The sequence below is a fragment of the Nelumbo lutea genome, chromosome 6 (genome assembly GCF_056320005.1).
Source record: "Nelumbo lutea isolate HS-2025 chromosome 6, American lotus-T2T, whole genome shotgun sequence".
In the NCBI taxonomy this organism is placed as follows: domain Eukaryota; kingdom Viridiplantae; phylum Streptophyta; class Magnoliopsida; order Proteales; family Nelumbonaceae; genus Nelumbo; species Nelumbo lutea.
Genome location: NC_142689.1, coordinates 58014956 through 58086872, shown reverse-complemented (window position 1 = coordinate 58086872; position 71917 = coordinate 58014956). Strand labels below are relative to the sequence as shown.

Below are 71917 nucleotides of genomic sequence, written 5' to 3'. Positions count from 1 at the left end.
CCTTGGTGAAAGTGAAGGCTCGAGGGCTTCTTCCTTGATGGTCGTTGACGATGCTGTGCGGACATCTTGGTAGTTGGCCGGTGATGACTTCAAAAGGACTTTGATTGATGGAGGAGCTCTTCTGTGTGTTGATGGAGAACTGTGCAATATCCAGCAATCGAACCCAATTCTTTTGTGTAGCTAAAACAAAATAGCGGAGGTACTCTTCAAGGAGGGAGTTCATTCTCTCTGTCTGCCCATCTGACTCTGGATGGCTGCTGCTGGAGAAGTTTAAGTTCGAGCCAAGAAGCTTGAATAGCTCTGTCCAGAAAGCACTAGTGAATCGAGGATCCCGATCACTAACAATATTCTGTGGGACTCCCCAATATTTCACCACGTGCTTGAAGAAAAGGTATGATGTGTCTTCAGCTGAAAGGTGCTTTGGTGTAGGGGTGAAAGTGGCATCTATCAACAACAACAATGATGGATGCATAGTCTCCCACTTTAGGAAGACTGCTGATGAAGTCCATGGAGACACTCTCCCAAGGTTGTGAGGGAGTTGGAAGAGGTTATAGGAGTCCAAGAGGCCTGGCACGCTCGGGCTTGTCTTGTTGGAAAATCAGGCATGTCCTTGTGTATTCTCGGGCATCTTGTTCCATATGAGGCTAATATTAAGCATGTTGTAGAAGTGCCAAGGTACGCTGCCACCCAGGGTGTCCTGCCCATAAGCTGTCATGACATTCACGTAGGAGAGTCTTTCTCAAGTCTTCAACTCTCGGTACAAATATCCGCCTTCCCTTTGTCAAAAGAAGGCCTTCTTCCCTAAACCGCCTAGTCTTCCCTTCACGAGCCGCTGTCAATAGGCTCTGAGCAATGGGGTCCTTCTGGAGTCCTTCCTTGATGCGTTTAATGAGGTCCAGTCTGATCTGGCTTTGAGAGGGACCTTCACCTATGGATAGTGCTGCAAGCTCGACCTTCCTCCTAAGTGCATCAGCAACCCTGTTCATCGGCCCTGGTTTGTACTCTAGAGTCATGTCAAACTCCGCTAAGAAATCTTGCCATCGAGCTTGCTTAGGGCTCAACTTCTTCTGTGACTGAAAGTAACTAGTAGCTATGTTGTTAGTCTTGACCACGAATTTGGAGCCAAGCAGGAAGTGTCGCCATGTGCGGAGGCAGTGGACGATGGCTGTCATCTCCTCTCTTGCATAGTGTACCTCCTCTATGTATCATTCAATTTGCGACTTTCAAAGGCGATGGGATGTCCTTCTTGCATCAAGACCCCACCAATGGCAAAATTAGAAGCATCTGTGTGTAGCTCATACAGCTTGCTTGGATTAGGCAAGTCGATGACAGGTTCTGCTGAGACAACTCTCTTCAAATCATCAAAAGCTGTTTGGCAACATTCACTCTAGGTCCACGTATTAGTCTTCTTTAGTAAGTTGGTGAGGGCAGTGGCTCGTGTTGAGAATCCAGAGATGAATCTTTGATAGTAGTTCACAAGGCCAAGGAAGGAGCGAAGTTCGGTGACCCTGGTGGGTGGTGCCCAATCTTGAATGGCCTTGACTTTGGCTGGATCCATACTGATTGTGCCTGCTCGGATTATATGTCCGAGGAAGGCCACCTCTTCTGTGGAGAAAGAACATTTCTCATTCTTAACAAACAGGTTGTTGTCCCGCAAGACCTGGAAAACAGTACGGAGGTGGTCAACATGTTCCTCCAAGGTTCTACTGTAAATTACAATATCATCGATATACACAACAACAAATTGGTCTAGGTAGGGATGAAATATTCTGTTCATTAATGTACAAAAGGTGGCTGGAGCATTGGTGAGCCCAAAGGGAATTACACGAAATTCAAAGGACCCATATCGGGTAACACAAGCTGTTTTGTGTTTATCTCCTTCGGCTATACGCACTTGATAGTACCCCGACCTTAGGTCTAGCTTGGTGAAGTACTTGGCCCTGTTGAGCTGGTCAAAGAGGTTGGCCACCAAAGGTATGTGATATTTGTTCTTGATGGTGAGCTTGTTGAGAGCTCGGTAGTCAATACATAGCCGAAGAGATCCATCATGCTTCTTTTGAAACAGGACTGGTGCTCCAAAAGGGGCCTTAGAAGGCTGAATCAATCCAGCATCCAACAACTCATTCAACTGCTTTCGTAGCTCGGCCAACTCAGGAGGAGACATTTTGTATGGCGGGCGTGCCGATGGTTTGGTTCCAGGCTCCAACTCAATCTTGTGATCAACTTCTCTCCTTGGGGGAAGCTTCTTCGGCAATGTGGGAGGCATGACATCCTGTAATTCTTCTAGTGCCATTGTAATCACTGGCGGGATATGCCCGGTTGGTGGGTCAGGAAGGTCGGAGTCCACCAATGTGGCTAGGTAAGTGGTCTCTCCTTTCCGCACTCTATCCTTGAGTTGTAATACTGAGAGCATCTTGGGGGTGGACATGGTCTCTGGAACAACTGGAACCATGCAAGGAGCCTGATCTTCGAATATGCACACTTTGTTGATGAAGGGCATGGGCACCGCCTTTACTTGAGTTAAGAAGTCCATGCCGAGAACAACCTGAAAATCATCCATGGGCATGACTGAGAGGTCTATCATCCCTCCCCAGTCACCAAGTTGCAAGAGTACCCCATGAGCTACACCTTGTATGGGTTTGGCATTAGAGTTCACAACCTTCAACCATCCGACTTCCTTGGTAAGTGCAAGTTCTACTCGGGATGCCTCCTCCATAGAGATAAAGTTGTGGGTAGCACCTGTATCCACCATGGCTCTTGTGGGCTTACCATTCAAGCGAATGTCTACATACATCAGTCCCTTCGGCTTGGACTTCAATGCTCCTTGCGGGCTCGTCTTCTTTTTCATTGCATTGAGTCTTCGTAGAGCCCCCATTCTTGTCTCCCCTGGTTCCTTCTCCTCCTCGCTATGCTCATCATCACTAAGCTTTGCAAGCAAGGCATTGAGCTTCCCCCGACTAGGACAATCCTTAGTCCAATGTTTTCCCTCACAGATGAAGCATGGTGCCGGATGTGTTCTCTTCACAAACTGGCCACCCCTGTATCCAAAGTCTCCTTCGGATCTCCTGTAGAACTTAAAAGTGTTGGGTTTACTTGGCCCAGAATCTCCCTTGGATGCGTAATAATGTTTCCTATCACCTCCAATCTTCCCTACGCCCTGATATGAGTTGGGTTTGGGGCCGTCTTTGCTTGGTCGCCTGTTGTCTACCAGTTGTTCAGCAACGGCCATGGCTGTGGCGAGGTCCTTCACACCTTGTCTCTAGAGTTCAAGCTCGGCCCATTGTTATAGGCCATCCATAAAGTTGAAGAGCAGGTCCTTGTCTGACATGTCCGTGATCTCGAGCGATAGTGCGGAGAACTCCTTCACGTACTCATGCAATGAGCCCGTGTGTTTTAGGTTCTTGAGCTTCTGACGGACTTGGTACTTCACATTCTCTGGATAGAACTGGCACTTTATCTCGCTCTTGAACACGGACCAGGTATTAATGGAGCATAATCCTCGCTCCGCATTGGCACATCTCTTGCGCCACCATAACATTGCAACATCAGTAAGATACATAACAATAGTATGCACCTTCCGCCTCCTCAACGAGTTTGGCGGTGGTGAAATATTGTTCCATTTTCCATAGGAAGTTGTCAAGCTCCCGGGCATCGTGGGTCCCTGCATATAAGGTAGGCTCGCGGACTTTAATCTTTGGAGGGGCTGGAGCAGCAGGTGTGCTGGCTGTATTGGCCATCAGCCTCTTCAGAAGGGTCACTTCGCCCTTCAAGTCTTTGAGTTGGATCTGTAAGCATTTCACCAAGTCTTCTAGTGGGTTGTCTGGCCTATTGGAGCTATCACCAGACTGGTCCTCTAATCTTTCCACGACCGATGCTATGGTTTCAAGGTTGAGTTGAAGCTCGTCCACACGGTCACGAGTTTCGCCCACTACTGCTTCACAGTGCATGATGCGCTTGTCTATGGTCGCAAGCTTGTCAACTGACTTGTCACGCTTGCTATGCTTTGAGCTGACGCCTTTGTTTTTGGGAGAGCTACCTCTAGGCTCGTTCTCATCATAAACCCGTGAGATCCCTTCCTGGATCTCCTCTTGTGTGTCACAATTCTTCTTCGGGCTGGTGTTGTTGCGGGGCACGACAGGGAATCATTGGGCTTGACAACCTCTAGTGTCAACGTGCTCTGATACCAATTGTCACGGGGCTAATCGACGGGGCCCCATGGCGCTCGATTGGGGTCGAGAAAGCCTACAAATGCAAGCAAGAACACACAAAAGGAAACAAGAGTGCACACAAATTAGACAAAAGGCAACTTGTATTACATTAATCAGTGGTAAGCACAAGCACACAGTACATGTCGAGGGGATCTCGTGCTTAACCTTTACATGCTTATGAGCTCACTCGACTACCTACCTCCCTTCAAAGAGTGCGTTAAGCTTTTGGGGGAGTGACAGAATGATACATCAAAATACTGTACATGCATACTACTATTTACATAATTGCCATTGGCATTCCCCCCCTTACAAAAAGAGTACAAGGACCCAACCCAAAACACTTAGATGGCGTGCTGGTGGCGCTGATGGTGGCTGAACCGTCACAATAGTGTATTGTCTCCCAATGTCACAATTTGAATCGCGGCCTAATCCGAGTTTTGAGTAGGCCCGATGGAGAACAGAGGTTTTCCCTAAACTTTTGTTTTGCTCTAGCGAGCCGACTATGTCCCTAGGGACTTTGTGGACTCCCCCGTCCTGGTTTGGCGGCCAACACACCCTTTTTTGGTCCATGTGCCACTTAGGGGTGTGGCTACCCGACCCGGAGGGGGACGGATAAATATGGGCATGGAGTTTGGAGTCGTCACCTAAATTTTTAGAATTGTGAATTTAGGAAAACCCGAGATTTTTCAAGGAAAACATTTTTTTCTTGGTGATTCATTGCCCAAAAAATGGGGATGAGATTCTCAGGGTCTGGGGACCAAGGTATGGTGCGGGAAATTGTTAGGCACCCCAAACACGTCCGGTTAAACCGATCTCTAATTCACCAATGTTTCAAGGAAATTTTCATAATTTTTGGACTTAGAAATAAAACAGACACTAAACTAAGTGATTGAAACGTAGAAAGAAAAGAGGAAGTTTGTAATCAATTAACTAAGAGATGCATTTTGACTATTGAAATGATAACGATGGAGTGGGTTAATAAATTAACAAATTAATTATTTAAAAAAAAATAGAACTGAAATTTGTGACTAATGGACGAAACCTACTACATGCGATCGAGATATGAAAAGTTAAATGCAAAATCTATAACATAGCAATAAACTATACATGAATAATAATGCTAGTACTAAAGCAACTAAGAACAATTAATATCATTAAAGAAAATTAATTGACAAATGACCCTATCTTTAAATCATAAGAGGAATGTTGAAAAAGTATTATCAAGTTCTAAACTAATGCTAAAAAGTACTAGTTAAATGGAAGAAGAAAATCCTAAGTAACTAAGTTTGCAAATGACATGTAATTAATTAAAATTAAGATGACCTAATTCTAATTCTAAAACAAATAAATTAACTGTGAATACAACTAAAACTTATGTGATATGACACGCTGGATTATGTAAACTATTCTACACTAATAGTACGGATGGAACTACTTAACTATGCAAATGCAAATGTAGGAAGCTAATTAGACAAATGGGATAATGCTAATGAAATTTAAAATAAAAGAGGGACCCACCTAGATGCTTGATTAAAAAAAAGGTTGAATTTAATTCTAAGAAAATGATAGTAGACGTTTCTTAGTCAATTAATTAGGAAATGATTTACATGAAATTCTAACGATTCCAATGCAAGGAATTTCGGCTTAAGGTTGAAAACAACGAACTAAAATTAAATAAACAAAAAAAAATAAAGGATAAAAAAGAAAATGCATGCAAGTGATTGTTGGACTAAATAAAGAGCAGGTGGGACTTTCATCTTCGGACAACTAATAAATCGATCATAGTTTTGTAAGGTAGAATGGAAACAGCAGACCTATATGACAAAAAAATAATAATAAAATAATAAAAGTAGAGAACGACATACCATAATAGTTGGCTTCACAAAGTAGGAGTCGGCTCTTCCATTTTATCATTACATTGAATTCTCTCAATAACTCTTACCTTGACAGGTACCTTTGTTATGTCCTTCATCAGGCATTTGAAATCTTGAGAGACTCATTGGTTTCTAGATGAATTCTTAGTTATTTGGGAGGTTGATGGTGTTGATTATGTAACCCAAAATGTGAGAAAACATGTTGGATGATTGTAAGTTTTTTGCAATAAGATTTTTGCTTCAAGAATGCTCCATGCTTCTTTGCTTTGATGTATGCCCGGCCCAAGGGTGTTCTTTGGCTTCAAACTAATATGGGGGACTCTAGGGACACTGGAGAGTGAGTGGGGGAAGCTTTGGGACGTGGGTAGTAGCCGTGGGAGTTGAGCTTTCTCCCTAAGCAAGCTTGTGTAGGTTAGATTGTGTGTCTAGAATGTGAGAAAGGGGTGGTATTTCTAGATTTTTTGAGAGGGGAATAGAGAGTTGAGATGGGAGACAAGGGTGTTAGACAATTTTTGTATGCCCTTAACTTCAATCTGATTTGATGTACTTTTGTTATTTAGTGGAAATAAATAAAGTGCATGTTTGATTCATGTTGTTTGGTTTAATTCTGTGTAAAACCCTAAAACTGGACATTTATAGAGACTCGTGTTAGTTTTAAATGTTCATAGCCGTTGGATAAGTCTGGGGAGATTTATCCTGCCAAGGCTGATACTGGTGTGCCACCAAGTGTTGGGATGGCCTGTCTCAGCCACCAGGGTAAGACCCGAGGCACATGCAGTATGGGATTACTTGAATCCTTGAACCGGACCAGATTTCCAGTCTTGAGTTCGGAGGTATCTATAGGGCAGGTCAGTTCGGCGAGGTGTATCCCGAACTGTTACAGGTTTGCCAGTTCGGCGAGGTATACCCCGAGCTGTTACAAGGTTGGCCAGTTCGGCGAGGTATATCCCAAGCTGTTGCGAGGTTGGCCAGTTCGGCGAGGTATATCCCGAACTTAAGGTAGGCCAGTTCGGATTACTTTCTGGTTTTGGGCCAAGGGTGAGTTCGGGCACCCAGTAGGGAGTTCGGTCCGCTGGTGTCCCCTTGGTGTTCACGCCTTAGGCTTGCTTTTTTTGCCGAGCTGTTCTTTTTGCCACATGTCGCATAACTATGAGGTCGGGCCAAATCTTCCTTCATCAGAAACAATTGCATTAAATTCTTTATTCATGGCATCACGATAATGAGCAGATTTGGCTGCTTGTGAATAACCGGAGTGTTCTCTAGTATGATCTCGAGACTGAATTAATAATGATTGTTGTAAGGGATACCCGGTTGTGAGATGAGAACGGGGAGGAAGACATCCATCCATGGAACGAGTGACCATAGTATGCTGGCGATAAGGCTGAGAAGCAACTGGAACTATTACAGTAAGAATGTCCTGCATAGGACAGGTCCCACGAGGTTCGACTTCAGGAGAAGACATACCTGTGGAGGAAGCTGCCGAATGGAGAGGGCTGTCAGTTGGTGGTGGAAGAATAGAATGATTGTGTAAAAGTGGATCAAAAGTTGGGGAATCTTTAGTGGAGGCCGGAGGCGTAGCTGGAGTTACAGTCGGGCATTGCAGATAAACCCCAATTGGCTGAACCGATTTGGTGGGAGCAGTGGCAGATTATCCTAGGAAATGATGCTAATCAAAGATAACATGTTGGGAGATGTATTCTTTCCCAGTTTCAGGGTGCAGACAGCGAGACCCTTTGTGTTTGTCGCTATAGTCAAGAAAGATGCATTGTTGGGAACGAAAATCAAACTTGTGTCGATTGTACGGACGAAGCAGTGGATAGCAAGCATACCGAAAATTTTGAGGAACCTGTAATCTAGAGGGGAGACGAATAGAACTTCATATGGAGACTTGTGTCAGACAGTAGCACTAGGTGGCCGATTAATTAAGTAAATTGTTGTAAGGGTGGCATCTGCCCAGAAGGAGAAAGGGAGTGACGAGGAAGTCCGTAGAGACAGGGTTGCTTTGATGACATGGCTATGTTTCCGTTCAGCACAACCATTATGTTCATGTGTGTGAGAACATGCAAGCCAATGAGCAATGCCAACGGAGTCCAAGTAAGAAAGTTTCTAATATTCTGCACCCCAATCAGATTGCAAAGCCTTGGTTTTCGTATTAAATAAATTTTCAACATAACGCTTAAAGGATAAGAATACACAAAAAACATCTTATTTCCGTTGCAACGGAAATAACCAAGAAAATCTACTATAAGCATCAATGAAAATTACATAATATTGAAACCCTGCATTAGATAAAATTGGGGCTAGTCCCTATACATTTGAAAATATCAAATCTAGTGGACTAGAAACAACTGAAGAAGACGGGGGAAGAGGTAACCTATGACTCTTATTGACTTGACACGACTCACAAAGTAAATTATATCTAAAACAAAATTGACCTTCATAAGGTAGGCCGAACTGAGTAACAACTTGCTTCACAATTCACATGGTTGGATGCCCAAGACGTTTGTGTCAATCATTGATAGAAGCACTTTCTCCAATTAATGCAGAAGACTGATTTATATTGATCACTTCGCTCGGAAATTGATACAACTTGTCTCTATTGGTTCCTTATAGTAGGATGTTCCCCGTATAATCCTTAACAAGAACATAATCACCATGAAATTCAAAAAATAATTTGTTATCCCGAGCAAATTTCTGAACATATAACAGATTTTTGGAGAGCTCTGGTACATGAAAAATATTATTTAAAGAAAACTGATGAGTAGTAGTATGTAGAATTGAAGAACCAATATTCGTAATTTCCAAACCTGAACCGTTACCAACTTTTACTTGATCTAACCCACCATATTCAAATCGAGTTTGCAGATTGTTGATATCAGGTGTCATGTGATGTGTTACACCACTGTCTAGGTACCAGGTCGGGTCAAACGCAGACTGAGAGGGAGCAGTGTTGTTGTTGTAGGCTGCTAGTTCTGTCTCCTCATTCTTGTAGTTAAGATCATATTGTCAACGATATTTAATAACTTCATGACCCAGCTTATTGCACAGTTGACAGATAATTGTATTGCCACGTCCTCTAACACCATTATTCATGTGGTTTTCTGAAGAACCACGCCCCCTGCCTCTTTAGCGGGTGTTTCCGAAAGGGGAGTACTGATTATTATTTTTAAAATTAGCCATATTGGCCGTAGGGGGTGAATCAACAATGGTAGCATTTTGTTCTAACCATCCCTCATGGCCAAGAAGAATGCCTAAAATATCATCAATACCGAGGTCCTCTATATCGAACCTATTAGTAATGACAGTAACAACATATTCATATTTTGATCCTAATCTAGTTAGTATATAAAGAATCAAATCACTCATTTTTATTGGTTCGACAATAGTTGCAAGGCTATCGGCTATGGATTTAGCTTTTCGAAATATTCAAAAATAGACATACCTCCTTTTTTGAGACTCTGAAGTTGTCTTCTATATTGCATCAGCCTAGACCATGAGTAATTTGCAAAGGACTTAGCTAGAGCGTTGCAAACGTCACGGGAAGATTGATGTCCTACAACTTGAACAAACATGTTCTCCGTGAGTGACGCAATGATCCAGGATAAGATCAGTTGATCTTTCTTAAACCACTATATATGTGTTGGATTGAGAACCATCCAACTTTCACCTGTCGGATCTAGTATATACTGAGGAGGTGCAGCGATAGAGCCATCTATGTACCCCATCAATCTGTTGGTGTAGAGAATTGGCAGCAATTGCGCCTTCCAGAGCAGGTAGTTATCGTTGGTGAGTTTGATAGGAAGATAATGAATCCCACTATGGGTATACTGAATATACTGAATATACTCTAATAAAGCAAATAATACTTGAAATCCATGAGTAGATAGAGGAAATCGAAAGCCAAGAAAACCTTCCTCCTCTGTGACTGCGGGTCTCTTTAACTACTCATTCTCCTTCATGCAATGCTCATGAAGAAAGCTCATCAACATTTGTTGACTGTCAAACCCAAAAACGATATAGAATTAAGGGGAGAAACTTCAACAAAATCCCATTAATACAATGTTAGAATGATATAGAGATGTTGGTTATTGTAAAAAAAAAAGAGAGATTATAGCTGATAGTGGCAACATTTGGGCCCTACCATCAATAAAAATAATATTTATAATATACTTTTTAAAATAAGTTAATTTTTTAAAAATATATCAAATAAGGGTAAAAACACTATTCATCTTCTCCATTTCCGCCCCAGCCCAGCCCTGCAAACCTCAATGACCACCATCCTCCAGCGCTGCCTCCAGCAACACTACCGGCCACCTCATGTCGTTTGATTGGCATTGCCAGAGGTGGGCGGAGGCAGAGGCGGTGATGGCGGCGATGCTGGTGGATGGTAGTCATTGAGATTTGCAGGGTTGGGGTATCAGCGGAGGCGGCGTTGCTGGAGGTAGGCGGCTGCGGCACTAGTGGATGGTAGTTATTGAGATTTGTAGGGCTAGGTGGAGGTGGGCGGCGGTGGCATTGGTGGATGGTAGTCATTGAGATTTGCAAGGCTAGGAAGGAGGTGGGTGAAGGCGGCGTTGCTAGAGGTGGGCGGAGGCATTGCCAGAGGTTGCTGGAGGTGGCGACGGGCGGTGGCACTGATTGATGGTTTATAGGAGGAAGAAGATGAACAACGTTTTGCCCTTATTTGATATATTTTTTTAAAAGTTAACCTATTTTAGAAATTATATTAAAAGTATCATTTTTATTGATATTAGGGCCCAAAAGTTGCCCTTATCAACTATAATAAACCCAAAATAACTAAACGGTAAAAGTTCAAAACACCCATTTATGTAGATAATTTGACGCTCGTTGAAGAGTTGTAGAAGAAACTTCTGATGTAATGAATATATGATAGAGGAGGGCCAATGAAAGGGAAAGGAAAGGTTGGTATTGCAGGTAAAGAAGTGAAATAATGGTGGTAAAGAGGAGAGAGGAAGTAGAGTGTTGAACATGGAGTTTGTCGGTAAAGGGAACAAAGAGGAATGATAGGAAAAGAGATGTTGGGAACCACAAAATTCTTAGAAACAAACTCTAGTGCCTCAAGATTTAGAGAAGCCATTCTGAGTTTGTCCCAATGTAAAGTGTTGACAGTAACTAAAGCTTCTTAAATGCAAATTCAAATTGCAAATTGTAGAGAGAGAGAGAGAGAGAGAGAGAGAGAATACAGAGCATATGAAATCTTTAGACTGCGTTTGTTTAAGATATAAATGTGAACCGGGGTAAATTTTACACTCTGGTTCAGTTTTGCTAACGTTTTGATGAGATGTCATTTTACATTGTAGATGAGTGTAAAACTCCACTTTAGGTTGCATTTGTTTGAAGTGTAAATTCATTTTTACACCGATGAAAAAGGTGGTGCCAGTTCAGTGGTCGATGGAAAATGAAACCGGATGGATTTGAATTTTTACAGTGATGACGTTTGGTTGTAACAGAGTAAAAGTGAAGCTTTCCGCTTTGTTTCTGCTCTGAAACTCTTCCTTCCATCAAACCTAGTTTTTGCTCTATGGAAGACTGGAACTCTCCCTGAAATTCTCCTGGCTTTTGTTTCTGCGTTTCTGCATTTCTGCCTTGCAAATCTTCCACTCTAAAATGTTGGAAACTTCCATTCTGTCTCTATGTTTCTACTTTGAAATAAACATGGCTTCTGTCTTGCAAATCTTCCACTCTAAAACATTGGAAACTTCCACTCTGTTTCTACGTTTCTGCTCTGAAATTCTCCTAGCTTCTATCTTGCAAATCTTCCACTCTGAAACGTTGGGAACTTCCACTCTGTCTTTGCGTTTTTGCTCTGAAATTCTCCTGGCTTTTGTCTTGCAAATCTTCGCGGTTCAATACAGTCTACAAATCTGCAACACCGATGGTGGAGTCTTCATCATTGGAAACTTAGATTCTTTGCTCTACCATGAAACGCCAACGCAAGTGAGATATCCAAAAGAAATAGTAATTGATCGGGGAAGGGGGAGAGTTGCTTCTGCTACTGCTGGAAGTTGCAGTGGCAGGTAGGTAGGAATAAACGAGAGTGAAACCAGCGAGGAAGAAGAATTAGTTGGAGAGAGAGTGTGTGTGTCCATCGAGTTTTGAGAAGATGGAGTTTTACATTGGTGTTAACTTTCACCAATTTTTGATGTAAAATTTACCTAAGACTAAGTTTGTTTAAGATGTAAATGCGAATCGGGGTAAATTACACTCCAGTTCAGTTTTGCTAACATTTGGATGAGATGTTATTTTATATTGTAGGTGAGTGTAAAACTCCACTTTAGGTAAATTTTACACTGAAAATCGGTGGAAAGTTAACAACGGTAAAACCGATGTAAAACTCCATCTTCTCAAAGCTCAACGGACACACTCTCTCTCCAACTTATTCTTCTTCCTCGCTAATTTCACTCTCGTCTATTCCTATCTACTTGCCACTGCAACTTCCAGCAGTAGCAGAAACAATTCTCCCCCTTCTCTGATATGTTACTGTTTCTTTTGGATATCTCACTTGCATCGGCATTTCACGGTAGAGTAGAGGATCTAAGTTTCCAACGATGAAGACTCCACCATCAGTGTTGTAGATCTGTAGACTGTATTAAAATGTGAAGATTTGCAAGACAAAAGCCAAGAGAATTTCAGAGCAGAAACACAGAAACAAAGTGGAAGTTTCCAACGTTTCAGAGTGAAAGATTTGCAAGACAGAAGCCAGGTTTATTTCAGAGCAGAAATACAGAAACAGAGTGGAAGTTTCCAACATTTTAGAGTGGAAGATTTGCAAGACAGAAACGCAGAAATCGAAATAAAGTTTCCAACGTTTCAGAGCAAAAACTCAGAAACATAAGCTAGGAGAATTTCAAGGAGAGTTCTAGTCTTCCATAGAGCAAAAACTAGGTACGACGGAAGGAAGAGTTTCAAAGCAGAAACAAAGTGGAAAGCTTCACTTTTTCTCTGTTACAACCAAATGTCATCACTGTAAAAATTCAAACCCATCTGGTTTCATTTTCCACCGACCACTGGAGTGGCACCACCTTTTTCATTAGTGTAAAAATGAATTTACACTTCAAACAAATGCAGCCTTATGGAAACTAAAATCCAAAACGTGAAAGACGTAAATGAGAATGATGAGGTGGGAAGGTTCGTTTGAAAACAAATGATGAGAACGATAGTTAGGTTCAATCTTCAGTGTTGGTTGCCGCCAGTCGGAAAGGGAGAGAGTGGGAGTGGAAAGTGTGGGTTCGGTTGTATGTGGAGAGAGTGAGAGTGAGAGGAGTCTGATGAGAGAGGAAGCAGGAATGGTGAACTCGCTAACAATGATTAATCACCTTGCACATTTTAAGTGTATACATGTTTTTAGGATGCGTGGTGTGCCTTCATGCTGCGTGAACAGTGCGCACATTGAATTTGCCCTGATAGAAGACTGACTCTCCCCGAGTCTGGTGCACGCCCTTTGTTATTCAACTGTCACATTAACATTACGTACACATTTGCCAATCGGGCTGCAACTTGGGCAGGTTCAATCCGAGCCCTATCCAACCCTATTCGAGGTTTTTTTTTCCTTTTCTTTTTCATGGATTGAGTTTGAGTTTTTGGGCTGCCATTTGGGCTGCATAGAAAATTCAAGTTTGATCAAAACTTGGATTTAGGCCTTAGCCAAGTCTAGTCTAATAACCAAGCCCGATCCAATTCGAACCTACCTGAAAAAATATATATTGTATTTATATAAAAATATTTTTTTTTAATTATATACATATGTATATGTATTATATATATATATTATATATATATATATATATATATATATTATTAAATGGAATTTGTACATATTTTTAATTAATTCTATATTTAAATTAGGTCATAGAGTATACTAAAAAATAATAAGTATTTTATATATATACATTTTCTCAAACCCAACAAACCAACCCAAATCCAATTAACCCAACCCGCCCAGCCTTAGCCCATGCCCAACCTAAATTTGTTGGATTAAGCTCAAATTGGGCTTGGGTTGAAAAACTTGGGATTATCCTCATGTTAGATCTGGCCCGAGTTTTGCACCTTTGGCTACGTTTGTTTGCGATACAAACGTTGAACTGGGGTATTTATGTAGCCCGATTTGTGTTTGCAAGCATTTGTTTGCAATACATAGCTGCATCGATTATGAGCGTAAAATTGTTTTTTCTTATAGGTTTGTATCGTTTCAAGAGTGCATTACTGCATCGATTTTTTGGATGTAAATTTGCTCTCTCTGATTGACGATGTAATTAGGGTATGTTTTTGTGTTGTTTGACTGAAAGAAAATATAGTCGTTCGAGTGAGAGGAGATCTGCTGCATTCTGCACCCCCCTCCCCTTCCAACGGTAACTTTCTCACCCCCATCTCTGACCCTGGCATGGTCGTTGGTGGTCAGCGATCAAGTAGATGTTAATCACCTCTTGTGTTTTAACTGATTTTGTTTTGCTATTTTCATGTTTAGATCTCGTATTGGTTGCGGGGTTCCTGCGGTGAGGTAAGGCCGATCTTCATCTGGGTTGAAGTCTTTCCTTCAATATCTAAACAAGGTAATAGTAGATCTAACGTTACAACCGCTTGAGCTTCACAGATCTGATGTATAAATCCATGTTCACCCATACACATGCACATATATGGTTTGTTGCTTTGACTAATAAGTTTTTTTTTTTTCCTTTTTTGTTGCTTCTTTCTCAGATCTAGACAAGTTTCCACATCTTCGCTTTGCCTTCAACAATCGAGTATGTGCACGGTGAAACCATTATTTTTGTTTCTTCTGTCATTCTTCTTATTGTTATTCTTCTTATTGTTATTCTTCTTATTTGTTACTCTTCTTCTTAGTTATTCGTTTTTTATTGTTATTCTTCTTGTTTGTAATCTTCTTCTTAGTTAAAAGGAATTTCATTTTCTTAAACAGTAGAGTAAATATATTGCTCTAGTCTTGAGTTCCCATTAACCAACTTTTCCCAAAACAAAAAAATAACGGATCCATAATATTTCAGGAAACACATTGCAAAAGAAAATGAAAAGGAGAATAACATTATTATTATTAGATCCAGCCTAGAATCTTGTACCAATAATTTTGCAAAAGGTTCGATAAAAAATAATACAACCATATCTCTAGTGACCATAGACTAATTTACCAACTAGCTAGAAGATTAAAACCCACCTTTTCCAGTATCCACAAGATTCCTCTTACCAAAATTTCAACATTAGTACTTTAGATATTTCCTTTGTGAAGCTTAGGTATGAAGTTTTAGGTTCAATATCCAAATCATTTCTAGCATTCATAATTTAGTAATAATGGATATGGATATAAATAAAATGGAACCACCCAAAACGGATTTCATGTATCCAACCTGCATAGTTGGGATAAGGCTAATTATGATTAGTGCATGTCTTTTTTGTATGTTTGTGATTTTTAATTTATTTTATTTTATTTTTTAATTAGGTTTATGTCTGTAATTCTGTATTTTTCCATGCATGTAATTCATTTAGTTCTCTTTAATCTTCCCAATCACATTAAAGTTGTTATCAGTAATGAAATACTTGCAACTCTTGTTTCCAAGTTTTCTTTTTTTTTTCCTTTTTTTTGTTTCTTTTGCTTGTATTTGGAAAGGTTGAGTAGATAAGTAGGACTATAGGAGTGTTATAAGATTGAAAAACTTTGAAAGTGGAAATCTATGCCCAAAACATTCAAAATGTGATAATTTTGGGTCCCCACATGCACCCAAGGTCCTTGGTTTTTGTTCCTCTTAGATGGTCATAGAGAGCAGCACTTGCTATTAGTTATTACTATCAATAGTGCAAGTTTGGGTGTCCTAATTGAAGAATTTCATTTGCATTAGACCTAGGCCTTTTGGTTTCAACTTATTTACAGCATTTGGTAAATAGGAAGTGAAATGAAGTGATCTCTGATCTATATAAAAGAGAAGGAATTAGGAGGAAGGTCATTTGTTTGGAAGTATATGGTAGAGGAAGGAAGATTATGTGCTCTCTACTTTATAAGAGGGAAGCTAGCTACTAATACAAGTGAAAGGACCAGATCTGGGAGATGAGGATTCAAAGAATCACACAATCCACTAAGGAGCCCTACTAATAACATAAGTGGGAACTTATCCCTAAAACAGTGATCAATCTCCTTTCTTATTTCCAAATTCTCTACTCACTATAAACTATAAATTATCAAACTAATAATAATAATAATAATAATAATGAAGTAATGGTATAGAAATTTGAGCTCATGGTGAATTGTGATAAGATAGTAAGAGGCCAAAGGCCAAGCATGTGCCCATATTATTACACATTCTCTTGTAAGTGTTGTTTTGTAACAGTAGATAAATGAAGTCTATATAATAAGCTACAGGAGTTGGATACCAAGCATTGTTAGGCTATTTTCTTTCATGTAACTTGGGCTGGATTGGCTTCATAAGGAAGGCCAGAGGCACTGATGATGAAGAATAGTTCCTTCCTTTCTGATGATACCTGTTTTCCATCTCCCTCACACCATTGTCAATTCCCATTTGTTGGTGATGCTGTAGAAATAATGAAAAGGTTGATTAATTAAAAAAATGGTAAAGATAACAACCTTTCACATGCCCAACTAGATTCAGTATAGAAGGATCACAGAGTTCCTTTTCCTGTGATCAATTAAAAAAAGGGTAAAATAAACAGTGATCAGTTTGCTTGTTTTAAAAAAGCAAGTGCAAGGGTAAAGATAAAAGGGTATGTAAATATATAAATATTAACCTTACATAATATGAATCATATTACATCGATTTAAATTTTATGAGCTGCATGGAAACCAAGATGGTAGAGCATGTTTTCTAGTTGAGTTGTAGGAAAGCTTCCTAAGCAATAACAACCTTTCACATGGCCAACTAGTTTTAGTATAGAAGGATCACAGAGTTCCTTTTCTTGCATTATCTTGTTACTTTGATACCCCAAGGAATGGCACAGAATCATTAAATGAAATCAATTCAAGTTAAACACTCATAATAAATGTCAAAATTAAACTTGGTTAGCTATGTGTGTTTGTATATTAGTTGATACATTCCCATTTAGGTACTCCATATATGGATTCTTTTACATATGAAATCCTAACAAAATGATGAACTTGGGTCATTAGGTCTAATCCAAGCCACTTTGATGTTATTTCCAAGTCTCATATAATTTCCAACTACTTTTTACATTATTTCAATACAACACAAAATTCATGTTTAAATTAGGATAAAATGAAGTACTACATTTGACACTCAATTTGTTTTTATACTGTCTTACAATGGCATGTTGTCTCATGGCATTATTTTGACTTGTCATTCAAGAATGAGGGTAACACATGACACTATGGCCAAGCGTAGACAGATTAGTGCGGCCATTAGTGCCATTATGACATATTTTGCGGTGGTTGTCATCATCAAACAATATACTGAATCTATGAGCCAAAGGGTGTGAGAGGTCAGAAGCTTAGGATAGTGTTTCTTAACACCGTATTTAGTAGTGAGGCATCATGTTATCTCAAATTAGGATGAGAAAGCCATATTTTGATTCCCTCTATCATTTACTTGTAACACATAGTGGACTTCAATCAACCATTAATCTGTCAGTCTGATAGCAAGTTGCAATGTTTTTGCACACTATAGGGCATAATGAAAGGAATAGTGTCATACATGTTACCTTCGGGCATTCACAACAGATCGTTAGTCAGTATTTCCATATGACTCCTGGTTTATGCTATATTTTAAGGTATGTAATAGATTTTTACACTTTTTTCCTTAAAACCTCCCTAAACCATGAAATTAACATAATTTAGTTAAATGTATGATTGTATAGGTGCAATTGATGGGACCCATATCCCATGCAAAGTGCCAGTTGAGGAGCAAGGCAAGTTTCGTGGTAGGAAGGGGAAAATAACACAAAATGTAATGGTTGTAGTGACATTTGATTTAAAATTCACTTATGTATTGGCTGGGTGGGAGGGTCCGGCCACTGATGCCACAGTCCATTATGATTCCCTATGAAGGGAATGCAAACTCCAAGTCCCAGAAGGTAACTTACATTGATACTTCATCATTTCTAATACTCAAATAGTGGACTCCATTGTCTTAACTAATTGCTTATTGACAATGACCACTCAACGCAATATAGGAAAATACTACTTAGTAGATGCCAGATACAGAAACATGCCAGGCTTCCTAGCACCTTACCGAGGCACCGGATATCACCTCAATGAGATACGAGGGCGATTGTTGAAGTCCCCTAGGGAGATTTTCAACCACAAACATTTTATTATCGAGAAATGTAGTGGAACATGCTTTCGGTGTTCTGAAAATGCATTGGGCAATCTTTAATGCAACACAACATTTTGGCTTTGACACACAGATCAAGATTGTTATAGCTTGTTGTGTGCTTCACAACCATATCATGGGAGTTGATCCACATGACCAATACACCCAAAAAGGGGTCTATAAGGTAGACAGGCAAAATACATTCGGTGGGGATGAATTTGTGGATGAAAGCACCAATGTAGATTCTCTTGCACCGAGGTTGCAAAGAAATGAACTAGCAAGGTAGTCCACATTTAGGGACCAAATTGGGTCAGATATGTTCCGAGACTGGAGAAGATTGAGAAGATGATTAGGAGTTGTAGTATTTGGATTAATTACTCATCATCATTTAGAACCAATTTGTATTAATTTCAGTTATTAATGTTTAAAACCTCCAAGTTATTTGTGTTTTTAGATATTCATGACTTGCTATAGACATTTTGATATATCAACAATATTTTTTAACAACTTTGTTTCTGTATTGTACATGTTTACTTTTATGTTATTGATTAGTAGAGGTATTTTCAATATTTCTTTATGATAGTGTATATACATGTCTATATGTTATTTATTTACTGCATGAAATGGAATACTTTTGTAGGGATGGTCTCTAGTAGAGATATAGCAGGAGCATCTATCAGTAATAGAAAATATGGCAATAAGAGAAAGGATGTGTTGTTTGTCTCTCAAACTATGTCCAACAAGGGTGATCGAAGTCGACAAGTAAGATGAAATGATGCCATGGATAAGGCATTGATTGAGCTACTTGCTGATCAAGTAACATTGGGCAACAAAATTGATAAGGGGTTTCAGACATCTGCATACACATCAGTATGCAAGGAGATGACTGTCCGTTTCAATATTGATATGAAAATACCCCATATTATGAGTAGAAGGAGAATATTAAAGCCCATATACATGGAAGCCAAGAAGTTGCTTGGGACTAGTGGCTTTGGTTGGAATGAATCCAATAATCAAATCATAGTTAACCCAGTTGTTTGGGATGATTACATCAAGGTAAATGTGTCTTATTTGGTTTTTTTAATTAATATTTAAAAAATTTAAAAACTGGTCATGATGCCATCTACAATGCAGGCCAATCCACTTGCATTGTGTGTAAATGGCAGGGTGATGGAGATGTTTGAGGAGATGCAAATAGTTATGGGAAATGATCAGCCCATAGGTGACAAGGCTATGGCAAGGTTTGAGTCTATGACTGAGTGTAATGTTGATGTTGATGGTGCTAAAGAGGATGACCCAGAGATCAATGATGATGCAACAACCCCAGTGACTGTTGATGAATTCATTTGCGAAGATGGTACTCAATCAGTCTCCAACAACAACCGTAGGACAGATTCCTCATGTTAAAAAAAAAAGAGTGCATGAATCAAAACCGAAGCCCAACCAAGACTTTATTGATGCAATTGATAGAATGACTATTACAATGTCAAAAATTGCATCTGCACTTACAGTGGAGACTGTGATGGATTTCTTAAACTGCTTATGAAGGGAAGTTATGGACTTGGAAGGGTATGACATCCAGGTCTAGAACACTGTCTTTGGGTACCTAGATGAACATGAGAAGGAAACAAAGATTTTTCTTGCGAGGGACAAGCCATTTAGGGCTCAAATGGTCATATCCATCATATCTAAGATGACTGGTTTTGGTGGAATACAGTAGTACCTCTTGGCTTGTTATGAAGTTTAGACAATGGAACTTAACACTTCTACCATTTTTTGTTATAACCAAATTAGGTTGATGCATGAGCTGATAAAACCTATTAACTAGTTGGTGGCAGCTATAATAGCTATTACAACTCTTTAGAACTTTCTTCTATAATGATACTTTTGACTTATTGATATAATGGAATTTTTTTGTTGTAACTCTTTGTTTGTAATATATCATCGTTTGTCAGTTGCTTGAAATATATGTATAGTTAATTACATTGTTGATGTCTTATACTCACATCAATTTGTCCTAACAATGAGGTGTGTAGAATGAAAAAAATCCTATGCTGTGTTCAAGGGGAGAAAGCCAGGTGTGTATGACTCATGGCCCGAGTGTCGAAAGTAAATTGTTGGGTTCAGGGGGAATTCTTATTGTTTATATAACAATCAAGAAGAAGCTGAAGATGTATGCTATAATTTTTGTGAAGTAGAACCGGATACAACATATTCCTTTGAAAATTTGGTTGCAGGGCCATCCACATCAACAATTAGGCCATATATATATAGATAGATAGATAGATAGATAGATAGATAGATAGATAGAGAGAGAGAGAGAGAGAGAGAGAGAGAGAGAGAGAGAGAGAGAGAGGTATGAGTGGGGAGAGAGAGAGAGAGGGGGAAGATGTGTGAGTGAGGGATAGAGAGAGAGGGATGGTTCAGATGCAATTTAACTAAACACTAGTGTGTGTGTGTGTGTGTTTGCTATCCTCTGTTATGGATATGGATTTGTTTTTATCTATTCCTTTTTATTCTTTGCTATCATTATCATATCACTTATATTTGTTTTGATAGAGTAGGAACATCCCCACTATGGATCTTTTACAAGATCATAAGATGAAAGATCGTAATGTATCAGGCCATTAGTGGCTAAGGAGGATTTGAACCCACAACCACACACGGTGGCACGACAACAAAGCCCGAACCAAATGAATTATGGGGTGGAATCCCAATGATTCACTATTTGAGGAATAAGCTTTGAGTTATTGTTTTCAGATCTATAAAATCACTTCTTAGTTATTATATTATAATGAGCTTCACTGAAAGTGATTTAGATCTATAAAATCCACTATTCACACCAATGTTTCAATTCAGACAAAGAAATGCTCAGTGTTGATTATTGGGTTTATCTATTTTATTGAAATTCGACTATAATTAATGGATTAGATATATGGAGCAGTGCTTATTTGGAGATGGGTGTTTTTCTATTCTATATGCTTGGGAATTTACCTATTTTATTGGCATCTTACACGAAGAAGTTAAAATTGAAGATGAATTCATAAGAATGGATGGTCCAAATTTCATCGAACCTGGTCTGTTGATTATTTGACCGAAAGTTCAACACAGTGGAGAGTAGGTCATTAGTGCATTTATGTTTGTTCTCATAGATTGCATCGATGCCAACCAAATGCTAGCAAATTTGTACCCTGATTTGCCTCAATTACAAAAACTAAACTAAAATGTGAACCGAGTTTACATTCATAAACCGAAATGAGGCCAAATATACATATGATACATATTTGCATTTACATTGGAAACAAACGGAGCCTTTAGAGTTGGGCTTAGGTTGACCTTTTAACCCACCTAAGCCCCCCGAGTTCCGAATCACTGATGGACGGTTAGGGTTGGAAACAAAGGAGGACCCAAGTCACTAATGCAAGAGGAAGACCCACAGGGCCAAAATCCAATGGTCCTACCCCCGGGAAAATCATCAGACACGAAATGGAAAAGAAAATCCGAAAGAAAGCGACCTGCGGGGGCCGCGACTGACGATTTCGTTGTCCGTCCGCCCCTAGTCCGAGGAGGTTCAAAACATCTCTAGTTTCAATTGCAACACTTGTCCAATAGCGGAACGCCGCATCATCTCTGTACACATGGGTCCCACGTATCAAACTGAGGGGTGTCGTATCATGATTATCGCAGTATCAGGTTTTCCGCAGGGGATAAATCGGCTTCAGTCAGTGCCAGGCCCGTTCGTGCATCATGGGGAGATATTCTGAATGTAAGGTTATAATGGCTATTGGAACGGGTTGTGCACTGACTTAATCCGGTTTCGTCCAAGTTGGAAAAATTTTAATAAAATAAATGAAAGGAAAAAAAGAAAAGGTAAATATCGAGAGAAGGAAAAGGAAGTGCATTGAAATCTCATCAACATTTCATTAAAAGAAAGGGAACAACAACAGCAATAACAAAACAACGGCATTCTTCTCCATTTCATTTGTTTCAGACTTTTGTTTCAACCAGGGTTTTTCTTTCCTCTCTCAGTTTAGATCTAGGGCGAACCCTTTTTCTCCCTCTTCACTAATCGTTAAATCCCTCCCATTTCCCGCCGATTTTCCATCTTATTGTTGACCGTTTACTCGCCGGACTCCGTTAACTAGCCGTTAGTTCCGTCACTGTTTCCGGCAATTGTTCCGCCGCTTTTTTCTTCATACTTTCTCTCTCTTTCTCTCTCCCATTTTTTTTTTTTTGAATTTGTCTAAAAAATGTCTGTGGCCGAAGCGGAGAAAAAGCCGGAGGAGGAGAAGGTTGTAAAGAGTGGGGAGCTGCTGTTCTGCGGCGGAACAAATTGGGATTCAATCGGCCGTAAAGGAACTCCGGCTGATGGGAACTTGGTCTCTCCCACTCGTTTGCGGCCTCTTGTTGGCATCGACATTTGTTTTGTTGCTTCGGGTTGCAGTAAGCACCCCCCTCCCCAGCCTCTCTTTGTTTTGGCTGGCTTGCTGATGCTTTCTTTTCGCCTCATTGTTTCTTCCTTTTTTGAAATTCTATTTTGTTGCGATTGTTTGGATTCTCCCTTCGTTTACTGTTCTTTTGTTTCTTTAGTTGTTTACCTGTTACTGCAAAAGATGGAGTTTCTCTTTCGTATTTCTAAACGAAGAAGCTAATGTTTGTTGATGTTTCCGTAGCGTCTTGTCATTGCGTGGCTTTGGATGTTGAAGGTCGCTGCTATACTTGGGGACGGAACGAGGTGCTATAAAATGTTGAAATGTGCTTTGAACTTGGGGATTTTAGAACTTCTTTGCTCTAACGTTTTCATCATGAACCGTCTTTCTGTAGAAGGGGCAGTTGGGACATGGAGATATGCTTCAGCGTGATCGGCCTACAGTTGTCTCTGACTTGTCGAAGTAAGCTGCTGCTTTCTTACTTGAGATCACTTTCTTTCTTTGGTACTTGGCCTGTGCACCTTGTCTTGAGAAAAAAATGGTTTCTTCAATTTTTTTTGAAACTACTTTCTTTTATATATTTATGGTGATCCTTTCGTCTACCTACCTTCTCCATTCTGTATACAGCAGGATCATGAGCTGGTTGCATAATACAATATATGCCATATGCCTGCTTTTTTTTTGAAACTATTCTCATTATTCTCCTTTAGGTTGTGAATTGCCAATCGCCATTATTCGTTGAAGTCAATTTTAGCATGGAAACGTTTTACTATATTGTTGGCGGGTTGAGTTTTTTTGTTTCTTTTTTCTTTTATTCTTTATTCCACCGAGTGGGTGGTACGTTTGATTACAAGATTGCTGAGGATAAATATTGCAACCCCAAATGAATAACCAGGAAAAGTATATGAAAATGGAAAAGGATATTGCAAAGGCACGATTCTATGGTGGGAAAACCTCTTCACAAGAAACTGTTAACTTCAATAAGTTTTTTTAAGTTTCTTGCTATACATACATTTTCAATTTATATTACCAGGAAATATAAATGATGAACAGGTTTCTGTCTGAGAGTGAACTATTCTGTTGATGCTTCAAAACGATAGATTTTGCATCAGAACTTCACAAAGAGAGTATTTCAGCATTTTGAGTCTGAGAGTGAACTATTATTGGCATTGAATTAAAACAAACTTGTCCCTTCTGCTGAAATTTTCCGGTGGTGGTCAATGTGATAGTATGACCTCCACTCCCATGGCCATAAAACAAAAACTCTCAGGACACTGTTCTCTGGTTTGTATTTGGAAATGGGCTTCTCTTAGAAGCTATAAGGAAATGGATGATATCTGATGCAGATGGGGTGCTACATGTGTTGCAACGTCAAATCATTTTCTTGACAACTGTTGTCAAATAACTAATGCAATTATTAGTTCATTATGAAAGTGATAGATTAGATAAGGTGCTACTGTAACTTCTTTTTATGCCTTTATGGCTTAGCCGGTTAGGAGTTAGGACGGCTATTGATATAGTAGTTTCCTTGTTTTCTTTCTTCAGGGTGGAACTAGAAGTTTTGTTTTCGCTATTTTCAATTTTTTTTTTCTGCTAGCAACCTAATTTAATGATGTTGTTGGGTCCAGATACAAAATTATCAAAGCAGGAGCTGGGAGGGGTCACACTGTGGTGGTAACTGAAGATGGAAGCTCCTTCTCCTTCGGCTGGAACAAGCATGGACAATTGGGGTCTGGCTCAATAAAGAATGGTATGTCCAGTTCTTGGTCAGTAAGAATGCCATGAAATTTGTAAGTTGTTGGAAAGTTTTGATCTATTGGTTCATATCACATGCCCATTGTGTCCTGAAATTTCTCCATTCATGATGTTTGCAATTGTGCAAAACAAACATGCATACCATTTTTAATGTCTTCTGCATCAACAAATTGTTGGCTTGGCTCATGCCTGAGTGCTACTGTTCAGTGTTTTTTTCAATTGCCTTGATGGCAGGTAAATAGTCCACACACTCCATGACCATCCATTTCTCTTGGTTAGTTGATGTGTTATATCCTTTTGTATTTTGTTTCTGTAGACTTTATGTTGAGAAAATAAATTGCTGGGATTTGACACTGATCCATTCTTTTGTTGTAGTTGTAAGTTGCTGAATGAGTTCTATTGTTGTTCATATTTGACTTTTCAGGACAACTCATCTCGTCATTCAGTGAGTAGGAAATGAACTACATAGGGCAATGAAATAAATATTGTTCTACTTTTGAGAGTCCATTTTTGGGCAACGAATTATTGGTTTCTCTAGTCTGTAGTTTGTCTATGCATTATTGGTTTACGTAATCCATTTTTGAGAGTCCATTGTAGGTCACGAGGTCTTGTCAATTAGTAATAGTCGACCTAATACTACACCATATCATATTCACTCTGTTTCTCTCAGGCTGTCAACCATTTGAGTTGTCTTGACATGGGTAGTTACTCTGGGACAAGCTGTCAACTATAGAGTCAATACTTGACAGCTCATTGTTGTTGGTTACATGTTATTTCATATTGGCACAGAGATCATAAAGAACTTGTAGCTTCTCTTCTCTTGACCTGTCTAGTCACACCCATGGAAGCATGTTGGACAGATCAGTCCTGTTTGGATGCAAAAGAAATCTAATATTACAAGTTGATGATGGTGGGCATGGTGCTCATGGTGGTGATGAGGGAAATGGAGAATTTACAGTTTGAATTGATTGCGTTTGGTCCACTGTCTATCTTTGTCACGTGGAGAATTGATGCTAGACCATTAGAAAAAACTGAAAAGGCTCATCTCTAGAAATCAAAACTTAGATTTCTTTGAATTTCTAAAGATAAAGAAAGGTTGTTGACTAGGTTAACTGTTTAAGTTGGGGTTTCAAGGTTTAAATTGCAATGACCAAACCAATTTTTTAAAATGCAAAGGTGTGATGTGACTCGTGAGGCATTCCACTACTTGGAGGTGTGAGATATAGTTCAAAATGCAAGAGGCATAAGCTTTGCTTCCTGAGCACAAGGAGGTGTAAGCTTCCTCTAGAGGAGGAGGAGGCGTTATCTTCTTGTTCATGTTCTTCTTTTCTTTGCCTTTCCTTTTCTTTCTTGAGGCTTGCATGAGGTGTACCGGAACTTCATGCCAAAGGCATTTAAAGTTTATGTCTCATGCACGTGAGGTGTATGCATCAGAGGCATCCACGCCTCCAGCATATGCCTCAGGGCATTTGAGCATGCCTTAATGGATGCTTCGAATACCTTTTAAAAGATTGTGATCAAGAGGTTTAAGATAGGGTTTCAACGCTGAAATTTAAACAATTAGATTTTGTAGATAAATCAGTCTAAAAGTGTAAATATTGGTGAAATAAATGGGAAATGGTAGGTTGACAGGGATCCATATCAAGCTGGAAACAGATCAAAGGCCCTCAGCTTGCTTAGTTTTGACATTGTAGCTTAAATATATCCAGTAAAAGGGATGGAGAGAATTTAAAAGCGGTTTTTGAAATTAAGAAAACAAAGCAAAATAAATCTTGGATGAATTGTTTATGGATTGCAGAAATTTAATAACTTCAACGACAAGTAGATAGATTAGAAAAATTATAGTATAAGGGCTAGAAGAGGTGATTTTCCAACTAAAAGTCTATAACAATATCTTGAAGATCTAAAGTGAATCCAGAGGATCCACCCATTATTCAATATATATTCCACGTCCAATCAATGATTTGATTGGGAGAGTCAAATTCATATCATGTGGGCGGTAGGGCTCTCAATGGCCTCTGAAAATTTGATACCTGATCCAACATCCAATCTGAAAATCTCGAACTTAGATGTAGTAGTTATATAATCTGACTGGAGTGGTATGCGTGTGTGTGTACCTAAAAGGGTAAATGGGATAATTACACAATATCTTTCCCCATTCCCTTCATTTGACAAGACAACCTAACCCAAGAAACCATTGGTTTCAATCTCCTATTCCAGCCTATTGTCTAACTCTGTTCAATGTTCTCAAATGCAAAGGCAAACATTTCGTTGCTTGGCTTCACGTATGGAGAGTTTCATCTAATAGATACTTCTCGCTCTCTCCTTCAACATGAGCTTCTTCTGCAACTCGTCTTCTTTCTTCTTTGCAAAGTTGAGTTTTATTATTATTATTTTATTGATTTCTGATTTCTTAACAATCCCTCCAGCTTGTTTTGCTTGCATTGCCCTCTTCTATGTTGTCATTTTCTCATTGGGTTTTCTTTTGACCATTAACATATACATCTCTCTCTCTCTCTCTCCCTCCCCCATGTTTTCTCTCTTACTAGGGTTTTGATTTCTACTTGTATTTCAAGGGTTTAGTTCTGGTTTGACTTCGTTTTTCTTTTCATTCTTTTTTATTTCATTCTTTCAAACTTAGATGGAGTCTGCAATCTGATACATCCGATCAAACTCAAACTTGGATTTATCTCCCAAGCATCCGATCGGAGTTCAGGTCAAATTCAGATGGAGGGTTTTTATTCTCAAATCAAACTCGGGTTTATGTACATCTGGTCCAATAACTGGCCTAGTGGGCACCATTTGGGTTGACAATTAACTAATTGGGCTTTCTGGTATGGGGCCAAATGTTATGGGCCTTATGTTGACTCAACTTCTTGGGCTAATGCTTTTGGTGCAGCTTTTTTAGGCCCATCAAATTGAGCTGGGTTCTTGTGGATTTGTGAAAATCTATTTTCTGGCCCATTGCCAGTGCCATCTCAAGCCCTATAGCCCAAATAAAAGTATAAATTTGTTTCCCTTTCCCTACATATTGGCCACAGGGTATCATAGTATCGACTAGTCAACTGACTAGTTAGTGGAGGGCCAGACCAACTGCATCCATAACTAGTTGGTTAATACTCATAAAGTAGGTCACCCTAGGATGATTAAGCATCGACTTGGTCAATTAGTGAATAAAAAGGCTACTCAACTTACTGCCCCAAAAAGTTATTTTAAAACTTTATTTGTTTGTTTCTTGTAGAGATGATGGGCCGAGTGGGCCTTAGTCTTTTTATTTTATTGGAGCTGTTATTAGTGTGTGTTCAGTTAGTGGACCTTAGTTTATTGGGCCAGTTTTTCTTTCTTTTATTATCTATTAAGTAGCCACTCTATTGAGGGCACTCTTGTAATTGTATCTGAATTATTACAATCAGATTAATAAAAGCTATTAGGGGACTGAAGAGCTCCCCTTTCTTCCCTTTATTTCCTTCTCTTCTTCTTCTGAAGTCTTCTCTTCTTCCATCTTCTTCTCCTTTCTTTTGGTTTATTTTCAGAATTAGTGCAGGTGTGATTTACAACTTTTGTATCTACATTGGGATAAGGCTTAGATGATGATGACAATGGTGATGATGATTTATTTGTTTGTCTTTAATTATTTGAAGTACTATAGAATATGTTTGTATTTAGCTATGTTCATATTGTTTATTTGGCTAAGGCATAAAATAAAGAAGGCAGTTGAGTTCTTTTAAGTTTTCTTCTAACCAAGGTGTGCTGGAATGGAGTTGTTACAAGCAAAGGGTAGATTTGATGGTTGATATTTCTGTCTTTCTTTAGAAAAAAGAGGCTATAATTCCATTCCCCTAGCTTATCAAACCTAACTTTTTCATGTTTGCAAAACACAGAATGTAAACTAGATATTGAATATCATTCTTTTATTAATTATTACATATTTGTGATTTGAATTTTATTACATATTTGTTGTCTATATTTTATAAGATTGCATAAGGGCAACCCAGTGCACGAGGCTCCCTTGTAGGGTCTGGGGAGGAACAGATGTACGCAGCCTTACCCCTGCACCTACAGAGAAGCTGTTTCTAAGATTTATGAGATTGCATAATATCCTTAAATTTGCAACATATTTTTTCATTGACTAGTCATGTTATAGGCACTGAATAGTCATCAGGTCAACTAGAGGGCAAAACAACTGGACATTACTTCATCAGTCCTGTTTGGATGCAAAAATAACAAGATATTTGTTACTTTTTCTTGGTAATAAAGATATTTATAAATTTGATTCAGCCAGTTTAGCACACTATTACAACTATATGTAAATTATCCTTGCTTATGATCATAAAAAAAAGAGCTTATGCTAGCTTTGCTCAATGCTTTTGTCTCAATTAGCTTAATTCAAAGAGCTTATGGTTCAGCCTGTTTAGCACACTATTACAACTATATGTAAATTATCCTTGCTTATGATCATAAAAAAAAGAGCTTATGCTAGCTTTTTTCAATGCTTTTGTCTCAATTAGCTTAATTCAAAGCTCAGGGTCAGTGTGTGAGCTGCAAAACAAACTGATATAAAAAAACAGGCAAAGCTAGCTTGGCTCATTGACATATCTAGTTTTCTCACTGATACACAACTTTCAGTATAGGCAGCGTCAATAGTAGGTGTGGCAAAAGTTTCTTGGAGGAAACGGAAATGGGAACAAGACTTTTGTTCGAATCTTCTTCACCAGCACCCACTGAACTTCATTTGGGAGCTCAGAAGAGCTACGGTGCAGTAGTTCCTCACCCGGGCGAGGATAATACCTCGGTCAAAGATGGAGAAGCTCCTATCCCTGTCCAGAGACAAAGCCAAGTTGTTGGTAGAGTGCCTCCTTCTCAGCATTTAGCAAGCACAGCTACAGGATTATCCCCATCCCTGGCTTGCCCTTCAAAGGTTGGTTTGGAGGAGAACCCCTGACTTAAAAGCCCTTTTGTCCAGTCTTCTGTGGAGCTTAGTGCAGACCCTTTGAAGCCCGGTATGCTGTGCCAATCCTCTTTAGTTCCTTTTTGTGTTTCGACTAATCCTCTTCTCTCTCCGGTTGTCTTGCCTGTTCAGACTACAGGTGTCTCCAAGTCCTGCCCAACAGCTGCCGTTTCTAGTGACTCGGTGGGAGTAACAGAGGAGAAAGGGGTTGGTGAGGATGTAGAAGGGTCTAAGGAGGAAGGGGAGAGAAATTGGGAATTAATAGTGATCCTTTTTTGAGCAGTTGATAGAGGTGGAAATTCACTCCAGGTTGGGATCATAAGAGGGGACTGATTGATTGGGACTACTTCTAAGGAAAAAGGAGAGGGAGATTAATAAGAGTGGTGCTGGAACTAAAAAGGCAAATAAAAAACTTAGCAAGAATAAGAAAAAAGAACAAGTAACTTAGTTAAAAGCTTTAAACAAGGGGGAGAGAGAGAATTCTAAAAGAAGAAGAAAAAAGATGAGTGAAGTTGAAAGACTTAGGTGTGGTGTGGATTATGAAAGAGGAGGTGCAGGAATGAAGGAGAGAAAGCTGGGTTAAATTTAAGCTGAGTTGTGGGCCTTTTAATTAATGTTTTCCATTTTTTTTTGATCAATAACAGAAACTTTATTAAGAATTATGAAGCTTTAGGTACAAAAAGGGGGAGATAAAGAGTCTTATCTCCCCATCAGAAAATTACAATGAAAGAAGATTAAAAAATAGCCCAAAAAATAGCCTCCCTATTCACCCCTTTCTTGGCCAACCCATCTGCAAAAGAATTAACAGTCTTTTTCACCCAACTGTATTGTATCTCAATGCCTCTACATAGCCATAAGAATTTTTTCTTTTCATTATTGTAACTCCACAAGCCACCGTCCTCTTTCTTCAACCAACTAATAACCACCTTTGAATCACCTTCCAAAATCAGCCGACTGATATTTAGTTCCCTTTCTCTTTGAACCCCTTCCAGAGCTGCAAGGATCTCAGCCCTAATAGAGTCTCCTTCTCCAATAGGGCCTGAGAACAGAGCAATAACAATCCCTTCCTCATTCCTGAAAACTCCCCCAATCCCAAAGGGCCCTGGATTCCTTATGCTACTGCCATCAAAATTCACTTTTATAAATCTGGAGGGAGGAGGGGACCACAAGGGACTAAGAGTCCTCTTACACAGAGTAGAGGCTACTATCTCTTTCTAGTTTCTTATCAGGTCAGCAATAGGAAAGTCTGAGAACAGTTCCATAGTTTTTAGCCAGTGGGCAGCCCTTAAAAGTATTAGGTCTAATACTTCTTCCAGGGATCTTTCTTTTTCTGAAAATATTCAAGAGTTTCTTTCCTCCCATAGTGACCAACACACGGCTGCCCTAATACTCCTATACATCATCTTCCCTCGCTTCTTAGGCCATCTGAAAAACGAAGGGGAGAACAAACCTTGGACACTCTCAGGAGGGTTCCAAGTACACTGAAAGCGAGAAAGTACCCACTCCCAAATAGTTTTAGTAACCTTACAAGAGACCAAAAGGTGGTAACCGGATTCCCCATCATCTTTACAGAGAGAGCATCTATTAGGAAGTAAACAAGAATTGGGTCTCTTTTTCTGAAGTAGATCATTGTATTTATTCTTTCCAGGAAAATTTTCCGACAAAAAAACCCAACCCGAGGAGGAATGGGCTTGCTCCAAAATTCCTTAATCGGAAAGGACACACCAGAAGGGACAGATGACTGAGTTAAGGTTTCAAAAAACGAAGCACAAGGGAAGGTTCCTGAAGTAGAAGGGATCCAAATTCTGGTGTCTTCCCTATTAGGATCAAGGAAGATATTCTCAAGGATGGCTAATAAAGGTAAGAGGCTGTCCAAGTTTGTATCCCTAATTGCCCTTCGTAGGCCGATGTTCCACCCAAAACCAGAAATGGAGTCTAAAGGAACTAAAAAAGAAGAGATAGGTTCATTTTTCAAATCTGACAAAGCATACAAGGAAGGAAATTAGTCCTTCAGAGGTGAAACCCCAACCCAAAGATGTTCCCAAAATTTTATTCGATTGCCAGAGTTAACATCGTACCTAATCCAAGGGGAGAAAATTGGAAGCAGATCATGGATGGATTTCCATGGAGAAGCAGCTGTAGCCCTTGCCACAATTCCAGAATCCCAGCTGTTGTCTTCCAGCCCATGTATGCTAGCCACGATCTTTGTCTACGATTTTTCCTTTTCCACTGTGAACCTCTACAACCATTTTCCCAACAATGCCATATTCCTTTTCTTGATGTTTCCAATCCCAAGACCTCCTAGTTTTTTACATCTAATTACCACCTCCTATCTTACCCTATGATCTCTCTTCTCCTCTCTCGGCTCCCACAGAAAATTCCTCATTAATTTTTCCAATAAGTTGGAGACCTTGGTGGGGATCTTAAACACTGGCAAATAATACACAGGTTAATTAGCTAGGGTGGACCTAATCAAAGTGACTCTCCCTCCTAAGGAAAGATAATTTCTCTTCTAGGACGCAAGCCTCTTCTCAAATCTCTCCACTACCAGAGTCCAAAAGCTTTCATTCTTAGGGTTATCTCTTAAAGGGAGGCTCAAGTATGTCAAAGGCCATTCTGAGATTGCACAACCTAACACACCTGCATAATTCCTTAACTCCCTCTCCTCCACATTCACCCCTACCACACAACTCTTATCAAAGTTCACCTTGTGTCAATGGTAGCTCCTCCTTGCCAATTCTCCCCCCTTTTATCAGATTCCTCGAGTCTGCTCTATGGATCAATCTCCCAAGTACATCAGCCATCAGGGTAAAAAGAAAGGGGGAGAGTGGGTCTCCTTGTTTTATACCTCTCAAAGTAGGAAAAAAGTTCCATTCACCAATATAGAATAGTGACAAGTCCTAATACAGCCCCAAATCCATTTACACCACCTATCTCCAAAGCCATAACTTCTCAACACCTCCATTAAAAAAGACCAATCTACTAAGTCATAAGCCTTCTCCAAGTCCAATTTGCATACCACTCCCTTCTTCTTAGATTTCTTGAAGCTCTCTAGACTCTCATTTGCAATGAGAATTTGATCAGTGATCTGTCTTCCCTCTACAAAAGCTCCTTGGTTGGGTGCAATAATAGAGGGGAGGACCTTCTTTATCCTGAGGGACAACACTTTTGTAATTATTTTATACAAGCTATTCACCAAACTAATAGGTCTGAAATCCTTGGGTTGTGATGCCTCTTTCTTCTTTGGGACCAAAGCAATGAAAGTTGAGTTCAAGCCCGAATTAATTATTCCCTTATTGTGAAACTCTTCGAAGATTGACCTAAGATCCTTCTCCACTATATCCTGACAATCCTAATAAAAAGCCATTGTGAAGTCATCTGGGCCTGGAACTTTTGTCCTATCCATTGAGAATACTGCTGCCTTTATCTCTTCCGGGTCAAACTTCTTTTCCAACCATTCTCTGTTTTCTGCACTAAGAGTCGGCCACTCCAAACCCTCCAAACCACACCCTCTCATTCAAAGGCCTTCTGAATATAGATTTGAAATGAGTTACTAAGGCCTCTGCTATTTCTATCGGGTTCGACAAGACTGCTCCTTCTACTTCCAATTTTGATATGAGATTTTTTTTTCTCCTCCCGTTTGCCATTGAATGGAAAAATCTAGTGTTTCTAGCTCCCTCTTTTAGCCACTTACACCTAAATTTTTGCCTCCAACTTATTTCCTCTTTAATCAGAATATCCTCCATCTGCCTTCTCAACTCCCATCCCATTTTCCTATCTTCCTCTCCAAAGGATCCCCTCTCTTCCTTCATATCCAATTCCTCAATCTGCTCTAGCAGGATTTGTTTCCTTTCCTCTAATCTCCCAAACTCCAACCTATTCCATTCCTTTAATTGTGATTTTAGACATTGAAGTTTCTTGTGGAACCTCATTCCCTCCCACTCTATTACCGGATTAGATTGCTCCCACCACTCCCTGATCTTCTCACTGAATCCCTGATAGGTTAACCACATATTTTCAAACCTGAATGGAGTGGGTCCATCACCTCTCAATTCCTCCTTACACATCACTATAGGCCAATGGTTTGAAGTAATTCTCGGGAGTGCCCTAGATACTAGGTTACCCCAATGTTCCTCCCAGTCTGTTGAGAACAAGAATCTGTCTAGCTTGGAGCATACTGGCCTCGACTGAAGGTTGGACCAAGTGAAATTATTTAGGAGTGGAATTTCTTTAAGCTCAAAAGTATCCACAAAATGGTTGAACTTTCTCATACTAGTTGTCAGTCTCTGTTCGGGGTTGTTGGTTTCCTCTGTAAACCACACTACATTAAAATCCCCTCCTACACACCACGGTCCCTCCCAGAGGCCCCTAATGTTTGTTATTGGGGCCATAAACATTTGTTAGTACCCATTCGTACCCGTCTTCCACCTGTCTGAACTTCAGGGAAACAGAGTAATCACCTATTAGCTTCTCCAAGCCGATTAGTATATCTTCTTTCCACAGTGTTACAATCCTGCCTGAGGATCCCCAAGATGGAGCGGCCACCCACTTGATTCCCCTATCTCTCCACACACTCCTTGCCCATCTGCAATCAAAATCCATTCTTTTAGACTCCTGGATCATTACCACATCCGGGTTAAACTTCTTAATCTTATTTCATTCTTGCTCTCTTCCTAACACTACCCAAGCCCCTCACATTCCAACTTAGAATTCTCATTTTAACTTCTCAAGCTCAACCCCAATTCCTCTACCCTCTACTTAACCCCTTTCCTTCTATTCCCTCTCACCTCAAACTTCTTGTCCCCCTCAATATCTCTTTTCAACCTCTCTACTTCGCTCAACTTTCTTTTCTTTACCTTACTATCCTCTTTTTTGTGCAGATAAACTTTAGATCATTTGGATTCTTCAATTTACACCCCAGCTTTTGCACAAATTCTGCAACTGATTCTTCCTTGCTAGTTTCCTCCTTATCTAAAGTTCCTCTCTTCTCACTCCCAGGATCTTCTCACTCCTTTCTTTATGTCCTCCATCATTTGTCCTTTCTATCCCTTTTGTAAACCCCCTCTGCATTTCCTTCCTTTCCACTTCACCCATTAGACCCTCGATGATTTCCTAAATCTTTGTCTCCCTACAAATTTTCTCCACCACTTCCTCCCCTTCCTGATCCCCTTGTACCCTCACTGTGGCTTTCTGACCATGGGCCTCGACACTTGTTGAGAAATGAATCTGGAACAAGGGACACAGAGCACTCATCAGTAGCAAAAACTGAATTGACAGAGTTAACAAAAATACCTGAAATCAACTGACGGTGGTGGAGAGGGGTATTCAAACGAGGAAGATTGGTTGTTACCTCCCTGTTCAGAGAAATTGGAGTTCTCTATCTCTTTGGATTGGAGGAAATTAATCCCCGTTACTTGGTCTGCACAAAGACCTCTTCCTGTACCCCCAATTGTTTACCCTCTCTGTGATGTACTTTTGTTCAGTTCAGATTTAACCCGGGCTGACTCCTTCTCGGATTCTTGTAAGACACTAGAACTTGGGAGGGGCACGTCCAGTTTTGGGCTGAGGGCTGCTCTGTTACAGGTGTTTGTTTCGTTCACCCACTCCTCCCCTTTTTCCTTTTGTTCCCCCACTGCCTCCTCAAGAAACAGAAGTTCCAGATTTAACGTTCCCCTGTTTTGATCTTCAATATTATCTTCATTTTCCGAGCTGCCCAAACTTTCAAACTCTTCTGAATTCTCATCACAATCATTCTCTGAGCTGCTGCTCGTCACCAGCCTGTCTACATACCCAACTCAGAGTCCGATTACCCCCTATCACACGTCTGTTCTGGTGTTTCAGGTGTTCAGCCGAACCCTCCATAGACGATGATAGATGACAAGTTTCATCTATCATCGAGTTTTCACAAAACCACCCCACGTGATAACTTAAGTTGTTATATGGGCCTCTTAAGGTGCAACCGGGTTTTCCTCTTGGCTCATCTCTTTTTCTAGCCGGTTCGGTTTTTGTTACAGCCAGTTCAGAAAAGGATTTCTTAACGTAAACCGCTCGCCCTTTTCCCCTTCTGGCCACGTCAGCAAAGGAAGGGCCACCCCCGAAACTCGATTTATTTTCAAAGAAATTTGAATTGATAGCCTTAAAGGGAAGGCTTCGATACAAATACCCTCCCTGCGACTGTTCCCCTTCCTCTTTCACTCCCCTTCCTCTTTCACTCCCGCATGCGCATCAGACTTCCCCTCAAATCCCTGAGAGCCATGTGTGCTCCAACCTGCGAGCTCCTCTCCGTCTTCTCCCTCTGTTCGTCTTCCCCACAGCGACGCCTCAGCTTCTGAGGCCGCCCAAACTCTGTACCAAGCACCATCTGAGTGCACTTCAAAGGAACAAGGCACATTTTCTGGTTTGATACCTGCGACTTTGAGTTCTACAGCACGCAAGCACCTCAAGTTCACCTCCAGTAGGACACCCCCCAAAGATCTTGTGAGTCTCCTGAGAGTAGGTTCGTTCCAGAGATTAAAGGGTAGCCCTAGAAGCTTGATCAGAAGACTACCAGCTTTTGGCTCTACTTCGTTGCAAACTGGAATCCAGTTTTGAACCTGTATTAGTATTCCTTCTACTTGGGCGGTGCAAGAGTTCAATTTCTTATTACCAACATCTAATATGGTTTTCTTCTCTGCAAAGGGTAGTAGCGTTGCTTCTTCTTCTAGGCCCAGTATCTCAGCAACTGCAACTAGTATCTTTGATCAATCCCTTATCGTCTTATCTGCCATTAAGACCATCTTGTTTTCCCACTTGTTTCTCCCTTCTTCAAATGCTATTCTCCAGTGTTCAGTCGAACTAGATACCAATGTTTCCGGACTTTGATTCTTATGAGGCTCCGGGGAACAAGACTTTAAGGGGACATTTTTTACTGGCTTGCTAACTGAAACTTCCACTGGAACTTTCCTCTCAATCTCCACAAGAAACGCTTGAAGACTGAGAGAAAAGGAAGCCCAACCTTGCCCCTTTTTTCCTTCTGGAATACAAATCACTTGGCTTTTGTTAATGCCAAATTGCTCTGTAACCGAAATAAACCACCCTCTTCCATTTCAACCAAAGACACACTTCACCTGGTAGGAAGACTGTCGCCTGCTGCCTTCTCCGATTTTCAGATGAGCCTCCCCCTTTGTCCTTCCCTGCTCGAATAGGAATTTTTTTGCTTCAATGGTTGTCTCCACACGCCACCTCCCTGCCAGCCTGAAGTTTCTCTCCTCTCCCGTACTCCCCATCTCACCTCTCCAATGATCTTAATGTTTTCCATGAAGATAATCAATTGGAATGTGAGGGGTTTAGGGAGCTTGAGAAAAAGAAGTGTAATTAGGGGGAAGTCCTTGGGAAAGAGAAACCGACCATTTTTCTTAATTCAAGAGTCAAAACTAACAGAGGTGGATAGAAGGTGGGTGAGGAGTGTTTGGTTAGCTAGAGGGGCGTTTACACAATCATGGGGAGCATCATGAGGCATCATCACAATATGGGAGAATGAAGAAATGGAGTGTACTGAAGAACTAATTGGCAATTTTACAGTAACAATCAAGTTGAGAAGGAAAGGGGATGGTTTTGAGTGGGCCTTAACCAATGTCTATGGACCTAACTCATATAGGGAGAGAGATGATTTTTGGGATGAGCTTGCAGCCATAAGGGGTTTGTGGAATGAACCGTGGTATCTGTGGGGGGTAATTAATGCCATAAGATTCCTAAATGAAACTACCAATTCAAATCATAGGGTGACCTCTAGTATGAGAAAGTTCATCTTTTTTGTGGACTCATATGAATTGAGAGAGCTACCTATGTTGCAAGCAAACTTCACATGGTCCAATTTCCAAGAAGAACCCTTGTGTTGTAAATTAGATAGATTCTTATTCTCTTCAGAATTTGAATCTGCATGGAGGGGACTAGCAATGAGATCTCTCCCTAGACCTACCTCTGACCATTGCCCAGTTAGGTTATTCCAAGAAAACATAGGAGGGGGGCCATGTCCCTTCCGGTTTGAGAACATGTGGTTGCTACATCCTGATTTTATAAAAAAGGTTCAACTGTGGTGGGAAGAAGACCAAGTGGAATTCAGATGGAAATGGTACAAGTTCTATAAAAAGCTGCATGCCCTAAAAGCTAGAATCAAAGCTTGGAATAAGGAGAAATTTGGAAGAGTGGAAGAAAGAAAAGAATGGATTGCCAATAGGATTCAAGAAATTGATGGAGGTGAGGCAGAGAGGAGAATGACAGTAGGAGAGAGGGAAGAGCGTTGGAAGCTGAAACAAGAATTGAAGGAAATCATAAGGAAAGAGGAGATAAGTTGGAGACAAAAATCTAGGTGTAAGTGGTTGAATGAGGGAGACGGGAATACCAAATTTTTTCACACCTTAGCAAATGGAAGGAAGATGAAGAATTTTGTGGGGAGGCTAGAATGGAATGGGGAAGTGATTACAAGTGAGGAGGAGATATCAAGAGCCTTTGTGGAGCATTTCAAATCCATTTATGACAGCCCAAGAAGAGAGAGAGAGAAGAAATCCCTGATCTTGATTGGCTACCTAGGAATAGAGTTTTGATGGATCAACTAGAAAAGGATTTTGAAGTCCAAGAAGTAAGAGATGCTATTTTTTCAATGGAAAGATCTAAAGCTCCAGGCTCAGATGGTTTCACGGTGGCCTTTTATCAAAATTGTTGGGATATTATAGGTGGTGATTTAATGGAGGTCTTCTTGGAATTCTTTGAGAGAGGTAAGATAAATTCGGGTGCCATTGCTACTTTCATAGCTTTGATTCCTAAAAAGATAAATGCAAACCACCCAAAGGATTTTAGGCCCATAGGCCTAATTGGGAGTATGTATAAGGTAATATCAAAGGTCTTGGCAGAAAGAATAAAAAAGGTACTACCTTCCTTGATTTCTCCGAACCAAGGGGCATTTGTGTCAGGAAGACAAATTATTGATTAGATCCTTATTGCCAATGAATGTGTGGATTACAGATAAAGACAAGGAGAAAAGGGTTTGATTTGCAAACTGGATTTGGAGAAGGCCTATGATTTGGTGGATTGAAACTTTTTACTAGAAGTATTGAGCATCAGAGGATTTGGAGAAAGGTGGTGCATGTGGGTTAAGGGCTGTATCTCTTCATGTCACTACTCCATTCTAGTAAATGGGGTAGCCAAGGATTTCTTTCCGGCAAAGAGAGGATTAAGACAAGGGGACCCTCTTTCTCCTTTCCTTTTCACCCTGATTGTTGATGTGTTGAGTGTCCAGATTACTAGAGCCGATGCTAGAAATTTGATTAGAGGGTGGAGAGTAGGGAGGAAGGAAATATTTGTAACCCACCTTCAATTTGCTGATGACTTAATTCTCTTTTGTGAAGGAGATCCGGAGGAGTTGGAAAATTTAAAGGTCTTGGTAGAGAATTTTGAAAAGGTCTCCAATTTGAGAGTAAATTGGAATAAAAGTTGTGTAGCTAGAATTAATAGGCAAGAAGGTCAGGTGGCATCGTTGGCTAGATCTCTAGGTTGTGAGGTAAGTGAATAGCCCCTTAAGTATTTAGGCTTACCTTTGGGAGGAAATCTGAGGTCTGTTAGCTTTTGGTACCCAGTCTTGGAAAGATTCTCAAAAAGACTAGCAGGTTGGAAAAGGAACTACATCTCTTTGGGGGGTAGAATCACTCTAATTAAGTCAACACTAGCAAATTTGCCAATGCACTCTTTGTCTACCTTCAAATTGCTTGTTAAGATTGCAAACTAGATTGAAAAAATAATGAGAGATTTTCTGTGGGAGCATGGATATACCAAAAAGGATTACAAGGTAAAATGGGAAGTGGTGCCTAGAAAGAAAGACAAAAGGGGTTTAGGGATTGGAAATATTAGAATAAGAAATGCAACTTTTTTAGGCAAATGGTTATGGAGGTTTCCTAAGGAGCAAGAGAGTCTATGGCATAAGGTTATAAGAAGTATTCATGGAATGGTAGCAAATGGATGGGACGCTGGACTCTACCCAAGGGCTTCGCGTTTTTCCCCGTGGAAAGATATTGTTGGTATTTTGCCTTTCTTCTATCCTTTCATCAGGTATGATGCTTGTGTGGGTAATAAAACTCTTTTTTGGGAGGACTTGTGGATTGGGGAATCTCCTCTTAAGGATAGACTCCCGAACCTTTATTCCCTTTCTTTGAAAAAATCTCAATTTATCTATTCTTTTTGTACTTTTGGGGATTCTTGGGATTTGGGACTAAGGAAAGGGTTGAGGGACTCAGAAGTGGATTCAGCAATTGATATTTTTTCTCTTCTAAGTTCAGTTTTTCTAGACCACTCCTCTTTGGACTGTAGAGTGTGGGCAGAAATTTCTACAGGTAGTTTTTCTTGTTCTTCGTTTTTCAATGCTTTGGTCCTTCCTTCTAACCTGGTTTCCTCTTTTCCTGTTAAAGAAGTTTGGAGTGTTCCGGTCCCCCCAAAAGGGATTTTTATTGGGAAGTGATTCTCCAAAAAATCAATAGCTTGGAGGTGCTTTAAAGAAAGGGACCAAATTGGTGCTTGTCACCTCATGTCTGTAGCCTTTGTTTGAGGAATGGTGAGATGGTGAATCACCTATTAATTTCTTGTCCTTTTAGTGCTCTAATTTGGGATTGGTTCTCCTCTCTCTTTGATTGTAGGTGGAATCCTCCCACAAGTGTAGCGGATTTATTTGACCCTAGCCTTTTTCGACAACCAAAGAAGAAAGGAAGGGTGATGTGGAATGAGGGCAGCTATCTTGTGGGCAGTATGGGAAGAGAGAAACAATAGGATTTTCCAAGGGAAAGAAAAATCAACTTCTGAAGTTATTGAAGGGATCACCATCAAGGCAGTACATTGGCTGAAAACTCTTGACTTGTTCAAGGATGTCTCTACAGATGATTTGACTAGAGGCTGGAATATTTAGCAAGATCTTCTACTTCATCACCTACCATACAAGCAGTTTGGTCCCCTCCTTTGCAGTGTCATGTCAAACTGAACTTTGATGGCAGCTCTATTGGGAACCCCGGACCTTCTGAAATATGGGGTGTGTTTAGAGATGCGGAAGGAAAAATCCTAGCTCTGTATTCTGGTCCAACAGGTGTGGGGGACTCGCTTAGAGCTGAGGTTTTGGCGCTCCTCCAGGGGCTCAGATGGGCCAAGCAATTGGGTTTCCAACAGTTGGAAGTGGAGGGGGATTCAAAATTAGTAGTAGGTTGGCTGCAATCAAATAGTTTGGGAACATGGTCCCTTAGACAACAGGTAAAGGAATTATTGAGCCTCACAAGGGAGCTGGATGCAAAAGTGTATTGGTCTAGGAGGTCAGCAAATGCTTTAGCTGACAACCTAGCAAAACAAGGGGTGAATCGGGAGTTTTTGTTTTGTTCAGTGTTGTAAGATTTTTGTTATTCAGGGGTCACCTTTTACTTTGGAAGGTGACAGTTGTTTCTTATGGTTTTATCTAATGAAAGTTACCGTTTCCTATCAAAAAAAAAAAAAAACATTAACTCATTTTTGTCTTATATCAGTATTGCTGCTAAAAAGATATGTCACTGTTGGAAATGTTTTCACTGATATGTTTGGGTGATACTAGAAAACAGTTGGTGCTGCCTTTTAGTCTAGGAGGCATTGCACTTTGGGTTTACACTGTAGGAGACCAGTGCCATCCTTTTTTGTCATTTATACTCATTTTCCCCTTCCCCAGGTCATTCATAATCAATTGCAATTGCAGTCTTTGATAGCAATTCTTTTCCAATTAAGCTTTATTTTTGTAGGATAATGTGTTTACAACCTATAGACCCTACAATTAATGTAAAAACTAATTCTTGTTTTGCATTTAATAGTCTTTCTTAATCCTTGTAAAGTTTTATTTTTCTAACAAATGTTTAATCAAAACTTTTGTTTGAAGTGAAGTACATAAAATTTGTCCTTTGTGAATAATAAATCTATATATCATGTTATAGGAACTTATAATTCTTATCTACTTGTTGCTTCTGTAATTGTTGATTTCATCTTCAATTGTAAACCTTGAAGGATATAAAATTTTCCATGTTGATCTAAGTGAATTTTAGTGATTTTTTGTTCCATTGAGCTTTCTATTTTGATGCAAGAATACTTTTTCTTGATTGCTATATCTGTGCAAAGCTTATAAATCAACGTCTCCTTAAAGGCATCCAGCTTCTATTTTGATATTATTTCTGATTTAATTTCTGTAGAATTTGAGCCATCTCCAGTCCGCTGTCTGGTTTCTGAAGTCACAAATGCTGTTTGTGGGGGTGACTTTACCGTGTGGCTATCGTCTCTCCAAGGATCTTCTATATTGTATGGTTTGTAGATATCCCACAGTTTTGTTTTTTATTTGGTGATTTATGGATTTGAAGTTCCTAGTTGCTTGACATGCTTGTTGATTTGCAAACTGGTTATTGGTTTTCAGAACTTCAGGTCTTCCACAGTATGGGCAACTAGGTCATGGAACAGACAATGAGGTAGAAATGTCTGGTTATTTTTTCCTTGATTTCTTTTTTTTTTGAATCTTAATGGATAATTGGATGTCTTTGCAGTATAATGCAAAAGAAAGCTCGGTAAAACTTGCATATGAACCTCAACCTCGTCCAAGAGCAATTGCTTCTCTTGCAGGAGAAACCATTGTCAAAGTTGCATGTGGAACAAACCATACAGGTAATTTGGAACCTCCTCCCTCCTGTTTGGACCTCTCTTTCTTGTTCCTGTTGTCACTTGCTCTGTATGGAGATGTTTGTATCATTTTACTTTTATTAACACCCATTCTTGATTTTGAGAGCCAGTTGCTGTGGATTCAAAAGGCTTTGTATACACGTATGTCCCTCTTGTTTCTTTAAGTCTTCTTGGCTTCTCTTAATGGGTTGATAAACCTCCTGAAAAAAAATATTTTCCATCTGAATTAACTATTTTTTTCCTTTGTGGTGCATATTCAGGTGGGGATTTGGCGGCTATGGAAGGTTTGAATGTTAACAAATGCTGTTTCATATTTATCATTCTTCTATGCATGTTACTGTGACCCCCCAAAATATGGGAGATAATGGGGGAGCTTAATCTAGATTGTTTCACTTTTTTGCCCTTATTCCTGATTATGCATGTAACTGTTTTAGTTGGTTACATGTAGGCTTGGACATAGAGAGCAGAAGGATGAGTGGATTCCACGTCGTGTTGAAGTATTTCAGCGGCAGAATGTTCTACCTTCTGATGCGGTGGTTTCAGCTGGTTCTGTTAGTTCTGCATGCACTGCTGGTAGATACTTGCCTTCCGTTCTGTTTTATTTAGGGTATCCTTTTCATTAAGGTTTCTTGTTCTCTCTGTTTGGCCTTTAGAGTCCCTGTTGTGCTAAAATCTTTGGACCTTGTTATCTGAAATCTTGGTTTGATCATTGTTTTTATGTCCCAACTGGGTCCTTCAATGTCTAAGTTGGGCCTAAATTGGGCCGGGTGGGTATCCTATCCCTAGCTAGATTGTTACAACTCCTGAAACACATTTGTGCTAAGTTAGTTGGATCTTACAATTTACATTGGTGATAATTGAACTGAGCCATTTGCACTGGACTTGGCAAAATGTGTGTATGTGCGACTATAACACATTAGGGAGTAGGGACTGATACTGCCATCTGGATTGAGAAACTCTTACTCCAGGTTTAAGAGAGAAGAATAAGAACCCCAAATCTCTTGTTCAGCTGCTTATTCTTACACTTTTTACTGGAAAAACTATTTCTGATATTGTTTTGAAATAAAACTTTCCTCTTTTCGGGGTTCAATATCATTCTCCCTCAGTTTTACTGTCTAAGTACGTTGGCTTATGAAATTTCTGAGTTCAATATCATTCTCTCTCTCAGGGCTGTCAATGGGCTGGTCAGACCCAAACGGACCTCACTCAATTATATTGGGTCAGAGTCTGCATTTTGTTCTCCGGTTATACTTGGTTGGATACCATAATTATATATACAATTGTATATCTATAATCGGTTGTATGCACATGTATATTGATATGTCACAAAGACACCCCAGTGTAATACTCATCTTTCTCCTTTATCATAAAAGATTACTACTTTTTCATGATATACTTGTAGTATGATCATATACTTGTAGTTTTGTTGTCAAATTTTAGGTTAAAAGTACAGCTGTGAATTGTAACCACTAACTAGAGTCTTATTTGGTCATATCAGGTTGGGACTGGTCTACCCTGACCCTGACCAAACCCAGTCCATTGACAGCATTGCAATCTCTTAATTGTATAGGATTTTAATCAATGTTGTATCTAGTTGAAATTCTTCTGTTTAATTCATGATTCTTGCTTGTTCATTATATCGATGAGAAGAAAATAATCATTTTATTTTTTTTTGTGAAAATTTATTACTGTAAAATGTTCTTATTTTGCAGAACAAAACTTGTGATGGCTGTTGTCTGAATTCAGAACCTATTTAATTATCCTGCTTGATATTGTGTACCTTTTTTTTTTGTTACATCCTATGTTTCAACTCCTCAATCGTTTAAGATATTATAGTTGGATTGATGCTATTAAAAGAATTTCTATTAAATGGTCCGGATTGTTCTATGGTTGGTGCATGTGTACATTATGGTTCCTGGATGCATAGCATTTATTTTGACAATGAAACCATAAATCCTTATTGTGTTTGCAAACTTGATTCCATGAATGTGAGGGTGACAGTTTGGGATTTCTATGTTATTACCGTCTCCTGTAGGAAATACTTGTTCATTGTCAAACACTTGCATTTGTATTAATGGAAGTCGTATAATTTTCTCATATATGGGATTTACTTTCTTGTTCAGTTCTGTCTTGGCTTTCAGTATTTCATCCAACTTTTTTATGTGTCTTCTGATCCAAACCAGTAAATAGAAGAAAGGGATTTCATCATTGCTTTTAGTTTCATTATTATTTTAATGGTTTTATATATATCGGCAAAATACACCTGTATCTTCAAGTCCTGCAGTTTGCCTTATAGGCTCTATTGTCCTTTGGTTGGTTGGTTTTTTTAGTACATCTGTAGGCCAAGATGGGTCCAACTTCTTAAAATGAGTTTCATCGTTCTGTGATTCTGTCATAATGTTCCACCTTGAATTACGCCATGCTTAATTGATTTAGTTACATCTTCTTAAATTTAGTTACATCTTAAATGGGCCTTGGTAGGATATATGATATATTTCAATTTTGTGGACTACTTAAAGGTGTGGTGAATTTAAGCATGCCTGAACTGACCAAGTAACTTATATTCTTACTAATTTCTAAATATGGTGGCGAGTTCAAGGCAGATTATGATAGAAAGTAATCTCTGATATTCCAATTTTGGATGTATCTTGTTTTGAGTGTTTTATGGGTTTTGGTTCCAAGTACCTTGTTTCTATTGATGATACAGAAAATCTACTCACTGCCTCTTCACTTGCCTGCATTAGAAATAAGGACAACCTAGAAAGGCCTAGGCCTGGAATTTTCCTAATTACATGTACAGATGATCAAGGGGTGGATAGGGAATAAGATTGGATTTCTGTTCTTTATCTAGAATCATGGAACAAATCCAATGTTGTTCGTGGTCTCATTGCATAATTCTTTAATGGTGGGAAAAATAATTGAAGGTTGATCTATCAAGTGATCTTACTTATCTTATGATAATTAATACTTGAATAACTGGGGCTTCTCTGTCAAGTTTCATGGTACCTAAACATTTGATCAAAGAAGAACCTTAGGATAATTAAAAGCCATGCATGTTTCAGAGGAGGTGCATATCCTCTAATGTGTATGCTAACAATTTGAATAAAAGGAGGTTTTTTCTCCTTGATGTTGATGAATGCCCTTAGGAATGGCAACAGGGTGGGTTCGGGGCGGGGATCATATTCCCCATCCCTAACCCCGGTTCTAAAATTAACCCCCATTCCCGTCCCCGATCCCTGCCGGAGGTAAAATTTGTCCTCCATCCCCGATCCTCGACAGGGATGGGTTCCCTGTGGGGACTCGAATCCTCGAAATGTTTTCAGATAACATTATTTGTTTAAAATAATTTAAGATAAATAACAAATTTAATTTATAAATAATGCTTTATATATGTTTTGATATATATAATATAATATACATAATATAATAGTATATTTAATATAAATAACATTCCCCAACCAGGGATTCCTATTAATCCCCGTCCCCTTCCCCGCCCCGCCAAAACAATCCCCATCCCTGGCCCCGTCGGGTCGGGGAAGTTGGGTCCTCGTTGGGGTTGGGGAAAATTGCCACGCCTTGGTATCAAATTGAATAAAAGGTGGGCCCAAATGGTCTCCCTATAATATTTTAGGAAAGATGAGTTGAGGGGGAGAAAAGAAACAAATGATCTAAACTTTTGAGATGGTTGTATTGTCTTGAGTTCATGATTGTAAACATTATTCTCTTTATATCTTCCATAAGTGGACATGCCATCTTGTTTTAAGATATAAGGTAGCATATTATGGCATGATGACAATTAAGGTTGAGAAAATCACATTTATTTGAAAGGTTAGAATGCATAAATCATGCTATTTTGTTGATTAACTATTTAATTGTTGATTTTTCCCCAAATTTAGAATGTGTTGCCATTTGGCTTGATTTGTTTTCCAAATTTCTTTTGATTTGTCTTTTGCTGAATATATGTAAGTAATACGATTGATACTCTGCATGCTTTGTTTTTATTGATTTGTGTTAGAACTCTACTAACAAGTTTATGTTGAATTTGAATATCTACATTTTGTCTGGCTAGTAATGATGATCACATCCTTTTTCTTTCCAGGTGGGGGGCAGTTGTATATGTGGGGCAAAATAAAAAACACAGGCGATGATTGGATGTATCCTAAGCCTGTTATGGATTTAAGGTCCCACTTGATGCCTTATTTGTTTTCCTTTGTATTAGGAGTGCTATGTTTGTATATGCATTTTTCCTGTTGTTACTTGTTACTTTTTTTTTTTCAAGAGTGTTATTTAAGGACTTGATTTTTATATGCAACTTTGTCAGTTTTAATAATATCCAATGATTCATAGGACATATTGTAGAGAACACTGATGTGGGCCCCACAGCTATGGTCCCACTGCGTTCGTAGGGTAGGTGTTCTAGTCATCCTAGGGTTAGCTAGTGGTCAGTTGGTTATTTCAGTTATTTATTTCAGTTGTTATTTTGTTCTATTTGTTATGTAAATACTAAGGGCAGATCTGTCCTTTCCATGTAATGAGCATAACCTATAAATACTAAATAAGGTGGCGGCAGTAGAACATTAAGATTCTGCTTCTCCTTTCAACTCTTGTGTTCTACTGCTCTCTCTTATCTTTCTCCTCTCTTCTCTATACCTTTTCTTCTATTTCCGAACTTGAAATCCATTAGGGTTCAAGATTGATAGCAGTCTTGAACCTCTACTTGGTATTAGAGCTAGGGTTTCTCATGTGAGTTTAGTCCAACTGACCACATGAGAACCATCTAAGGCTGGAAGCTGAGAAGGTAGAGTTCGTTGACTGATTCTTGGAGATCGCTAGAGGGTTTAGCAACTGTTTGAAGATTTGCCACGGTTGCAGAGTGTTGGTGATCAGGAAGAATCAGAGAAGGCTAGGGTTCGGGTAACCTTGGAAGGCAACGAACAACATTCTCTTGTAAGTTTTTATTTTCTGAGAGAAGTACTATTAGAGAAGATAGGTTGGACCTATCTAGAAAGGGCGGCCGAACCATTCTAGGGTTTTCTTTCTTCTATTCTCTAGGGTTTTCTTTCTTCTATTCTCTAGGGTTTTGTCTTAACCCTGCGGCAAACCCTAATGCTGGGCCGAACCTTGTGATCTACCTGTGAAGTTTTTTCTTAAATTCTCTCCTCAACATTGATCAGTTTTAGGGTTTCATATTAACCCTACTACAAGTCTTATCCGTACGGTACTGCCTGGAATGTGCGACTGAGAATTTTCTTTTAAGGACTGATTAAAATCTTAATTCTGCTTTAGCATATAAGATTATTCTCCAAGCTGTTTTCAGATTTTTTTGGGGAGTTTCGAACTATTCTAAAGGGTGAAAACTGTACGGACTGTTGCTGTTGTGTCTGCTAATTGGTTTCAGATCATACATACCTGTTTCATGCACATATACCGTGAATACATATTGGTTCTATACTGATTTTTTTATTGTGATTGATAGTCCAAGTGCTGTTTTTGACTGTAGTAACTCTATTTTTTGAGACTACTGGTTCTTGACCGAAATGGAGTTTAAGAATCAGGCAGAAGGCAGTTTTGAGAACAACAGTTATGGTGGTGTTTCTGAGACAGGTTTTCAGATTACAACTGTAAGATTTGATGGATCAAACTATTTGGAATGGGCCCAATCAGCCATGATGGCTATTGGGGGAAGGGGTAAAGTAGGGTATCTCTTGGGAGATGTGAAAGAACACTCCAAGGGAGACCCCATGTATACCAAGTGGGTCCAATAAAACTACTTGGTTATGACATGGCTGTGTAATTCTATGCAGCATCATATCAACCGAAATTACTTGTAGGCAAAGACAACCAAGGAGATTTGGGATGTTATGAAAGAAACTTACTCCCAACTCCTTAATGTTGCTAGAGCATATGAATTGAAATGTGAAGTGAATACTCTTAAACAAGGAGAGAAACCGGTTTCGGTCTACTTCTCTACCTTGAAGTCCCTGTGGCATGAAATTGATTACTTAGAGACTCTTGAGTGGGAGAGTCCCAAAGATGCACAGACCCATAGAAAGCACATCGAGACAAACAGGGTGTTTGAGTTTCTGGCTGGCCTGAATTCAGAGTATGATATTGTGCGGCAACAAATTTTGACCAGAGATAGTGTGACCCTCTCTCAGGCATACTCCTTAGTGCATAGTGAAGAGACTGGGAGGAAAGTCATGATGCAACCTTAGCCTCTTACACCGGCCCTTGCATCTGTTAAACCCAAATCAGGGGGTGATTCAGAGAGAGACAGGAAGAAGGAAGATAAAAGGGATGTGGTATGTGAGCATTGTAAGAAACCTACACACACAAAAGAAACATGTTGGAAGTTGCATCCTCATTTGGTCCCGGCAAAGTTGAGAAGCAAGAAGGGTAATGCTCATGTGGCCGTGACTACTGATTCAGCATCCTCGTCTGGCACAAGAGGCACACCCTTAGAGACCTTAGCTGCAATTGGGCTGCTCTAATACAGTCGGAAAAGGAAGTTGGGAAATCAATACCGCAATCACCATCAGCCCCTGCTACATATGCTTTCGCACATTCAGGTACACGAGCCTCAGTCTACCATGCCTCAGCTCCAGGTACTATTGAACCCTGTTGGGTACTAGATTCAGGTGCATCCGACCATATGAGTAGCTTGCCTTCATTGTTTACCACTTATCATTTATCTTCTGGTAGGGATAAAGTATCTATTGCTGATGGCTCTCTTGTCCCCATTTCTGGCAAGGGTGACATCAAACTGTCGAATACTATCTCCTTGTCTTCTGTCTTGCATGTTCCTAAACTTGATCATAACCTTCTTTCAGTTAGTAGTATTACCAAACATATGAACTACTCAGTAACTTTCTTCCCTGACCGATGTGTTTTTCAGGACATGGAGACGAAGAAGATGATTGGGACTGGCCGCGAGACGAATGGGATCTATCTGCTCGGGGAGAGTTCTCGTCGGGAAGAGTCAGTGGATAAGAAGTCACTTGTTTCTCAGATTGCGAGTCCGGTTATGCTTTGGCATAACAAATTGGGTCATTTGTCTTTTCGGTCCTTAAAGAGTCTGTTCCCTACAAAGCATAACCGAATGGGTCATTTGTCTTTTCGGTTCTTAAAGAGTCTGTTCCCTACTTTGTTTTAGTCTGTTGAGTTGTCATAGTTGAAATGTGAAAGTTGTGAGTTTGCTAAACATTGTAGAAACTCTTATTCATTGAGTAATAAAAGGAGTAATAGTTCTTTTGATATTGTGCATACTGATGTTTGGGGGCATATCACATCCCTTCTATGGGTGGGTACAGATATTTTTTATTATTTGTTGATGACCATACTCGGTTTTCTTGGGTTTATCTTATGCGTTCACGAGATGAGGTTCTCGCCCTGACCCAAAACTTCCACCAAATGATCATAACCCAATTTGATGCCAAGCTCAAAGTTCTTAGATCTGATAATGCAAAGGAATACTTTGCTAAGTCATTAGCATCTTACCTTCTTAATCATGGGGTTATCCACCAGAGCACTTGCCCTCATACACCTCAGTAGAATGGGGTTGTAGAAAGGAAGAATAGGCACATCATGGAGGTGGCTAGAAGTATTATGTTTACCTCAAATGTCCCTATTCGCTTCTGGGGTGATGCTATCCTCACGGCGGTATATCTTATTAATCGGGTTTCTTCTCGGGTTCTTGATATGAAACCTCCTTTTTCCCTTCTATACTCAAAGGAGGAGTTGTTTACTGTTCCCCTTAAAACATTTGGTTGTAGTACCTGTTTTGTTCAGCTTCTCGGACCCCATCACTCCAAGTTCGAACCAAAGGCCTTCAAATGCATCTTTCTTGGTTATGCACAAACTCAGAAGGGTTATTGCTGCTATGCTCCTGTCTCAGGGAAGAAGTTTGCCTCCATGGATGTCACTTTCTTTGAGGAGACACCCTATTATTCTCGGGTTTCTCCTCGGGGGAGAGCAGTGAGAGTGGGGATTTGGGTCCTTTTCTTCAGGGGGAGCGCAGTGAGGGTAGGGTTAATACTTTTGGGGCTGTTCCTTTACCTATTCCATTGGGTGATGAGGGTTGCAGTAGTGAGGGTAATCAGAGGGATCAAGAGTTGAGATTCTATCACAGGCGATGCAAACAGGTTGATCCCGGTCATCAATAGTCCAGGCCAGCTTCAACCTCTTCTCCGGCTCCAAGTCTAGGTATTATAGTCCTAGGGCCCATAGTGACTCCTTCCATTGTTGCCACTTCACCTCCTGCAGACGACCTTGACCTTCCCATTGCACCACATCTACAGTCCACTGCATTTCCCAGTTTTTATCCTATGATCGCCTATCTCCCTCCTACAGGTCCTACCTTACTTCCGTTGCTAATGTCCCTATTCTAAGAACAGTGCAAGAAGCCCTATCAGTCCCGGAGTGGAGAGGTGCAATGCAAGTTGAAATGGATGCTCTGTTGAAAATTAATACCTGGGAGCTAGTTGATCTGCCCAAAGGAAAGAAACTAGTTGGATGCAGATGGGTATTTACTGTGAAGCACAATGCGGATGGCTCCATTGAGAGGTACAAAGCTTGGCTAGTCGCAAAAGGGTTCACCCAGACTTATGGTATAGATTACTTGGAGACATTTGCCCCGGTAGCCAAGATGACCACTATTCGAGTTCTATTATCTCTTGTAGCAAGCCATACTTGGCCTTTGTACCAAATGGACGTTAAAAATGCTTTTTCTGAATGGAGACTTGTAGGAGGAAGAGGTTTACATGCAATTGCCTTATGGATTCTATGATACAGAGACAGGTAAGAAGGTCAGCTGGCTTAATAAGGCATTGTATGGTTTGAAGCAGTCACCTAGAGCTTGGTTCGATAGATTCAGACTAGCCCTTGGGAAGTTTGGTTATATACAGGCCCAGTCAGATCATACACTGTTCATCAAGAGGGTGGAGTCCTCTCTGACACTACTTGCAGTATATGTTGATGATATTGTGGTGACAGGAAATGACAGCCATGAGATTGAGTCCCTCAAACATCCTTCATCAAGAGTTTGAGGTGAAATATCTTGGTGCACTACGGTATTTTTTGGGTATTGAGGTTGCTAGATCTAAACACGGGATCTTTGTTTCTCAAAGGAAGTATGTTCTAAATCTGTTGGCGGAAACTAGAAAGTTAGGTGTCAAGCCTGCGGATACACCCATTCAACAGAACCACAGGATTAGTGCAGAGAGTGGGGAGTCTCTTGAAGACAAAGTTATGTTCCAGCGATTATTGGGAAAGCTCCTATATCTTTGCCTCACTCAGTCAGATATCAGTTATGCAGTTAGTGTTGTCAGTTAATACATGCATTCTCTTAGAACCACACACTTTCTATACGGATGCCGATTGGGCTGGGAGTGTTGATGACAGAAGGTCTATCTCTGGATATTGTGCTCTTGTGGGAGGTAACATTGTCTCTTGGAGGAGTAAAAAACCGAGTGTTGTCTCCCGATCTAGTGCTGAAGCTGAATACAGGTTCAATGGCTAACGGAGTGGCTGAAATTCTATGGCTGAGATCACTACTTGAGGAGTTGGGTATTGAGTATGAGAAGCCCCTGATGCTGTATTGTGATAATCAAGCGGCTATTAGTATAGCACACAATCCGGTGCAGCATGACATAACTAAACATATTGAAGTTGATCGACATTTTGTACGAGAGAGGGTCTCATCACAAGAAGTGTGTCTCCCGTACATCACATCCAACATGCAGCTAGCAGATATCCTCACCAAAGCTATACCAAGGAAGAAGCTAGAGGCGGATCTCTCCAAGTTGGGAATGATAAACATTTATTCCCAACTTGAGGGGGAGTGTAGAGAACATTGATGTGGGCCCCACAGCTATGGTCCCACTGTGTTCGTAGGGTAGAAGGTGTTCTAGTCATCCTAGGGTTAGCTGGTGGTCAGTTGGTTATTTTAGTTATTTATTTCAGTTTTATTTTGTTCTATTTGTTATGTAAATACTAAGGGCAGATCTGTCCTTTCCATGTAATGAGCATAACCTATAAATACTAAATAAAGTGGCGGCGGCAGAACATTAAGATTCTGCTCCTCCTTTCAACTCGTGTTTTCTACTTCTCTCTCTTCTCTTTCTCCTCTCTTCTTTATACCTTTTCTTCTATTTCCGAACCTGAAATCCATTAGGGTTCAAGACTGATAGCAGTCCTCAACATTTACTCATATCTACTTAAAAGCTGTGTTTATATGCTCCTATGCATTCAAAGATTTAAACTTTGAGTGTAGCAAAAATATCAAAATGGGTTTGGACAGAGACATGTCCATAAAATGAGTGTGGCACTAATGTGTATGCTGAGATGGAAGAGTGGAAAAATGTATTGGTTTGGTCACATGCATAGAAGACCATCGGCAGCACCTGTAAGTAGAAGTGATCTGTTGCATGCAAGCTTCAAAATGTTGAAATGTATTGGTGTGTATCATACAATACATATCGTTTTCAGGTTTACTGATATATTATGTATAAACATTTGATAGATTTTAGTTGTTTTAAATGATAGTACTTGATAGGACGTTTCTACTGACGAGATCAGAACAAAATAATAAAAACCAATAGAGTTTTGGTTGAAGGAAACTCTTGATATGCAAATTTTGTGTATCGAGAGACTTTCCATGTCATATCTGTCCAAACTTGGAGAATAGTTTTTCTTAGTTTTCAGATATCTCCATTCTGATCCTTTGTCTGCCATATGTCTGGCCAATTCTACTGGGAAGATGTTCTTAATCTAGATCTTTTCATTAATTAATTAAGAGAAGTAAAGAAGGATCACCTAAGTTTTTAAGTCCACTATAAGAGAGCGAAATCATCAATGATCTTTTTTATCCGACATCTATTTTATTCTTGCTTCTGTGAAATAAACCACTTGTTAATTAGTGTCTGGATATGGTGTTCTTGTTGTTTCTCTCAATAACATACAATGTCAAACATTATACATGCTTTTGACTATAATTTTCTTGGTTAAAGCATAGGGGATTTAACTTTGCTATTATCCATAACTTGATCATTTTAACTTGTAATTGTTATCAGTGGCTGGCATATACGTTGCATGGATTCAGGTTCTATGTATCATTTCTGTGGAGCTGATGATTCGTGTATTAGTTGGGGCTATGCTCATTGTGGAGAGCTGGGATATGGTCCTACTGGACCAAAGTTAGTCTCTATTATGAGTATTTTGATGACTATACTGATATTCTATTCATTTCTTTCTGTTACTTCTCTTCTACGACCACTCTCAACTATTATATTAATTCATGCTTGTGCTGTTTTAACACAATAGATCTTCTGCAATTCCCAAGAAAGTTGACATCCTAGAGGGTATGCATGTTATTGGGTATGTATTGTTGACACTGCTCCGTTTCTGTCCAAAATATTCCAAGTTACAAACCTATTGACACAATTTTATTGCGTAATTTCTTTTAGTGTTTCCTGTGGTTTGGGCCATTCCATGGTTATTGTTGATAGAACAAATGTTGGTGACAGACTTGAAGAGGTAACTGGGACAAACATTTGTGCATAGTTTTTCTTTTTGGTAAAACACATTTGTGCATAGTTTATTTATGGATTTTAGTCTTAAGACGAACATGGAATGGGTGCATTTCCAATGTTGAATTTTATTTTCTTATAGGAGGTAAGGCTGTAAGTCTCATGGAGCCTCCTCAGCTGACTTTGTTTTTATAGCGCCACAAACCTACTTCATTATTGAAAAGGCAAACCCAAATAGGGTTATTGTAGACTTCATATCAAGAATGGAGAACCTCATCAGATTGGCTATTTGTTTGGATTGAGCAATCACAATGCATGACCATGAGAGAGAAAGATTTGGCCTCACATGTGTATGCACAAGGAGACAATTCAAGTCATAGTTGAGGAGATACATATCTAGCCCATGCAAGCAATCTTGTTATACCTCTCAATCTAAGAAAATGGTTTAGGTTCCTCTTTATTTTATGTTATTATTTTTTAATAGATGATTTTCCCATCCAAGCAACTGTATCTTAGGTATATGTGGGCATCTGGGTATCATAGTATAGGAATTTTCTGTTGCTGGGTTGTTGTCTTGTTGGTTGATGTTCCTGGGCCCCAAGACTTGATGTCCTTTATTATTAATGCATTTTCTCGGTTTACTGGTATTGATCTTGTTGTGGTTAATTTCTATTTTTAGTACTTCTTTCTGATTCTCTCCTTTTCTGGCAGCTCAATGTTTATGATGGAAAAGCTTCCAGTGAAGGTATGTTTGCATATCATTAAAAATTTCCACCCTGAATTCTCTGATTGGTTCTGTAAATTATCACAGATTAATGAAATACTAGATGGAGCTCAAAAAAGTGATACTTGTTATCTAAAGTTGACTGAGAAGTCTTAAAAAGTTTGAGGATGAATCATCTTGATCATATAAATTTGAACTGGTACATTTTAAGTTTTTAACACGTAGTTCATCAACTCTTTTTTTTTTTTTTTTTTTACTTTTTGCATCTGAATGAGAAAATATAATGAATTAGATGGTTTAAGTTGTTAATTTGGTTTCTTAGACAATGATGAACTTTTTTGTATTTGAAGGAAGTACTAGAATTGCCTATTACAGGAATTTGGGAATCTTCTCATAGAAATCTTAGTATTGCTGCAGGATGTGGTGAGCCTGAGAGCACAAGTCCAGCTACTAAGAAAACTACTAAGAAGGGTGACAGTGGAACTTCTACAAACTCTAAGAAAAGGAAGAAGTCTAAGGATTCATCAGATTCTGAAGATGAGGATGCAAACAATGATGACAGTGAAGGCAGTGAGGTGGATGCAAATGGCCAAACAGAAAAGAAGGGAAAACGGGGTGGAAAAACTTCTGGTAGATCCCAAGGTAGGGGCACTAAAGGACTTGCAGCAGATAAGAAAGGCACAGGTCGTGGCCGGGGAAGGCCTCCTGCTGATGAGAAGAAAAGCTCTCAGCGAGGTCGAGGGAAGAGCAAAGCTGGGAAAAGAGGGAGGAGGCCCAGCAAGTGATGATATATTTTCCAACTTCAAATCAGAAATTTGTTTTCCAATGGACAGAAGAATTTACTATTTTCTCCATTGGCTATTGTCTGATTTTTCCATTCCTTTTATTCCGTTGTAGTTGACATTGATAATTTCCTTGAACAAAATTTAGGTCTTAACCCCATTGTCAAGGGAGGGGAATGTGGAGCAAAAGCCTCTAGTGGGATATGTATTTTCAATGTCAAAGCCAACCGAGTTCACATCTGCGCTCCACAATGTCTCCCAGCGCATCCCCGCCGTGTATTGGGAACATCTCCTGATGATAATATCAGACCCGATGATGATGTTCCCAATACAATGTGGGGATGCGCCGTGGGACGTTGTGGGGCGCAGATCACTCGTCAACACCCTCTGTTCTCTATATGATATTTTATGGTCATCATTTCTTGTTACAAAATGGCTGATGCTATCATCCCAGTGGGGGTTTCAGATGATGCGTTGCCCTAAATCTAGTCTTGTTGGATGATTTTGGCAATTTGTTCCCCTACTTGGCATTGCTGGGAATTGGGATCAAAGACTTGGTTGGATTACTGTGTTCTTGGTAGTCCGGATTTAGTGCACTCGCATATTTTTTTGATAAAATCGACACAAGTCCAAGAAAAAAGTCATGACAAGAATGAGCTTGGTTAGAAATCTAGTCAGTCGTTTGATTCGCTTAGGCATGCCTGTATCTCACTCTACACTCGAGAAAGAAGGTTTTTAATCCTCGCGCAATCCTGGATGATGTTCTTGAGATTCCAAGAAAGGGGGGGGGGGGGGGGCGAGTATGGTGCTTCATGACAAGCTTCGAATCACCTTTGATGATGACTTCTGAACCTCCGAACTTGGCAGCCAAATTGTAAGTTTCCCAAGTTACCCAAGCCTCTGCAATGTTGATGGTAGCCACACCCAAAGAGTAGCCATTGTAATCAATACTCCCCTGAACCATTTCTAAATTTATCTATCTCCCCCTTGATAAGCCTTGAAGCATCAAAATATATCTTGATCTCCCCCTCGGGCGGACACCACATTTCTTAGAGTTTTCTCCTTGCCTCCTCGTCTCCTCGCTCAAATCTTGATACTCTGCGAATGCATTTAGAATATTTTATCATTCCTATTCTTTCAAATGAACCACAGGAGAAATACTATCTTTGAATTATTCTTAGTTTTCTTCATGAATTTTAGTCCACCACCCCTTCATGTCATTGACGGGCCCATAATGCTATTATTTACCGCTGACCAGACTTGGGAAATCATACTACAGCCTCTAAAGACATGATCAACATCTTTTTCTCCACAGAAACAACCACCCCCGCTAACATTAAAACCTCTGTTTCTTAAATTAACTTTTGAGTTTAGATGGAAGTTTGTCATTTAGAAGTATGAACAAAAAGACCTTCAGTTTCGGTTGTCACTTTAGGTTCCAAACTAGAGATCTCCAGTTGAAGGTCACCTCTCTAGTAATCAACGATTTACAAATTACCTTGTAAGCTGATCTAATTTAATAGCGAAACCACCACTTGGATCGTATCTCCACAGTATCTTGTCCTCTTTTTCCCTAGTTGGGATAAAAAGAGGTTTAATCTTGAACTAGTCATTTGGGGATATCACTTAATTTTTTCCTCCCTCCAAACTTTCCTCTCATGATCAATGAAATTCCGAACCCTCAAATTATCATCCTTGTGATAGGAATCATCATAAGATCCAGCAAGAGGTTCTTCCCCCACCCACCCTATCATTCCAAAAGTTAATATACTCTCCATTACCAATGATCCACCTTAGATCTTTACTTAAAAACTCCCTCAAATTGATGATCCCCCCTCCAAGCCCACGAGACACCTTTTTTGCACCCAACATTAAGGATAGATTCCCTCCTTTAACCACTTTGACCCACATATTATTATCTTCTTGGAGAATCTTCCAACCCAATTTTGCCATATTAGCCTCATCCGCCCACTTTAGATTATTCAAACCCAAGGCCCCCCCTTAGAAGGATGGAGTTTTAGGGGAGTTCTCTGGTGGGAGTTTAATTTATTAAAATCTGGAAAGACACCGTTTTAACACACTCCATGGTCCATCCAATCAATTTCTCGTGAAACCCAAATTTCGTAACAACTTTCTCAATGAAATCCCATTCAAGCTTGTCATTGGCTTTTTCCATATCAATTTCACATGCCATAATTCCGTTTTTTTTTTTTTTTCCTTTTTTATTCTTTTTCATAGAATGAATCATTTCATGGGCAATCAAAATATTATCATTAATTTGCCTATTTGGTACAAATGTACTATGAAACGGGGAGATCAAGCTTTCTAAAACGGTTTAATTTTGTTGTCCAAAATCATTAAGATGACCTTGTAAATTACATTGCACAAGCTTATAGGTCTCTAGTTGTTAACAGTTTCTGGATTGTCATATTTTGGAGTGAGGACAACAAAAGTTTTGTTAAGAATGGGGCATAACCTCCCAGAATGGAAGAAGGCTCTAACAACCTCACAGAAAGAAATAATTGTGCCCCAGAATTTCTTGTAGAAAAGCTTATTCAGGCCATCAGGTCCGGGGGCTTTTAAATCTTCAATAGATTGAAGGGCATTGAAAATCTAAAAATCTGAGACTTCCCTTATTATATGTTTATTTTGGTCCACGGTACCACATTTATCAATGACACCAATAAATTCATCGATGCTATAAGTCCCCTCAGTATGAAATATTTTCTCAAAAGCCTCAACAAAATGATTAGTAATGCTAATATGATCTTCCAATCTCTCCCCAAATTCATTCTTAATGAATGTAATTCTGTTTTTGGCCCTTTTCATCGTGGATGATAAATGAAAAAACTTGCTATTCCTATCCACTAAGTTAATCCAGTTCGACCTCGACTTTTGAGCCCAGTAGATCTCCTCCCTTAGGAGAAGATTATTAAGTTGTTTTTTAGAGAAGATTCCAGATTCACATAAGCTCTATCCTTGTTTTCAGTTAATTTCTTTTTGGGCTTTTTCTAAGGAATCCATGATTTCTTTTTTTTTTTCCCTAAAGATATTACCAAAACGATGTTTATTCCACTTGATGAGATTATTTACTAATACATTTCTCTTTTTTACAAACTAGACCGCTTTGGATCCAGTCATTTCATGAAGCCAAGCTTGGTTCACAACATCGATAAGAGATGGGTCGAGGCACCACATTGCCTCAAACCTAAACGGCTTTGTGTCGTTATCCTGAGGAACATCAGTTGACAGCAGAAGTGGCGTATGGTCTGAAGCCATAAACGAAAGGTTTCTGAGCAAAAGAGTTTGGGAAGAGATCCCTCCACTCCTTGTTAACTAAAGCCCAGTCAAGACGCTCCCACGTGTTTGGTTCCCCTTCATTTCAAGTTCCATTAATTCACAATCTGATAAAAGATTGTTAAACTCTCTTACTTGCCCAAGAGAAACCTCCCTTCCACCTTTTTTTTTTTTTTTTTATCTTTGCTTGCCCGAAAACTATTGAAGTCCCCAATCACAAGCCATGGTTCCCTTGTATTATTAGGGGGAGCATATACAAAGGTATAGAACCACATAACATTTGAGTTACTTTCATTAATGCAAACATGAACTAATCTTTCATTAGAAAACAAAACATGGAGGTTACACACGTAAATTGTTCCACAAAATCCATAAACCTCCAGAGAAGCCTACTGAATCTACCACCAAAAAATGATCAAAACAGAGGGATTTAGCAAATTTCCTTGCCCTCTCAGGATTCACTCTAGTTTCCATTAGAAAACAAATCTCTAGGTTGTGTGTCTTGGTGAGACTCATAACCTGTCTTTGGAGGCACGGTCTTCCAGCCCCCTCACGTTCTCTGCATGGTTACCTATACCAAATCTTGGACCCATATTGTCCCCTTCAATTTTTGCTATTTTAGCATTGATGTCTTTGATGTTCATCCATTCCTCTCCTTCTTGATCATCCATCTAATCGATTTCATCATCTTGTTGGTTGTCACTCCTCATGTTTGTTTGCTCGTTGTCCTTCTCCTCTTCTTCCTCCATGCTAGATTTCCCTTCGTTCCTTATGATTTGTTCATGAGCAACTTTTTTTCCCTTTGTCTTTCTTCATCTCCTGAAAATTGGCATTAATGAATCTCATCTTTGACACCTCTTTCGCCATCCCCACCCTAACCATCTTAGCCAGAGTCCAGTGATCGACACTATTGTTCCAAAACCTTTCCTTTTTTTTTTGTTTTGTTTTTTGTCGCCAGTTCTCCCAATCGTCCTAAGGTCATCCTTAGATCTAAGAGATTGGGATCTTTTCTTATTTTGGACAAGAGACCATCCATCCTCAATCCTCTCATTCCTATTCTTTGAGCATTCATAGAACTTATGGCCTCTCCAACCATAGTTGATGCAGAGGTCGAAGATATTTTTGTAGAAGACTCTTATATGACTTCGGATTCCACCTTGGGTGACAGGAATTTCCAGAATGAAAGGGCCTGTAAGATCAACTCTGGCACAGGCCCTTGGGTACAAGGTCTTTTCCAACTTCAAAGTATCATCATCCAATTTAATCACAGGACCCAGCTTCTCCAGGATTATCCCTAAGTCATCTCTGTTCCAACATTCAAGAGACAGCCCAGGAAGTCTAATCCAGATATCAGCCGATTCAAGTTTGGCCTTCAGAGGATTAAGCCAGGGTTTCCAGTATTTACCATTTACCATCCACGGGCCCTTCTTCAACACCTTATCATAGTCCTCCTCAGAAGTAAATGAAATGAGGAAGAATCCATTACCCATCTTCCTGATATCCATTTTTATTATCCACTCTCCAGTCCCTTGCTCTTTCCATGATGGTCGCAAGCGGTTCCTCTTCACCCAGGATTTTGGCAAAGAGACAGAGAGCCCAAAGCGGATCAACCATCGTTTTTTATTTGAGTTCATCCAGATTGACCATCCTAGCCACCTTGGAATGGTGTCGCTCAGATTTTCCATTAACTTGTGCTTCTACTTCTTCGCGTTGGAAGAGAGACCCCAGAGATCTCTTCACCTTGCTTGATTCTGCCATATCAGTCTTCATATGTGAATCAAAGATACAGTTTTGATAATTTCTGTATCGAGATTTTGCCTGAGATGGCAAAGTCCCCATCTTTTCCTCATATAAATAATAACTCTCTCCTCTCTCTTGCACAAGTTGTCTTAATTCTTCTTTCCATTTCGCCGTTAGTTGACGGGTCATGCATGCACGTAGGTTTAATGAGTGTCTGGAAAACTGACCTTCTTTGAAAACTGATTTATTTGGTCTATGTTTTTTCCAAGCACATAATAGTTTCGTCATGATTAGCCTCAGGCGGGCCCACAGAGTTGTTGCTTCCTTGCAACCCCATTGCAAAGAAAGCTGTGAACAAAGAAAGTTTCAAAGAGGAAAAGCCCAGGGAAGAAAAAGAATACAAAAAAAAAGGAAATTCCTCTGGAGCTTTGGTGGTGGTGGTGGTGTTTGAATGGGATTCAAGGTGACATCGAAATCTATTGAAGATGGGACTTCGTTGATTTTCCAGGTTCTGTTGTCATTTCTTACTAGAAACATCGATGTTGGTGAACTTCATGCTACTTTGCGTGCCCAAGTAAAGCTATTCACTATAAAGCAACTGCTGAAAGGTTTTCCTTTAAAAGTATGCATATATTTGCTCTAATGAGTTTTCTCGTCTCAGTAATGATAGCTCCACCTTGAAGGGATAGGAAATTCATCTCATGGATTCCCAAGATTGCGGAATAAAGGGGGCGAATTTCAAAAATTTTTCTTTCTTTTCAACTGGGAATCGAATTCCCTATTTAGAAAATCATATTTTCAAGGATCATTCTTGAACCATAAACTGAACCAGATCTGAACCAAAAGGAGGAGAGAGAGATAATACTTGATACAGAGAAATAATATATCTCAATGGAGGTGTTCACGCCCAAGGTAGAAACCAAAATCTGTTCCCACTGAAGATGGCGCAGTGCAAGGTGGAGCAGAATCAGTAGTGTTCTTCCTAAGAACTTGATTTTTCCCAAGAATCACCTGGACGGCTTGTGAATACAACTCCTACCAATCTTTTCTCCAAAAGATTGGAATAAAGATCCAATCTTGATTTCTCCCAAGCAATGGAGATCGAACTGCTATAGGTGGCGACTGCAGGAAGGAGGCGGCTAGAGAGAATTTGCAGGGTGCAAAATTCTCTCATCTGTGATCTCATCTCTGAAGACAAGACTTGAGTCTATTGGATGTTGTGTTGGATGTCTAAAGGCTGCCGCCCCCTCTTCCTTTTATAGAATCAAAGGGATCAACTCCTAATCCCATTAGGAGTTGCTAACCCAAATCCTATATGGATTAGAAGTCCCTTTAAGATAAGGGATAATCCTTATCTTATCTACAGATTAGATCAGCCAGCTCCTAATCTAATTAAGAAGTTTCCAAATCTAAATCTCATTTAGATCTTGGACTCTCTGAGTGGATAGGGTGTGGGCCCAATCCTATCAGTTGATCTTATATCAGAATTCGCCCCTTAAAGACTAATCAAATTAGCCCAGTTCGAAATGGGCTTAAGGCCCATTTAGGGTTATGTATTCATTCAGCCTTCCAAACTGCTGCCCAGTTGGGCTTCCTTGTATGGCGTGGGACCCAAACATTGATCTACATATCAGCCACATGGGTTCAGCCTAGCCTTTGTTACAAGGCATGGCCGAATACACTGTTATGGACAGTGCACCCCCTGAAACCCATCAGATGGGCTCTATGGGCTCAACACTTACCCTAAGTGGTCCCTGGGCCAAGCCACCTTGTAACACCCATGGACTGTGGCAGATGCAAGATTAGCCCATCAGGTATTATCCTCAATGGCCTTACACTTAACCTCTCAGCCCATAATGATCATACACTGCACTCTCTCAAATATGGATCCCGGGAATTAAAACCTTTTGCAGATCATTTCGAAACCATAATATATATACTTTTATATCTCATATAAAATACATTTTGCAAAACAAATTTCAACGATTGAAATCGGCTGCCGGCAGTCTTGGTTTCCATCAGTGAGAGTGCATCCCTGATCATTACCTTTGTCCGACAAAGGGGCTGATCCCGTCACTATGATCACCCACTCAGATGAATTCTCAGACTGTCCCAACATACTCAGGTTTTGACCCCCGCTAAGGATCTCACTGATTGGTACATCAAAGACAGCCTAATCCGACACCTAGTGCATTATCATAATCGAGTCTAGGGGTCGGGTGTAACTTTCCAGTTTTGCCCATCAATCTCCAAGGTCCAGGGCAATATTAGAAATCTGGTCCAGTTCAAAGATTCAATTAATTCCATACTGTATGTGCCTAAGGTCTCACCTTGGTAGCTGAGACAAGCCACCCCAACCGACTTGGTGGCACCACAATGTCAGCCTTGTCAGGATAGGTCTCCCCAGACTGACCCACTGGCTGTGAACATTCTAAACTAACACGAGTCTCATTAAGTGTCCAGTTTAAGGGTATTACACAGAAACATACCAAGAGAATTTGAATCAAATATGCACTTTTATTCATTTATAATAAATTCATAAAGTACATCATTTTGATTGAAGCTAAGGGCATACAAAACTATCTAACACACCTTTACCAATAAGGCATCCAATATGTGAGGCAGAGGGTAAGAGTTTTCTGGATGATATCTGTACCTTTACCAACAAGTTTGTAATCCTCCGGCTCATGACTGCTATCATGGAGGCAACATCTTTGAGGCAAATTAGTGGTGGAAGTTGGCACAATAAGATGTTCCCATCGAGTACGTGCCTCACTTATATCTTTTCCAATGATGATTTAGGCAGCGTAAGATTGAAGATGGGCATCTTTGTTTGACTTCTGTTACATACAATTCAACCATTTCAATATGTAACTCTTCTGAGTTCTCTTAAATCGTTGATGCAGTATGAGATTCGGACCAACTGAGTAAACATTTACAAAGTTGGTTTTCGAAGACCCATCTTAGTACATATAGGGAGAGGATGGTGCAACACAGAAGGAAGCTAATAAGTTCTATGCAAGTTGGGACCATTCAAAGACACATAAGAAGTAGAGATGATGACACCGATCCAACTTAGTAAATATATATTGATATAGCATCATTACAGAATTTCTATCTTAGTTTGTTTTTACTAAGTTGGCACCATTGAAGATTTCTATCTCAATTCATAATTACCAAGTTAGCATTATAGCGAGATTTTGAATTTGTATTCAATTAGGACTTTCTTTTTGAAGATTTTTAGTAGAATTCTATTATGGAGTGTTTTCTTAGATTATGATTGCTCAACTAAGACTTTCTTTTTGAGGAGTTTTAGTAGGATTCCATTATGGAGTGTTTTTATAGATTAGGAAACTTTCTTGTAGGAGCCATAAGGGTGTATGCCTATATATAGAGTAGTTAGGGGAAGGCTAAGACAATTTTTTTGGATATTAAAATTTCTCTTAATTATTTAGTGAAGAATTCTTCTTCCTGGTAGTTCGACTTCTGCTTTTTCTTTGAAACTTTTTCTCAACGTGTTTTGTTTTTGTACTATACCAATTGGTATTAGAGCTCAAGTTGAGGCACTTGCTTAGGAGGTGAAATTGTTGCATTCCCAATCAGAAATAGGGGACGACGACTCCAATGCAAGTGTTTCCGCTCGTTCCTTTTCATCATTAAGGAAAGCATCCAAGTCAGTTGTAGTTACGGTTGGTGACCAGAAATAGTGGGAAACATGTTTCAATATTGAGATCTCAAAGTTTCATGGAGGGTTTTCTACTTGGCAAGAAACCAAACTGGCTGTAGTTGCAAGTGGTGAATAGAAGCAATGGGAAATAGATATCAAGTTCGAGTTCTTGAAGTTTAATGGAGATATATTCTCAAACGAATTCATGGATTGAAGTTTTGTGGAGGATTTATCAGTTTCAGAGTTAGAAGGTAAAATCAAATCTTATGACTTTGTTGATTGTTTTAATATTGTTGAGGATTGTTACGAAAATATTGCGTGACTGTTCTCCTTAACATCTATTGAAGAAGAACATGTTGATCGGAACAAACCTTTAATCTATGATGAAGAAGAATAACCCATTGCTTAAGAAGAATATGCTATCCTTTATCCTGATTTTCAAGAAGATGGAGACAATATTTATCTTTCTGAAGGCTTTGATAGCATTGTCTTTATACAAGTCTATGAGGATCCATATTGACAATCATTTTTGCAAAGTTCAGAATGGTCAGTAAATGGAGAACTAAATTATTTGAAGATTAACAATTGTGTTTCAAAAGTTAAGAAATGAAATAAAGACATTCCAATTCGTATTGGAGGGTTACACCACCAACTATCTATTAGAAAGTTGGAAATAAAAAAGCATAAATGAAGCACGGTACGTAATATTGGAGGGCTCTCACATGGTAGCATGATTCCAAGATCATATTCTCTCCAACCTAGGGAGGACGATGCAGTACGAGATTTGGACCAACTGAGTAAACATTTACAAAGTTGATTTTCGAAGACCACTCTTAGTACATATAGGGAGAGGATGATGTATTACAGAAGGAAGCTAATAAGTTCTATGCAAGTTGGGACCATTCCAAGACACATACGAAGCAGATATGATGCCACCGACCCAACCTAGTAAATATTTACCGATATGGCATCACCACAGAATTTCTATCTTAGTTCGTTTTTACCAAATTGGCGCCATTGTAGAGTTTCTATCTTAGTTCGTAATTACCAAGTTAGTGTTATAGCAAGATTTCAAATTTTTATTCAATTAGGACTTTCTTTTTGGAGAGTTTTATTAGGATTCTATCATGAAGTGTTTCCTTAGATTATGATTGCTCAATTAATACTTTTTTTTTCGAGGATTTTTAGTAGGATTCTATTATGGAGTGTTTTCTTAGATTATGATTGCCCAAGTAAGACTTTCTTTTTGAGAAGTTTTAGTAGGATTCTATTACAAAGTGTTTTCATAGATTAGAAAACTTTATGTAGGATCCATAAGGGTGTATGCCTATATACAGAGTAGTTAGGGGAAGATAGTTTTTTTGGATATTGAATTTTCTCTTAATTATTCAATAAAGAATTTTGAAGGGATGAGAGATCCATCATATGGATGGTCGAACCCTGCAGGAAGGTCGAGCGAAATTTTAAAAATTTCTTTCTCTCCTATCTGAGAATCGCATTCCCTATTTTAGAAAATTGCATTTTTAATGATCATTCTTGAAACAAAACTGGACCAGATCTGAAACCAAAGGGAGGAGAGGGATATACCTAATACGAAGTAGCAGTAACTCCCAATGAATGTGTTCACGTCCAAGGAGAAAACTAAAACCCGCTTCCACTGAAGACGACACAATGCATAGTGAAGCATGATCAACAGGACGACTCTTCATTAAGAACCGGATTCTTCAGCAAGAACGGAGTAAAGGGTTGGTGAGCATGACATCAGATTGTTTCTTCAACTAAGAAACAATATCAAGAACTCTTCTTGATCAGTTCCATAGGTGGAGATCGAACTGGGTAGAGATAGCAAGAACAAGGGGAGAATTCTATAGATTGCTATGTGTAAACTAAGGAATTCGCCCCCTATTTATAGTCTTCTTTGGGTCAGCCTCCTAATCTATTTAGGAGAGTTTTTTTATCCAAATTTGATATCTGGATCTGGACACTTAAATGGATAAGACTTATCTTATCCTTTCAGCTAATCCTAATAAGATTATAAATCATATCTTGCCTCCTTTTAATTAACTAATTTAAGCCTAGTTCGAATTGGGCTTTAGGCCCATTAAGCTTATGTGCTCACTTACCTCTTAATCTGCTGCCTAGTTGGCTCTCTTTGTATGGCATGGGACCCTTACATCAATCTACATGTCAGCCACATGGGTCGAGCCCAGCCTTTGTTAGAAGGGTTGGCCGAATTCATTGTAGGAGATAATGAACCCCTGAGTCCATCACCTTGGGCTCTTAATGGGCCCAACATTTACACTAAATGGTCATTGGGTCCAGCCACCTTATGAAAACCCAAGGACTGTGGGCAGATGAAAGATTAGCCCATCAGGTATTAACCTCAATTGTCTTAGACTTAACCTCTCCGCCCATAATGATCAAACACTGCCTGACAAGAGAGGACCTCTCCCTCGGCTGCAAGGAACAGTGCTGCACTCTTTACTTACATGGATCCCGGGAATTAGAACCTTTTGCAAACATTTTGAAATCATAATATATATATGTATATATCTCTATATAAATATATTTTGCAAAAACAAATTTCAACATTTGAAATCAATTGCCAGCAGTTTAGGTTTCCATCAAAGAGAATGCACCCCCGATCATTCACTTTGTTCGACAAGGGGGCTGATCCTATCACTATGATCACCCACTCAGATGAATTTTTGGACTGTCCCAACATACCCAGGTTTTGACCCCCTCTAAGGATCTCACTGGGCATATCAAAGACAACCCAATCCGACACCTAGTGCAGTACCATAATTGAGTCTAGGGATCAGGTGTAACATTCCAGTTTTTTTCATCTATCTCTAAGGCCTAAGACAATACTGGAATTTCGGTCCGGTTCAGGGTTTCAAGAAAACCCACACTGCATGCACCTTAGGTCTCACCTTGGCAGTTGAGACAAGCCACCCTAACCAACTTGGCGGCACATCAGTATCAACCGTGGTAGGATAAATCTCCCCAGATTTATCCAATGGCTATGAAGATTCTAAACTAACACGAGTCTCATAAGTGTCCAGTTTAAGGGTATTATAGAGATACATGTCAAAACACATGAATCAATTATGTACTTCTATTCATTTACAATAAATGTCATCAAGTACATCAATCTGATTGGAGCTACGGGCATACATTGTCTAACAGAATTCTTCTTCCTAGTAGTTCGACTTCTTCTCTTTTCTTTGAAGCTTTTCTCAACGTGTTTTGTTTTCCTATTGCGCCATTTGGTATCAAAGCTCATGTTTGATTCTTCTTTGGATTATGGCTCCTAAGAAGAAACAAGTGGCTCACATCATGGAGCAGGAACCCAACAATAAAATGCAAGAAGAGATAGTCAAGTAGCTCAAGTTTGAGTTCCTGAAGTTTAATGGAGATATATCCTCAAATGAATTCATGCACTAGAGTTCCATGAAGAAGTTATCAATTTCAGAGTTAGAAGGTAAAATAAAATCTTATGACTTTGTTGACTGCTTTAATATTGTTGAGGATTGTTATGAAAATCTTGTGTGGTCATTCTCTTCAACAACATGTTGATTGGAACAAACCTCCAATCTATGATGAACAAGGAGAATCCATTGCTCAAGAAGAATATGCTATCCTTCATCATGATTTTCAAGAAGATGAAGATATTTATAATTTTGGAGGCTTTGATAACGTTGTCTTCATACAAGTCTATGAGGATTCATATTGACAATCATTTTTGCAAAGTTCAAAATGGTCAGTAAAAGGAGAACTAAATTATTTGAAAATCAACAATTGTGTTTCAAAAGTTAAGGGATGTAATGAAGACATTCCAATTTGTATTGGAGGGTTACCCTATCAACTGTTTATTAGAAAGTTGAAAATAGAGAAGCACAAAGGAAGCACGATACGTAATGTTGGAGGACTATCACATGGTAGTATGAATCAAAGGATGAATTCTCTCCAACATGGGGAGGATGATGTAGTACGGGACTCGTACCAACTGAGTAAACATTTACAAAGTTGGTTTTTGAAGACCCATCTTAGTACATATAGGGAGAGGATTATGCAACACAAAAGGAAGCTAATAAGTTCTATGCAAGTTGGGACCATTCTAAGACACATAAGAAGCAGAGATGACACCACTGATCCAACTTAGTAAATATTTACTGATATAGCATCATCATAGAATTTCTATCTTAGTTCGTTTTTACCAAGTTGGCATTGTTGAAGATTTCTATCTTAACTCGCAATTACCAAGTTTGCATTATAGCGAGATTTCGAATTTTTATTCAATTAGGACTTTCTTTTTGAAGAGTTTTAGTAGGATTCTATTATTGAGTGTTTTCTTAGATTAGGATTGCTCAATTAAGACCATGGTTTTCAAAATTGGACAAGACCGGACTGGATGGTTATATTGGAAAAACCAGATATTTGTAAAAAATATTGATTTGGTCAGCAAACCACTAACCCAAACGGTTGAACCGTTTGAACCATTCAATGGTTTTGACCATTTTTTAATTTTTTGTTGAAACAGATCGAACAGCCAGATCGTTCGACCTAGGAACCAGGCCCTTGACTAATTCGTTCTCTGGGTCGGTTTTAAAAACCTTGATTATGACTTACTTTTTGAGGAGTTTTAGTAGGATTCTATTATGGAGTGTTTTCATAGATTAATAAATTTTCTTATAGGAGCCATAAGGGTGTATGCCTATATAAAGAGTATTTAGGGGAAGGCTAAGACAATTTTTTATATTAAAATTTCTCTTAATTATTTAGTGAAGAATTCTTCTTCCTGGTAGTTCGATTTCTGCTTTTCCCTTTGAAGCTTTTCTCAACATGTTTTGTTTTTGTACCGCACAAATCCTTCTTCAAAGAGATGTACTTGGGATAAAACAAGACACTTAGAATGATTTTCTTTATTGGACATTGTTGGTCCCTTTTTTAGATTGGCCTGTTGAGGCTCATTTTGTATTGGCTCAAGAAGCCAGCCCATTGTGGCATTCTTAATTGACTCATTAAAAGTGAGGTCTTTTCATGGCCTATTTTGGCCTATTTTCAGTTTGGCCCATGGTTGGCCCATTGACAATTTTCACCATCAACCCATGGAGGTTCTCTCTTGAGGAAGCAATATCACGCTTTTAGCACGACCATGTCATTGTTAGTTTGCCACATTATCATCACATCAGATTTGGAGATTTGCACACATCATCATAGGTTCTCATCATGCTGTTCATCATTTGCCATCATCATCATCATTCTAGTAGGCTTGTTATCATTTTCGCAATAGGACACCATTAGGATCATCATCATCTACATAGCTATTTTCATATTGTGGTCATTTGTGATCAAACACAAGAAGATTTCTGATCCCCATGTGTTTGAGGGGGCATGTTAAGGAATTAAGATAAGGATTGGAGTATGGGTTGTTATGATAAGGGTGATGTTGAATAGAGTTACATTAGGAGTTCTCAGTAAGATAGAAGTTATTATGAGTTTGAGATTGATTGAGATAGACTACATAGAATCCTAGATAGAGTCTAAGAGTTTGAATTTGAATAGGTTTAGTCTATTTTAGTCTATAAATATCATGTAATTTCTATATTCAATTAATGAATTCTTTCTAGCCTTCCTTGAATTCTAACTAGGCCCAAGAGATGTAGCCCTTTCAATCTTGAGAATTTCAATGGTTTCCATCTGATGTAGCGCAATCCGGGCACTCCTAACTGACTACTGACTGGCTCCTTGCTGGCAACGAACGGCACCTGAGAAGATGAAATGAAAGATTCCCAGGGATTTACCCGATGGGAATACTCTAATGCTTAAGTTAATACTGTGAATAGGAGGTAAAGGGAAAAACAAAGGCTAAGAGTGGAGGTCGCACTTTTTTCCTATACTCGATAGATTGGAGGTCTCAAGAAGAAGTTTCTCCTCTGCCCTGAGAGCTTTTATAGGGATGCTCTTTGTGAGATCGGGCATAACTGCCACTGGCCCCCCTGCCACAGCCGTTACCTGCCAGGGCTGCGGCGGTGGCCGTTACGACGTACTCCTTACCCGGGCGAGTGACACGTCCCCGAAGTGACAAGCACGCCTCCGCCTACTGAGAGACATGGGTGCAAACTAATGAAAGGAAAGGGACTGCGCCGTCAGTAAGGGATATGGCGCAACCTGATTGGTATGGCCTATCAGATAGAAACTTCCTGCGGAATGCTCATGCGGATCACTCGCGAGCTACTTTGCAGCGAGCTTGGGATACTTCAGGAGTACCCTTAGTAGAATTAGTCCTCGGGATGACTTGTCTGCTCGGGAGCTCGGGTGAGCTGATTTTCTTAGCTTGCAAGCTGAAGTTTCCTCGGAATATCCCTTTGGGGGTAGCTCGGGGAACCCGGAGCTCGCGTCGTGACGAGATCCACCTTTTGCGCGATATGATGTGGCGGGCTGCTTTATAGGCCCGTTACTTAGCTGCACTGGGCCGCAATGCTGAGCTGTCACTTACGTCGGGTCAGTGTCTACATGTCGCTGTTTCATAGATCAGGTCAAATCATCTTTCATTAATTGCCCCCCACTCCTCGGGCTAAGAGTATCGCCTTAGCGCGGGGAGTTTATGAAGCGCGATGGACTGATTTGACCAAAATTCAAACTTGATTGACTACCCCCATTAAATGCATATGCGGGAATCAAGAGATCTTCTGACTTCCCTGACTTTTCGGATTCCGAAAATGTGCTGAGGTGGCCTTCAATTCTGAATGTTGTGCGGCTGTGACTACCTTAATCGTGGAAGATGTGCCACCAATCGCCTTCGGTTTTCAGAAAGCGTGCGATCAGGATATCTGTGGACCGTTGGATATGCTTTGATCCGAGCCATCAATTTGAAAGGAAGAGGGCTATAAATAGGGCCCCCCCCTTGGGCCCTATCTTCCTCCGTGCCATCTTTTGAATTCTGAGGTCGTGTTCTTCACCTAGCCTACTCGAGTTCCTTAGTTTGCTCCATTCCATCTTACTCTGGTGAGTCCCAATCGCTGTCAGCCACGTCTGGGTACCCACGCCATACCTATCACAGGGGCGATAGCCAAGATGATGATTCTCCCTCGAGCTTGGGAGGAGCCTGGGAGCATATTCCGGAGGCTCAGGAAGCCTTTGGCGACACTGCGCCCACTTCTAGGGGGAGGGAGCCTGATACCTTTGGCCCTTCCTTAATGACAGCGGAGAGAGTCAGGTCTCTGATCCGCTACTTTCACCTTCTTGGGGACCTGGTTTACAGCCTCCCTACCGGCAACTTCCCCTGGGAGCATGGTCCCAACGATATAGTGATCTTTTAAGATCAACTCGAGGCTGGCTTGCATCTCCCCCTGCACCCCTTGATAGTGGAGGTGCTGAATCATTTCAATGTCACTATTGACCAACTTCATTCCAACGCTGTTCGGAACATGGTTGAGACTATATCCCTGTGTCACGAGTACTACCTTCCTTTGGACCTTGATATTTTTGCCTCTATCCTTTGCATAAAGAATGCTGCTCTTGGGGCTCCTCCGGAGAGGTGCTTTTACTACCTCTCCCCCCGTTGCGGCTATAAGCTCTTATACGAGCTGCCAAATAAGATACCCGCCTGGAAGCGGGATTACTTTGTGGTCCATAACCCTGAGGGGTGGCCCTTTCCCACTGCTTGGAGGGACGCTATCCAGGACCCCGGGGCCGAGCTGGACCTTGAGACTCGAAAAACGATGCTGTCCTGGGCGTCAGTAGGCTTCCATTGCTCGGACTACTTAGCCGAGGAGAAGCTCATGCAGGCAGGCTTGAGCCTGGGTAGGTCGGTCTTTTAGGTCGCGTAGTGCCTTGTGACTATTGTGTACACATGCATTTTGTTTATTGTTGGACTAATGCCTTGTGGTCTTGTGGCAGCCATCATGTCTGGTTCTGATTCACGCCACCTTCTCTCCGGCAGCCAGAGATGCCAGGTGAAGAA

The 71917-nt window shown here is 39.8% G+C and overlaps 3 protein-coding genes across 5 annotated transcripts; 2 read left to right on the top strand and 1 right to left on the bottom strand.

Annotated features, from left to right (window-relative positions):
- Positions 1-1387: 1387 nt before the first annotated feature.
- LOC148849055 (uncharacterized) lies at positions 1388-3229 on the bottom strand. The gene has a single exon (XM_088951385.1). It carries the CDS (start codon positions 3227-3229, stop codon positions 1388-1390), a length of 1842 nt encoding a protein of 613 aa, XP_088807511.1.
- Positions 3230-14309: 11080 nt separating this feature from the next.
- On the top strand, positions 14310-20352 carry LOC148849054 (uncharacterized). Of its 3 annotated transcripts, XM_088949958.1 has the most exons (7): positions 14310-14451; positions 14568-14652; positions 14798-14841; positions 17743-17845; positions 17933-18148; positions 19028-19443; positions 19522-20352. In XM_088949958.1, the coding sequence occupies exons 6-7, from the start codon at positions 19168-19170 to the stop codon at positions 19792-19794; spliced, it is 549 nt and encodes a 182-aa protein (XP_088806084.1). In that variant the 5' UTR covers positions 14310-14451; positions 14568-14652; positions 14798-14841; positions 17743-17845; positions 17933-18148; positions 19028-19167; the 3' UTR covers positions 19795-20352. The 3 variants fall into 3 exon arrangements, 2 of the variants coding, with proteins under 2 accessions (XP_088806084.1, XP_088806085.1); XR_016100801.1 differs by lacking the exons at positions 19028-19443; positions 19522-20352 and adding an exon at positions 18248-18901; XM_088949959.1 differs by lacking the exons at positions 17743-17845; positions 17933-18148.
- A 1542-nt stretch (positions 20353-21894) lies between these two features.
- LOC148849053 (uncharacterized) lies at positions 21895-55433 on the top strand. The gene is made up of 16 exons (XM_088949957.1): positions 21895-22830; positions 23061-23122; positions 23212-23279; positions 24446-24567; positions 41736-41841; positions 41954-42005; positions 42081-42198; positions 42324-42354; positions 42474-42497; positions 42662-42786; positions 46313-46394; positions 53283-53405; positions 53533-53586; positions 53676-53745; positions 54450-54483; positions 54880-55433. Exons 1-16 carry the CDS (start codon positions 22638-22640, stop codon positions 55245-55247), a joined length of 1632 nt encoding a protein of 543 aa, XP_088806083.1. The 5' UTR covers positions 21895-22637; the 3' UTR covers positions 55248-55433.
- The last annotated feature ends 16484 nt before the right edge of the window (positions 55434-71917 follow it).

Coding starts and splice junctions, on each gene's coding strand:
- LOC148849053 (XM_088949957.1), top strand. CDS start 22,638: ATGTCTGTGGCCGAAGCGGAGAAAAAGCCGGAGGAGGAGAAGGTTGTA. Junction 22,831..23,060: donor TTTTGTTGCTTCGGGTTGCA/GTAAGCACCCCC, acceptor ATGTTTCCGTAG/CGTCTTGTCATTGCGTGGCT. Junction 23,280..24,445: donor GTTGTCTCTGACTTGTCGAA/GTAAGCTGCTGC, acceptor TGTTGGGTCCAG/ATACAAAATTATCAAAGCAG.
- LOC148849054 (XM_088949959.1), top strand. CDS start 19,168: ATGGATAAGGCATTGATTGAGCTACTTGCTGATCAAGTAACATTGGGC. Junction 19,444..19,521: donor TTTGGGATGATTACATCAAG/GTAAATGTGTCT, acceptor TCTACAATGCAG/GCCAATCCACTTGCATTGTG.
- LOC148849055 (XM_088951385.1), bottom strand. CDS start 3,229: ATGGCCGTTGCTGAACAACTGGTAGACAACAGGCGACCAAGCAAAGAC.